The 72089-nt window shown below is 35.7% G+C and overlaps 4 protein-coding genes and 1 pseudogene across 17 annotated transcripts; 1 reads left to right on the top strand and 4 right to left on the bottom strand.

The window, feature by feature from the left end:
• Positions 1-200: 200 nt before the first annotated feature.
• Positions 201-3914, bottom strand: LOC115986864. Its single transcript, XM_031110222.1, has 2 exons — positions 3695-3914; positions 201-2274 (listed from the first exon to the last, which is right to left on the bottom strand). The coding sequence occupies exon 2, from the start codon at positions 2242-2244 to the stop codon at positions 334-336; it is 1911 nt and encodes a 636-aa protein (XP_030966082.1). The 5' UTR covers positions 2245-2274; positions 3695-3914; the 3' UTR covers positions 201-333.
• Positions 3915-21463: 17549 nt separating this feature from the next.
• LOC115984326 lies at positions 21464-43238 on the bottom strand (annotated as a pseudogene). Its single transcript, XR_004090487.1, has 33 exons — positions 43203-43238; positions 42734-42796; positions 41780-41975; positions 41622-41676; positions 41122-41157; positions 40988-41032; positions 39658-39741; positions 39420-39485; positions 39181-39219; positions 38012-38111; positions 37390-37540; positions 35710-35799; positions 34694-34795; positions 34455-34518; positions 33698-33778; positions 33190-33361; positions 30669-30705; positions 30415-30582; positions 29949-30316; positions 29010-29203; positions 27944-27984; positions 27204-27279; positions 25836-27078; positions 24788-25133; positions 24207-24302; positions 23991-24067; positions 23811-23852; positions 23637-23697; positions 23358-23388; positions 23059-23153; positions 22228-22285; positions 22061-22136; positions 21464-21928 (listed from the first exon to the last, which is right to left on the bottom strand). The product of XR_004090487.1 is annotated as a KHG/KDPG aldolase-like (transcript).
• Positions 43239-43245: 7 nt separating this feature from the next.
• On the bottom strand, positions 43246-46017 carry LOC115984840 (putative disease resistance protein RGA4). Its single transcript, XM_031107837.1, has one exon. The coding sequence runs from the start codon at positions 46015-46017 to the stop codon at positions 43246-43248; it is 2772 nt and encodes a 923-aa protein (XP_030963697.1).
• Positions 46018-52293: 6276 nt separating this feature from the next.
• LOC115984327 lies at positions 52294-65132 on the top strand. Of its 13 annotated transcripts, none has more exons than XR_004090490.1 (5): positions 52296-52440; positions 55124-55249; positions 62371-62460; positions 64709-64768; positions 64889-65132. XR_004090490.1 is itself a non-coding variant. In XM_031107329.1 (4 exons), exons 1-4 carry the CDS (start codon positions 52349-52351, stop codon positions 64955-64957), a joined length of 339 nt encoding a protein of 112 aa, XP_030963189.1. In that variant the 5' UTR covers positions 52294-52348; the 3' UTR covers positions 64958-65132. The 13 variants fall into 13 exon arrangements, 9 of the variants coding, with proteins under 9 accessions (XP_030963189.1, XP_030963186.1, XP_030963191.1 ...); XR_004090493.1 differs by lacking the exons at positions 64709-64768; positions 64889-65132 and adding exons at positions 53744-53826; positions 62670-63502 and having other exon boundaries at positions 52297-52440; positions 55127-55249; XR_004090492.1 differs by lacking the exons at positions 64709-64768; positions 64889-65132 and adding exons at positions 53744-53826; positions 62670-63502 and having other exon boundaries at positions 52299-52440.
• A 2546-nt stretch (positions 65133-67678) lies between these two features.
• Positions 67679-68825, bottom strand: LOC115984323 (enoyl-CoA delta isomerase 2, peroxisomal-like). The gene has a single exon (XM_031107315.1). The coding sequence runs from the start codon at positions 68776-68778 to the stop codon at positions 67981-67983; it is 798 nt and encodes a 265-aa protein (XP_030963175.1). The 5' UTR covers positions 68779-68825; the 3' UTR covers positions 67679-67980.
• Between the last annotated feature and the right edge of the window lie 3264 nt (positions 68826-72089).

The raw sequence follows: 72089 nt of genomic DNA, 5'->3' as shown, positions 1-72089 counted from the left end.
CGCCGCGGGGTGGGGAGCTTAGGCGGGCATGTGACAGAAACCAAAGTAGGAGAACCATGGATGACCTTGTTTGGCAGACGAAACTATGTAATAGTCACCTCTCACGTGTTACCTGGGTTGAAGTCAAGTGTTGCGCATATATGAAAGTAATGCAAAGGTATCTAAATGAATTGAAAAGGTGAAAAAAGAAAGAAGTGAGAAACCAAACAATAAGCCAGAAACTAGCAGATGCATTTTCATTAGTAAACCAGAAACAACCATCAACACAGCCATCCCAAACCAACCACATCTGTTTACATTTTCTCCTTTTGCTCCAAAGTCATATTCCTAGTCCTAAGGAGATGGAGAAGAAACAAACTGCCTGGGTGCACTGAAGATGTCCTTGCCTGCAAAGGGAGATGTCCACTCATTCAAACCAGCAGAAGATGATGTTTCTGTAGCCACTCCACCATCCGATATGAATTTGCCATTTGTACTGCCCAGTCTCATGCCTGAACTATTCCTCAAAAATGAAGAAAGCCCCAGCCATAGTCCATTTGATTTGGCAGATGATGGGTAATCCAAAGTCCAATCTATACTGGTATAGTCCAATTCAGGCATCAACCCCCCCGTATTCCAATCCACATGTGCAGGTGAGCCAAATGTTCCTGCTGAACCCTGACCAGAAAACAGCCCGAGGGAGGATGGAACTGTAAGTGAATGTGAAGATGCACCCATTGTGTTCCATGAACCTCGAGGCTCAGAAGGAACTGAGTGTGAAGGTGAAGACGCACCCATTGTGCTCCATGAGCCCCCCAGGCCAGCTGATGTGGAATCCACCGGCCCAAACATGAGTGGATATTCTTTATAAGGAGCTTGATGGTAGAATTGCTCTGATCGCTGATTTTCCGGACCAAAGATCCCTGCACTCTGATTTTGCATGAATTTCCCATTTGACCTTATGTTGTCAACACCTGGAACACTGCTTGCATACCATGGAACTGCTCCTGATGCTGACACACTAATGCTAGAAACAGGGTTTTGCTTTGCATTTATGGACTGGGGGCGCTGCATCACAACCACTGGCTCCCTCACTGCTCCTTGCTGCATTATTCTTCCATCATTTCCAACAACACTAAGTCGTGACTCCACTTTTGCTGAAGGAGGTGCTACTTGCATAGGTGGTGCCAAATTCAATGGAGCAGAATGGCTTGCTCCCATAGCAAGCCACCTCTTCTCTGCCAGTGCCTTCAGATGATTTGCCTTTAAAATCTGTAGGTTCCTATTCCCAGGATCTGAAAATGCTGGCACTGCCATAGCTGTCTGGGGGTAGTTATAATCCCTTTCAATTCTTCTTTGCTGTATTGTAACTGAAGCTACAGGCATTTCTTGTGGTCTTATCAGGTTCCTTGTTCCAGCCGTTTCCTCTGGCTTTGACATAGTAGCATGCTCTTCCTGCTTCTGTGTTCTCAATGTATCTTCTGCCTTATCAAGATCACCTTCAAAAGTAACAACAGCTCTTTCAACCTCTTGCTTTGAGCATTTGTATCTCACCTCTAATGCTGAAATCCGAGCAAGCTCTTCACTAATATCAATCTTCAAATTGGCCTGACTTCCAAGGTTCGTATTATCATTTTGGTGATTTTCTTCTTCATTTCTCTCAAAAAGCCAGGTGACTGATTCCTCTACCTTGCCCTCATTCAACATCAGAGCCAACGTTGCCCGTTCAGAAGGGAACCCCATTGCCACAAGCTGCTGAGATAGTGCTTCCAGCTTTCTTGACATGAGATAGCCATTGCAACGGTCGTGCAACTCTTGTGCCCGCCTTTCTCTCTGCCGCTGGTGCTTCCTCTCATTTTTCAGACGGATCTTCTCTCGTCTGTCATTGTCAGAACCAGGAACTGCCTCTTGCCTTGGAGTAGAATGAGCTATTTTATCTTTTGGGTCTTCAGACTCACCAGAGCAGCTGCCATTGTTGGAAATTGAGTCATACTCCGATACCGTTCCATGAGGGCTACTAGAATGTTCATCTGTATCATCTATATTACAATAACGACCATTGTCATGAAAAGGTGGCGAAGTGGCAGCAGATGATGTTTCAATGGAATGGAATGTTCCAGAGACTGGATTGTAAGCACTTGCTGGATTACCACCCCCAGAGTTGCTAGATCCAGAAGGCTTAGAAGAAGTCTTCTGTTGTTCCTTGGTTGCCCCTGCAGAGGGCTTACTCTTGGATTTAGACTTGGATTTTGACGCTGGAGACATCTTTCTGGTTCAAACGAGCCAAAAATGTTACTGCAACAATTTATAAGAAAAATTAATTTTTTAGCATTAGAAAACAAAATATATGCAGCTAATCCAGCTAATCCATATGAACCAACATGCAGGAAAAAGTAATATCAGGGAAAATATTCAACATTCCACTCTTTTTTTTTTCCCTCTTATCTTTACAAAATATATAGAGTTGAAAGAGGAACAGGAGGTATCATCCCACAAACCAACCAATTTTAAAACATCAATTTTCGAATAGAAGAATTATCTCCAAACTTCTTAATTCTTATAATGAAAATTTCAGCTAGAATTCCCCAATTCATTCAAATTGAATTAGGAGATTAAACCCGAGCCCTAATGTCAAATACACAACTTAGGCACACATACAAGATTAAACCCAAGCCCTAATTTTCAATCCCTTACTGATGGGGAAAAATTAGTCATTTGGTCCAATTCCATTGGTATAAACATTAATATCATATTTTCCCACAACGAAAGTTAGCCCCTTACTATTATGTATATATCATCTACACAAACCCCAAAAGTAACTTCTTATAGTGTCAAATTCACAACTTAGGCACACATACAAGATTAAACCCAAGCCCTAATTTTCAATCCCTTACTGATGGGGACAAATTATTCATTTGGTCCAATTCCATTGGTATAAACATTAATATCATATTTTCACGCATCGAAAGTTAGCCCCTTACTATTATGTATATATCATCCACACAAACCCCAAAAGAGTTCATCACAATTATCAAAATAATAATCGATAAACAATGTGCAAGAATAGTTAGTCCACCAAACTGCCAAACATCACCAAGATGAACCCAATAAAATGGCTTTCTTTAAAATTAAAATCTAAATCTTTAAAATGAAATGCCACACTTATAATTGTCCCAAAAACCACAAGCCCACAATTCCACTCACCAATTCCGAATAGATACACACATGCAACACCAACAAATCACAAGACAAGAAAACCAACACAACAAACAAAAACATATGACCCCAATTCCTAGAAATCATAACTGAATCCCAGGAAATGAATTGAAACAAATCCCAGAAAATGAAAATGGAAAATACAACCAATTCAGAACACACCCACATTCCAAACAACATATAAATCAACTTCACAAACCCACATAACAAACAAATAAATCATATAACAAGCAAAAACCCATTATAAAAAATCCAAAACCCAGATAGACAGTGAAATGAAAATGAAAACCCAGAACCTAAAGATCTTCAAAAATTCTTCTTTTTTATTAAAAAAAATCAAAGATCAACAAAAACAAAAAACACCCTTTAAGAAATACCCAAATATCCAAATCAAAAAAACACAAATCAAATCGAAAAAAATGATAATCACACTCATTGTTGTCAAAAAAAAAAAGGAAAAGATCTAAGCAGAGAGAAGAAATGGGATCTGAGAGCTGACCTTGTGAAGGAAGAAGAAGATGTGAGAGAGAGAGAGAGATCGATTTGTGATGGTGATCGGTGATCGATGATGATGATGATGATGAGGATGACGACGAGGTCGTGTCTCTTTGTTTGTCTCTACCTTTTTTTTTTTTTTTTTTTGCTCTTTCTTCTTTATTGCTCGCTGTTTTCGTTTTTTCTGTTTCACTTTTTACCTGTTTTTGCTTTGGTTTTGTTTATTCTGTCTTTTTAATTTATTAATTTGTTTTATTTTTTTAATATTATAGCTGTCAGTCTGGCCAAACAGAAAATATTGAAAATTGGTTTAGTTTTCTGTACTGTGCTATCAAGAATTAGGCCAGATTCTATCACCAAAAAAAATTTAGGCCAGAATTTTATTTTATAAAATTAGGCCAGATTTAACTACTTTTTTTATTTGGTTTCATAAAAAAAAAAAAAAAAAACTACTTTTATTTTATTTGAGTAATGCTGGAGATACAAACTTTTTTTACAACAAAATTTACAAATAGATGATATAGTAAGTAGTTATTGGTAAATAAAAAACTAACATTAATTGTAGGCTTAAATGAAAACTAATAAAAAGTTGGTCACATTAACGGTTTGTAAAAATACTATAAAATAGTTTGTAATTGTAGCACTACTCTTTTTATTTTGTATTTTTTGTTTAGGAGGTTTTATTATTTGCCTAAAATAAGGATTATGGTTTATCTAAAAACAAAAAATACTACATTTACAATATTTTTATAACGAATCTTAGGTAGTAGGTTATTACATACTATTACTGGTACATAAGAAAGAAATTTCATTCAAATTAAAAACTTATAACAATCTAACACTTAGAATTTATTGTGAAAATGTTACGTAGACCATGTTTTTATAGAAAGATTTTGGTTTCTCTTTTTCTTTTTTGTTTTCAAATATTAAAAATAAAATTATATATATATATATATATATAAAAATCTTTGTCTTTCTGTGGGAACAGCTTTCAATGGGAAAGTAGACACGTATTAAGACTGTTGAGATCCCGGGAGTTCCGTACTGCCGCCGATTGAAATTGTCCTCCAAAAGTTGTGTGCATTTGTTTTGTTTTGCCAATAATGTCCTTTTAACTCCTTATTCATTTCTAACTTTTACTCAAAAAATAAAAATAGATAAAATCTCCTTATTCATCGAGGTTGATGAAGTTTATTGACACATAATAATTATTATTATTATTTTAAAGATTATCTCCTCAGCGAAAAGAAAAAAAAAATTATCTCAAACTCTTCACTCAGAGGAAAAAAAAAAAAAAAAACTAAACTAAACTCCCGAATATATATTTTCTAATATTGATTCGAAAGTATGGATATTTTTTTTTTTTTGAGATGAATGGTAGAAAGTATGGATATTATGTGTGTGGTATATTTTCCCCAATTGAGAGTATTTAGCAATATCAATGTGTGTATTAAATTACTTTACTTATTGAATTATTTTAACAAGTCACACTATTTTTAAATAATTAGACAAAATTTTATTTTAAAATCAAGTTGGAGGAAATTAGGAATAACCGATAAAGTGATAAGTCAAATGAGCATCTATGTATACTTATAATCATATGACCTACTTTGCAGATTTCTAACTTGTTTATATAATTTAATAAATTATGTGATTTAACACGCATTGGATTGACTTATGAATAGCCGCATAATGAATTGTATGAAATTCCTTTAAGGGGAAAACTTTATCATTATTTTTATATATCAATGCATAAACAAAAATGGTTGTAAGTCAATGATCATAACCAATAACTGATAATTGTTAAAGATACGGAGGTACAATTTATATCTCTTTTGTTGAATATATCGAATATCGTATCTTTCTTTTAGTTTTTTAAAAAAAATATTATTTATTGGTATCCAATGAGTCTTGAATTCATGACCCCACTCTTCACTAGCAATTGATAATTTATGGTAAAATATATAGGGAAAAAAAAGAAAAAAAAAAAAGAGAGTCACCATTATGTTATCCTTCCAATATGGTACTAGATTATTTAGAAAAAGAGTCACCATTATGTAACCCTTCCAATATGGTACTAGATTATTTAGTGACCATAATTACCATGGCCATTATGTGAGCTTAGTCCTACCACTACCACCAATATCCTCTATTGAGTTTGAGTTTCATATCTACTTCATTGTTGCCATTGAAAAGTATTTATTAGAATGTTAATTTCCACTTCCACTATCATATGTATGGTTATATACAATTGTTATACAAAATAACATGAACAATCACAAATATTATGTGGTTTAGAACTTCGGATACTTCAACTTTTCAAGAACCTACACCAAACTTCCGTATGGTTTAATCGTCTTCATTTTTCTTTTTTTAATGGAAGGTTTAATTGGTTTGAATTAAGTAATAGCCATTAATATATATTTTTTTTCCATTCAAGTTTACAAAAATTAATAGAAAGTAATAAAATTTCTCTCTTCAAAAAGGAATACCAAAAGCCTTCACAGTCAAACCCATAGGCATAGCCACTAGCCCACTAACCACTAACCATTTCACAGTTCACACCCATATGTTGCCTAGTAATGGGCCAACTGGCCCAACTAAAAGCACACACTGATACCCAATTGTGAGTTGTAATCCTCAACCATCGCCTAACAACCCAAAGATCCAAAATCAGGGTGCACCGTCAGACTCATATGCTTACGCTACTTGTCCAGTTGTTATGTCCTAATAAAAAAAAAAAACAAAAAAGAGAGAGACTATTTTACTTCTTCTTTTACCTTTGAAAAATGCTATATTCGTAATATTTTTACAATACTTTTATAACATATTTTAAGTGTTAGGTTATTACTTGCTGTTATTGGATAATAAGAAAGTAATTTCAGTTGTAAGTTTAAATTAAAACTAATAACAACCTGTCACGTAAATTTGTTACGAAGACATTGTAAAAATGTTGTAGATGTAATACTTATCTTTCATTTTTTGAGCTTCTTTAGTTTTTTAATTAACAATAAAATACACCTAATTTTATACCTAATTTTACACGATGATAAGGTGTCAACTTTTGATGACAGCATCATCTGAGTATTTTTTACTTTTCTTTTTTGTTGCTAAAGTCTAAGCAGTTTTTACTTTGGTCCACTAGTATTTTTATCATACACCAATTACAATTTATTCTCTTAACATGTTCTTAAATTCAATAATTTTAGTTAAAAATTTTATAACTCATTTCGTTGACATCGAATGAACTCTTTAGTCCAAGCGGTACCTCTTATGCACTAAAGTGCAAGGGTTCCAAAGGGGGGTTGGGTCGAGTTGCAGGGGTAGAGAATTTTCTAACCATTTCAAAAAATGAAAAAATGTTGACACTTTTTAGTGTTTCTAGCAGATATATCCATGGTTCAAATCCCTCCTTACCCAATTATCGAATAATCAAAGAAAAAAAAAATCAATAATTTTAGAGACACAACAAAGTTCACATTTGCGACTAGTTTGTAATGGTAGGTAAAAAAATATTGTCGGTGGTGGGACTATGTAAGAAACAATAAAAACTTACCAATAATATTGTGTGGTTTAAACCTATCTTTGATCAATAAACCTGGTTAATCAGGCACTATTTACTATTTGATCAATAAACCTATCTTTCAAGTATAATTTTAAACTACAAAAACTTGCATTTTAAATATTTGATCGATAACCTAGTTATTAATATTTGATTGTCTTGAAATTTTGCAAGCAATGAGAATTGAGAATAAACGAAGATAATGTAATTTGTAGGTAAGTTCAATGACCTTGAAAACCATTTGCATAATCAATATGATATGTCAATGCTCGAGCCATCAACCTCGATTACACGAGAGTTCCATGAAAAATCCTTTGCAGGATTGAATTATTTTTTATGGGAATGACGATGCTGCATCCCTAGACGAAGATAACGCTAGTGACGGAGGAAGCATCCTTGACGAAGTCATCAGGAACAACGAAGAAAGCTATCATCACTGACGAAGACAGGGAGTCACTCAATGCAGTCAATCAATGACCTGAGCGGTTACGAAATCAACTCAGCAGACCGTTGGGAACCTCTTAAAAGTCTCATTATTGGACCAGGGGTGTTACTTGAGAAAGCATTAACCATCCCAACGGCTAGCCCCCAAGTTTGCAGGTATAAAGCTCCCACACAGTCAGTAGAAAGGTATGAAATATACAAACACAGATCCACATCTTGATTTTCTACTATTTTTATTCTAACTTTGGCATCGGAGACGTTGTGGCAGGCACCACACCGGTGACCATCGTTGAGCATATTCTCTCGCACCACGAAGGATTCCATCCGCTCACTATTATTGACGATCCTGTGCATCATCAGTTTGGCGCCGTCTGTGGGAACGAGTTTTCAGATTCACATTCGAAAACGTAGTTTCCATCAATTCTCCATATCCCGATGGAATCCAACCCAGATTCAGCAACCTTGGCCCAGCAAGTTCAAGCCCTTGCAGCCACCATTGAGGAACTCACCAGACAGAACCAGGAAATGAAGCTGCGGCTCCAGCAGGTTCAACAAGCTCAACAAGAAGAAAACCGGTCCAAGGGTGACACGGAGGGAGAGGGGAATAGCCAACAGAGGGAAACCCCCCGGAGACCAACTACTCCGGACGAACAGAACTCAGATCTTCTTCGGGAAATGAGGAAAGAGATGGATGAACTAAGGAGCGCTATCAAAGAAAAGACAGACCGGAGCGTAGACAAAATGATAAGGGCTACAGATTCACCCTTCACTGCAGCAGTACTTGATTGCCCCGTGCCGTCAAAGTTTCGCCTGCCTCAATTAGAGCCATTCGACGGACTCAAGGACCCTCAGGATCATCTTAATACCTTTAAGACGACTCTGGGTCTTCAGCAGCCACCTGACGAGATATTGTGTCGTTCCTTCCCTACGACTCTCAAAGGAGCTGCAAGAGAGTGGTTCACTAAGTTGCCAAACTCGTCCATAGACAACTTCGATCAGCTGAGTAGTGCTTTCTTGTGCCACTTCATAGGGGGACAACGCCCAAGGAGACCAGTAGATTACTTACTCACCATAAGACAGGGAGAGAAGGAGACTCTGAGGTCATATGTCAAGCAATTCACCCGGGAAACTCTGGAAGTGGACGAAGCTGATGACAAGGTACAGCTGACAACCTTCAAAGCAGGGTTGAGATCCAGAGACCTTGTGGCCTCTCTTGCAAAAAACCCCCCGAAGACAATGGCTGAGATGCTCCTGAAGGCACAGAAGTACATGAACGCGGAAGATGCTCTAGCTGTCATAAAAGATACTGAGAGACTAGGGGACAAGTCCAAAGGGGAAGACGACCGCAGAGGGCAAAAGAGAGACAGACCAAAACGTCGGAACAATGACGGGAATAGAAGGAGAGACGACAAAAATCCTTGTCAGGTAAAATTTACTCCTTTGGTTATGCCTGTTGACAAGATTTTCACGCAGATCAAGGACGAGTATTATCTCAAATGGCCCAGGCCATTACACTCGTCCCCCAACGTACGTGACAAGAACAAGTATTGCCGGTTCCATAGAGACCACGACCACAACACAGAAGATTGCAGAGACCTGAAGGAACAAATAGAGGAATTAATACGGAAAGGAAAGTTACAGAAATATGTAAAGAAAGGAGAATATAGCAAGTTCAGAGACGACAACAAAACCCAACATGAATCCTTTACTCGGGATGACGACCATCCGTCCCAGCCTCCACGCAAAGTGATCGGGGAAATTAACACGATCACGGAAGGACCATCCTCAGGAGGATCATTTAGATCACTCAAAAAAGCATGCCACAGACAGGTGAACAGTGTCCACACCATGCCTCCGTCCAAGCACCGACGAACATATCAAGACATGTCCTTTAACGAAGGAGACGCCAGGGGAGTAAAGCAGCCTCACAACGATCCCCTGGTCATAGTGCTGAATATAGAAGGGTTCAATACCAGAAGGATCCTTATTGATAACGGGAGCTCAACGGATATCATCTACCTCCCAGCCTTCCAGCAGTTGAGATTAGATCCAAAAAGGCTTCGCCCTTTTGACTCTCCGCTCGTCAGCTTCAGTGGAGACAGGGTCTATCCCAGGGGAATAGTGACTCTGACGGTGACAGCAGGGACCTACCCATTACAGTTGACCAAACAAGTAGACTTCCTGGTGGTAGATTGCCCCTCGTCCTACAATGTCATCATTGGGAGGCCCACCTTAAACAAGTGGAAGGCGGCGACGTCGACCTACTGTTTGAAGGTGAAATTCCCAACAAACAACGGCGTGGGTGAAGTGAAGGGTGACCAAGTCCTGGCAAGGGAATGCTATCAGGCCGTACTGGCAAGGAAGGAGAACCACACGTGGACGATTGAAGAAAAAAAGGAGGACGAGATGGAAACCCTGGAAGCAGTGGAGTTGATAGAAGGAAATGCGGACAAGACGACCAAGATAGGGACGACTCTAAGCCCCGAGATGAGAATGAGACTCATAAAATTCCTTAAGGGGAATCTAGATGTCTTTGCATGGAGTCACGAGGACATGCCAGGCATATCTCCAGAAGTCATCCAGCATAGGCTAAATGTGGACCCCAGCAGGAAGCCCGTTCAGTAACGACGAAGAACCTTCGCTCTAGAACGAGATCAAGCAGTAGCAGAGGAAGTAACCAAACTCTTGACGGCTGGATTCATCCGAGAAGTATATTATCCAGAATGGCTCGCCAACGTCGTCCTGGTAAAGAAAGCAAACGGAAAGTGGAGGATGTGTGTAGACTTCACCGACCTAAACAAAAGCATGCCCAAAGGACAGTTTCCCTCTACCAAGGATAGACCAGCTCGTGGACTCCACCGCCGGACACAAGCTACTGACGTTCATGGACGCTTTCTCAGGGTACAACCAGATAAAGATCGCTGAAGAAGACCAGGAGAAGACTGCCTTCATCACAAGCCAATGACTCTACTGTTACAAGGTGATGCCTTTTGGGTTGAAAAATGCTGGAGCTACGTACCAAAGATTGGTAAACAAAATGTTCAGCCAACAGATTGGCAGGAACATGGAAGTATACGTGGACGATATGCTCGTCAAGAGTAAGGAGGAGCTCACTCATCTGGACGACCTGGAGGAGACTTTTGCAACCCTGAGAAAACACCAGATGAAGTTGAATCCAAGCAAATGTGTTTTTGGGGTAGCCTCGGGAAAGTTCTTGAGATTCATGGTGTCCCAGAGAGGAATAGAAGCAAATCCAGAGAAAGTACGAGCTATCATTGACATGGCCTCACCCAAGACCGTCAAGGATGTACAAAAACTTACAGGAAGGATAGCAGCTCTAAACAAGTTCGTCTCTAGGGCCACAGACAAATGCCTGCCCTTCTTCAAAACCCTCAAGCAGGCTTTCGCTTGGACCGACGAATGCGACGCAGCGTTCCAAGAGCTGAAGCAATACCTGAGCCGTCCACCTCTCCTGAGCCCGTCCAAAGGAGGGGAGAACCTATACTTGTACCTGGCGGTGTCAACCTCGGCAGTAAGCGCAGCCTTGATTAGAGAAGAAGGCAAGAAGCAACTCCCGGTGTACTACGTCAGCCAAGCCTTTCAAGGAGCTGAGTTCAGGTACCCAAGGATCAAAAAGATTGCGTTCGCACTTATAGTAGCCTCGCGTAAGCTCAGGCCGTATTTCCAGTCAAATCCTATCCTTGTGATGACAGATCAACCAATCAAGAAATCAATGAACAAACCAGAAGCAGCAGGGAGAATGGTCCAATGGGCAATCGAACTCAGCCAATTTGACATCGAGTACCATCCAAGAGCAGCTATCAAGGCACAAGCTCTGGCTGATTTCATCGCTGAATTCACTCTTCCAAACGAAGATGGAATTACAGACGAAGTTGATAAATGGACAATACAGACAGATGGTTCGTCAGCCCAAAAGAGGGGGGAAGTAGGGGTCGTCATAACCACCCCCGACGGAGAAGTGATGAAATATGGGGTTCAACTGAAGTTCCCAGCCACCAATAACGAAGCCGAGTATGAAGGAATATTGACGGGCTTGAGGCTTGGGAAAGCTCTTGGTGCCAAAAACTTGCTGATCCAGAGTGACTCAAAGCTGGTAATCGGACAGATCAGTGGGGAGTACGAGGCAAGGGAAGAAAGGATGCAGAAATACCTTAAACTGACAAGGCAACTAACTCAAGAGTTCGACACAGTGGAGTTCGTCCAGATACCAAGGAGCCAGAATATTGGGGCCGACAAAGTATCAAAACTAGCATCATCAGAAGAAGGGAAGACGAGCATAGACATGGCAATAGAGATCCAGAAACACCCGAGTATTGAAGAAGTGGCGGTGTTCTCCATCCAGAGCACAGACACCTGGATGACGCCCATAATATCCTTCCTCCAGGACGGGCACCTACCTCAGAATACTGACGAAGCCAGAGAGGTCAAAAAGAGGGCAGCCAGGTTTACGATCCTGAATGACGTCTTGTACAAGAGAGGCTTCTCTATGCCTTATCTAAAGTGCGTCGACGAGGACGAGGCCAAATACATCCTGGAAGAAGTACATGGAGGAATCTGTGGCGACCATGCCGGCTCCAGATCCCTAGTCAACAAGGTGATAAGAGCGGGGTATTTTTGGCCAACCATGCAGGGGGATGCTGCTGATATCGTCAGAAGGTGCGACAGATGCCAACGGTACGGGAATGTGCAACGGCTTCCAGCGGAGAAAATGACGACCATAGCCTCCCCATGGCCGTTCGCACAATGGGGAATCGACATCGTCAGTCCACTACCTCAAGGTAAAGGTCAGGTAAAATTCCTTCTTGTTGCTATTGACTATTTTACAAAATGGGTTGAAGCAGAAGCCCTAGCAACGATCACTGAGGCTCGAATCCAGAACTTTGTGTGGAAAAACATAATCTGCAGGTTCGGGATTCCCTTGACGATCATATCAGACAATGGAAGGCAGTTCGACAGTCAAGGCTTCAGGGAATTCTGCTCAAACCTTGGGATCAAGAATCAGTTCTCATCCCCAGGGCATCCTCAAGCAAATGGGCAGACGGAAGTGACGAACAAGATGCTGCTCAAAATCATCAAAACCAAGCTGGACGAAGCAAAAGGTGCCTGGCCAGAAGAACTGCCCAGTGTCCTGTGGGCTTACAGAACCACAGCCAGAACCCCGACAGGAGAGACACCGTTCAAGCTTACTTATGGCACAGAAGCAGTGATCCCAGTGGAGGTCGGAGTAACTAGCCTCAGACGAGGAACTTTCACAGAAGGACCCAATGATGATGAATTACGACTCAACCTGGACTGCTTGGACGAAGTAAGAGACAACGCGTGACAAAGTATCAAAGAAAGATGGCCGAGTATTACAACAAAAGGGTCAAACTTAGGCGGCTGGACATAGGTGACCTCGTCCTCCGCAAGATCACTGCAGCAACCAAAAACCCTACTCAAGGAAAACTGGGCCCTACATGGGAGGGGCCTTACCGCGTCATTCACTACTCTAGACAAGGGAGCTACCATCTGGAAACCATGTACGGAGAAAAGCTCCCTCGGCCGTGGAATATTGAGCACTTAAAAAAGTACCACGAGTAAATGTAATAAACAAATGCATTCGTCCTTGAGATTAATAAAAGGATTATTCTTCTGATGTCTTTGTGCAAGCAGTACGAGTCTACCATAAGGCCAATAAAAAATTAAAGTAACAAGATTCTGCCTCGACGGATGTAAGTTACTGACGATCACATTAAAAAAAGGGAGACTAAGTAACAAGATTCTGCCTTGACGGATGTAAGTTACCAAAGATAACCTCATGGGTATAAAAAGTTAAAGTAACAAGATTCCGCCTTGAAGGATGTAAGTTACTGACGACCCACATAATGGGTAGAAACCACTAAGTAACAAGATTCCGCCTTGATGGATGTAAGTTACTGACGACCCACATAATGGGTAGAAACCACTAAGTAACAAGATTCTGCTTTGACGAATGTAAGTTACTGACGACCCACATAATGGGTAGAAACCACTAAGTAACAAGATTCCGCCTTGACGGATGTAAGTTACTGACGAAGACAAAAGCGCTATGAAAGCTAAATGGCTATGTACAAATGGCAAAAGTCCTCTTGACGAATTCACATAAAGAGGAAGGGAAAAGCCATACATCAAATCAAAACAACACTCAAAATACGTTCAAGATCGTCAGAACAGTTAACAGATTGTTGACGAATAAACATAGAGCAAGATACGAAGATATGAACAAGTGCAAATCAACCAAAAGGGGTAAGCATGCTTCATTTTAACCCATAACCACTGGGTGATTAACATCGTTCTCAAAATAAATGATTGTTCTAAAAAAAAAAAAAAAGGGGGCCCAAAACAAGAAGGGCATTCACCAAATACAACAAAAATTTTTCCAAGTAACAGGGTCAGGTATCAGCGGAAGCGTCCACAGCGGCAGGTGCGTCAGTGGCAGGCTCGGGAGCATCACCATCTGGGGCAGAGCACTGAGCAGCCTCGTCCAAAGCCATCTCCTTATCTACCTCCTCCAAATCTAAACTCTCCATGTTGACCCCAGAAGGATGCTTGATGAGATACCTCCTGAGCAGCTCGAAACCTTTAAAATACCAACTGAAGAGTACAGTATTGTACTCGTCAGTGGTCTGGAAAGCCTCCACCGACCTGGCAGCAATAGTTGCAAGCTTCTCCTTGGCTGAAAGAAGCTGCTCATCCTTCTCTTGGGTCAACTGGCGTTCAACCCTGAGGTCGTTATCTAACGCTTTAACCTTCTGCTTCAAAGTGGTCGCCTCGTCCATGGAGGTAATCAGGTTCTTCTTCAGATCGGAATTTTCTTTCTCCAGGGCTTCCATTCGGGTCGTCAGAGATGCCACCTTGGCCTCTTGAGTGATATACTCAGTCGTAATGTGGAGGCTCTCTCCCAACACCTGGAAAGAGGTTATAAGTCGTCAATAAAAAAATAATATATATATATATATATATAAACACATATGAAAAGGGAAAACGTGGAAGAACTCCGTACCTGGACGGGCTTATGAACATGACGGGAGGCAACGTCGTTCAAAGACATGTCTGAGAGAGCCCTTAGGTCCTCTGGGGTGACAACCTCATGAGCCTTGTCCAAGGCTAACCTCTCATTGTCCCATATTGTTGACGAACAAACATCAGCCTTCTTCTTCTCCTTCCCTTTACCAGCCACGCGCTGCCTTTTTGAGCCGGGAGTAACGATCTCCTCTATTAACGTAGTTGGAGAGGCAGTTCTCGTCGTCTCCAGAGCTATGGGAGGAATGGTACTAAGGGGAGTGGGAGCAGGGCCCTTCCCGGTCACGCGCACGACCTTCTTCCCTAGATTGGACAGGGGCTCGTCCTTCTTCGACCTCATCTTCGCGTACATATCCTTGTTAAACTTTGTCGTCATCTCTGCAAGAAGAAAACACTTATCAAAAATGCCTAAGTACACAAGAAGAATCAGCAGTGACGAGGATAATACTTACTCTTTTTTCCTTCAATACCAAGTTGACGAAGAACGTAAGGCGACGGGTCGGGACCGAGGTTGTAAAATGCAAGAGACCGGGGGTCAACGAATTCGTCCCAGCTCTCAATCGTCTCTGCGTACCCGATCGCAGTCTCGATGCGCTCCTTGTAACGGCTCTTAAGCCCAGGTCGTCTCTTAACTAGGCCAAACAAAGAAACAAAGGAGTTAGCAAAACCAGAAGCTCAAAAGTAGCAAAATTAAACGACGGGGAGAAATACTGATGCACCTAAGGTCGGGGTTCCCCACCGACGGAGCAACCTCGGGATATCACCCCAATCACTGCTGGATTGAGTCTCGAAGTCGTCCCCAGACACAAAGAAAAAGCGCGACTTCCAATACCTGAAGGACGAGGGCAAGCCCTTGACAATCCTAGTCTTTCTCTCCCAGGGGACTAACTCATAATACCCCCACTCTTTGGATTCTTTCAAGCGGTACAAGTAGGTGAGCTCAGCCATCCTGATCATATCCCCGTTGGAGGCCAACCATATTTGCATACAGTTGATCACGATCCTCCACGAGTTAGGCATGAGCTGCCTGGGGACAATATCGAAATGATCTAGAAGTTCCATCAGGAACGAGTGGACGGGGAATCTAAGCCCGCAGGTGAAAGTTGACTCATAAAAACATATTTCACCTGGGAAAAAGTGGCAGGCCCTATCTTCTTCCCTGGGTAGACGAACACGAACCCTAGATGGAAACTGAAACCTATCCTTGAATCTATTTACAGTTTCAGGGTCCAGGCCACAAACCTCCTCGAGGGCGTAAAAAGCCCTAACCACCCGTTGGCTAGAGACGGCTGTATCTCCTTCAGCCGGGTCGTCACTAGAAGACAACCCAGTCTCAAGATTACTAGATCTAACCTCAGACATTGACCCTCTCCTAGCTAAACCCTCGAACCAATTCAGCGATTGACGGAGCAAGGGCAACAAGTTGCCCAAAACCACGCTCAGACAATTGCCCTCAAACACAAAATTTTTCATAAACGGATAAGTGCCCAAAGACCCCCTAGACGCGCGAAAAGGAAGGAGACCGACGGACAAGCTATCCTAACCTCCAAACTATCAACCATGGAAATGCAGAAATCAAAGGGGCAGAAAAATACGACTCAAACTAAATCCCAAAAAAAAAAAAAGAAGAAAAACAGAAACCAACAACAGAAGAAGAATAAAAGGAAACATAGAATCAGAAATTATGCAAAAAAGAAAAAAAAGAAGGAAGTGAAAGGAAAGAGACACGCACCTCCAATGGCGGAACGGCGAAAACACAGCGCAAGGTGATTTGGAGAAGAAAGAAAGTCTCAAAAGAACGCTCAGAGTATCACTGGAAAATTTTCTGTCTTTGCTCTCTGAAAAGTGAAAGAAAAAACTAAAGAAGAGAAGTTTTAAACTTAGGCCAAAAAGCAATTGAAAAACCAGCGGGAAACCCAAGGGTCATACCATTAATTCCACGGATCGTCACGCACCACGTGGCCATGATTGCCTGTAGCGCCGCCACTAATCATTAAAAGCGGAACAGAACCCCAAGAGTCACAAAAGAAGCTTTTCATCTTCTGTGATCGTCATGACACGTCACCGACGACCCCAGAACCTGGGGGGCAATTGATGGGAATGACGATGCTGCATCCCTAGACGAAGATAACGCTAGTGACGGAGGAAGCATCCTTGACGAAGTCATCAGGAACAACGAAGAAAGCTATCATCACTGACGAAGACAGGGAGTCACTCAATGCAGTCAATCAATGACCTGAGCGGTTACGAAATCAACTCAGCAGACCGTTGGGAACCTCTTAAAAGTCTCATTATTGGACCAGGGGCGTTACTTGAGAAAGCATTAACCATCCCAACGGCTAGCCCCTAAGGTTGCAGGTATAAAGCTCCCACACAGTCAGTAGAAAGGTACGAAATATACAAACACAGATCCACATCTTGATTTTCTACTATTTTTATTCTAACTTTGGCATCGGAGACGTTGTGGCAGGCACCACACCGGTGACCATCGTTGAGCATATTCTCTCGCACCACGAAGGATTCCATCCGCTCACTGTTACTGACGATCCTGTGCATCATCAATTTTAATAATGGAAATGTCATGAAGCGTGAACCAAGATCCATGATAAAAGCTCAAATAGTGCGAAACACTATAGCTTGTTTAGACCTCCAAATTAAAATTTACGGTTAGATTACTTTTACTCTACTTAACTAAGTGCGGAAAAAGAGTAAGAGTGACACAATAAAACCGGATCTACTCTCTAAAGCATAAGCACATACAATAACCAGTAAAAGTAAAGCTTAAAGAGTAAGGGAAGAGAGATGTAAACACAAAATAATACCAAAACGTGTTATCAAAGTGGAAACCAAAAAACTCGGAGAAAAACCTTTCCGCAACCCTCTAAGCCGAATCGATCCATTAGTGAATAAAGTTGGAGTAAAGATATCAAAAAGACCCTTCAAGCCTAATCCACCAAATGTACTTGAACCCTCCGAGTTCCAGCTACTGACGGACTTCACCGAGCCATGTCTTCACTAGTTATCCGGATCCCGCAATTAGCTCCAAATTGCATCCGTCAATCAATGGCTTCTTCCAATGCTTCCCACACACACCAAAACTTCTCTTAACACTTAGATTGGGTGAGGTAAGTGTTTGGGCTAAGAACCTCTCAAAGATTTGTAATTAGAGAGGTAGGAGTAAAGGAAAACTAAGAAAAATTGTGTAGATGATTGTGGGTTTACAATCTCTAACTCTCAAATGTGTTGTTAGTGTTTTTTCTCTAAAAGACTCCTTACAATTTCTTGGGTAATGTGGCTTATATAATATGGGTAAAGAAATGAGGAAGGCACTCTTTAAAAACATCCAGGTAGAGAGTTTTGCGAGTCACTCGCAGGTTGGCCAAGTCGCGAAGTGACTTACAAAATACAACCTTGCAAAAGACTGTTCATATTCCATCATGTGCTTCTCATGTAACTTTTCTCAAGTTGTCCACTCGCGAGTCAATCGCGAGCAAGTCGCGAACTTCACGGTCTTCACAATTCTTCACCAACCTCTTATACTCAACCCTTACATTAAATCCCACAAACATACAGGGAAAAGATTGGCAGAATACAATCAAATTTGACACGGAATTAAAGCCAACAAAATAAAGTTGAAAGACAACTTTACAATCTTCTTATTTGGCTATTTCATGACAAAAATGTGAGTTTAGGAACAGAGGCAAAACCCACTCACACTTAAATCTAAAACCTGTGAAGAACTTGTACCATATATGCCTGTAACTTGAAACACTGCACATAACAAATAACTTCATTAAGCTTGAGACAAGTAGAAATCAAGGCATGTATATAGAACAAGTAAAATAAGATCAAGTAAAACCAATTGAAATATAAACATATAGCAGAACTTGGTTAAATTAAAATTAATTACATGTCAAAATCCTATTGGATAAGCTTGAAACAATTATGTGAATACATGTACTTGATCTTTTCAATATTAATGGATTTAATAAATATTTCACAAAATAGTTAAATTAAATCTCTTAATTTTGGAAAGATTGGGTCTTGCTTTTGTGCTAAGGTCTGCCAAGATGCTTAGTACAATGAAACAATAATTCTTAATTTAACTCAGAGATATTGGAACTCATTGCTGCTATTATATGCAGGTGACAATTTATTTCAATAAATATGAAGCATGATTGTTTTTATGTTCAGTGAGGAAGATATAATCTTGCTAAGTCTCATGTATGCTTCTTCAATTAAAATTTTAGGGATTTTATACATGCTAGTAATATGTTTTTAATTTTTAATTTGTTATATCTATGAGTAAAAGAAAAATCTGTTCATAAAAAAAAATAAATAAAAAAAAGATAAAAACTAAACTTAATCTCAAAAATAATAGTTCTTAAGATCTTAGAATTCTATATTCTTTTTGTAAATATTTATGATGTAAAACTCAAAACATGCTTTCCACTAAAATTTTTATGTTTAAATCAATTCAATGTGATGTGATATGACTGTATATTATGCATGTTTCCATGTTTAAATTCAATTCAATTTTAATTCAATGTGATGCAGAATAGTGGTATATTTTATTTTTCTCTTCAAAATTCAAATCCAATATGATGTTTGTATCTTTGTTTTATGACACGTTTGATGGAATATGTAAGTGGCCACCATAGTCTAAAAGACTAGTTTGATTGGGTATGGTGGATGCCTAACACTTTCCCACCTTGTAACTTAGTCTCCGAACTTAGATCGAAGGTTATAGATTAGTTAATTATGCGTGTAATTTTACATTTTAGAATGTAACTAGATTCAAAGCTATGTACTTTTTTTAGATTGTACTTAGGACAAAAAGCCTTGAAATTTCTATTTCAATGTAAATTCAAATTCAAAGCTATTTAATAAAAATGTGTATTATTTCATAAGGTCTTCTTATTTTTCCTACAATTAAATAACTGGTGACTCCATTGTGAAACCCTCGATTTAGGGGGAAAACAAATTTCACATGGGCTTCCCACTTTGAGGGACAACAATCACGATCTCCCCCATTTGTGTGGGCTAGGTCCGGCAGGACCTGGTGGGTTGAGGTCATGGTTTCTCACAACATCATAAACTTTTAAGAAAATTAGGGTAACTATCTACGCCCTCCCCCCACCCACTAAACTAAGGTAACGTTATTACTTTCATTTTTAAAAAGAAAATATTCAAACAGTACTTCTTTTTTGCTTTATAAAATATTTATTAAAAAAAGTTATTAAATAGGGGTATGATAGTAAATATATACATATTCTATTTTATAACCCATACTTTTCTATTCACCAACCATACAGATCCTTAATTTAATTTGTTTTTCAATTTAGTACTTTAACTTTCAAATTTATTTAATATGGTCTTCCTATTAGTGGTTGTCATTACCATGTCATTAGAATATAACATAAATTTGATTTTTAAAAAATAAATTTAATATATTAAAAAATTCAAAAAATTAATATCTTAAAAAAGAAAAAAAAAAAGAAAAAGAGATAGTATTATCTAAGATTAAAAAAGGATTTAAACAAAAAAGGATTACACCACATCACAAACAAATTCACATATTTAAAAAGAAAAAAAAATATCGAACCAAATATTTCTACACAGAAGAAAAAAAAAGTGTAGGATTGACATCAAAACTGAGAGACTTCAATTATGATTCTCAAAATTTAATTACCCTAATATTCTGTATTCAAAGGAAAAAAAAAAAAAGAAAAAAGAAGAAGAAGAAAGAAGTAAAGAAATATTATATTTTAATCAAATCGTAGTTCACTTAAAAAGGATTTCACTGAAGACTAATTAAGATGCGATAGGCGCATTGCTTTATTATATACCTTACGGTTACAACAAAATCAAAACTGAAATCTAACAAACTAAACCAACCCAACAGTCTGCCATAACAAACAGTAAAAAACTTAACTGTCATGACTAATGAATAACAGCTCCAACGACATACAATTTAAGTAGGTTCATTAGTGAACTTTACATAAACGACTTGTAGCTTCAAGTATTGAAGGAGTATAACCTTAGACGCTAAACGACACGCCGTAATATCATCTAGAGTCTAGACGACTACGAAAATAAACCTAAAGCACCTTGTCGTATATGGGGGACCTGACTCAAACGGCCTGTCGTACTTCTTCCTCCTTAATTATTAGCGTTTTAATTAGGTAGCATTGCAATGTTTACTTCAAAGATGTCTGATTGTTCACTTTTATTAATTTTATTTGTATTGATGGCTTAAAACTAGGTTTATGGAAATCTCCATTCTACCTTAATATGTTTGCCACCAAGAATACATTCAAACAAAAGACTTTCAATTTGTAAGAAACAAGTCCTCTGTGTGTGTTCTTGAATGGGACATTGGTCTTTGAAGCAGTTTCTTAAAAACCATTAATGCTAATCTCAGCTTTACGTTGGGATTATGCGTATCATTATCATGCCAGACACACATACATGCATGAGTTTTACCCAATCAAGATTTGACACATCATTGAGCTCTGAGGGTTAGGTTTTCTTTATTTATTTATTTATTTTTGTTTGGTCTCTCGCCTCTCTCATTTACCACAAAAAAAGTTATAGTTTATGAGTGATCTATGAGTTTTAATTAACTCAACGGTTTAAAGTCTATTATTATCGTTATCATTGAGGGAACATCATAGATTCAAATAAGTTTCAAGATATGTAAAATTTCTTTTCAAAGTTTCCATCTCCTTAAGAAAAAATAAATAAATATAGAAAAGAACCTCCAAACATAAATTGTATATTAAGTACAAAGAGCACCCTAGTTATTGCAAGAGGAACCCAATAAGTTGATCCACCAAAAGCTCACATAAAGTTGGCCTCCCAAACCATAAAATTTGAAGACGCGAAATACGAATACTTGATAGTCTAGTTGGCAACAGTATTCAACAAGTTGAGAATTGTGATTTCAGCATTCCGGTTGACATGACTATCTACTCAATTGTCCTTATTTCTCTACCAAGACTGTTGAAGATGACTAATACTTCTCCAAAGGAGCAAATATGACCAGTCCACATCATTATGTGATCTTAAACATCTTTTTTGTAATAGCTAATTCAAGACTTTTTTTTGCTTATTGCTGTACAGTCACCATTTGACAACAATTCAATAGGGAACTACAGGCTGACATACCTAAGGAACAATAAGAAAGGAGATAGAGAAATATGTTAGTCTTCACATATCTACGCATATGGTTATCATGAAAGCAACTTCTCACCTAGAATGTGAGACAAATACTATTAAAAAAAAGGAATGTAAATTTACCACAAACAAACATATAGGCTCAAGTCTCGCAGATTAGGAGTTACGAGTCAGGTTGCATGCTTAGTGGAACTGTCATCTGTAGGGGAAACAATAGCTAAAATATCATATTAAATATTGACCAATTTCCATAGACTCATATCATTTTCCTGAAAAATCTTACAGCTTACCCCTATTTGCCTCTCTATTAGACCCAAAACAATAGCTCCAGACACTGAGGCAAATATTCTGCAAAATGAGGATAAAGGTTCTTACCATCTTAACTACAAAACAGAATGCAGTGGTCATCAACAAGGAAGAAAAATAAATAAATCATTAAGACAAGCATGAGATAATCTATGGCTATGCTGACCAATATGAGAGCAGTTAAACAAAACAATTCTCATTAGATATTGTTGTTGAGCAGAAATACACATTTATAAATTTTTTTTCCTACCTTATTGAAGGAAGTATGAAACAGAACTACTTGAATCTGAAAAGTGATATTAAAAAAAGAGTAAATTTTGCTCTAAAGACAAAGTCTGATTTAAAAAATAAAAATACTACAAACCTAGCTAGCAGTAGCAGGTAGAACTTTACCAGAAGAATATCATGGATTAAATCAAGCTTTAAAATGTGTAAAATTTGTGAATATCAAGCTCTAGGGCCAAAAAAAATATGTAAAAAATAAACTGTGAAAACTATTCACAAAGTTGACCTTCAGTCAAGCAGTTAAAACCATATATGAGACAATGGACAACCTACCCTTCAGAAATTTTGAAGGCACTCACTCATACTTCAAGTGGTAAGAATCTAAAATCTAGGAAGGGCATAACATCCTGACTAAATGCAGGGAACATAATAATTTTCATCAACATAACCCCTACCAGTAGGGGGCAGGGGAGGGAAGTTGAGCTCTTTTAGAGTTTTATTTCATAAAGCTGAATTGAATTTCAATTGTTTTGAGGAATATGAAAGTACCATACCACCTTCTATTTTAATCCAAATGCATGTTCTCATACCTTCTGAAAACTTGCTTGTAAAGAACATATGGTAGGACAAAGCTCCGGTCACCAAATCTTCCTTGATAAGTAACTTCACCGAGTGGTTTTATTGCCTATGAGGGAGATCCCAAGATTTTCCAATAAGAACAAAAATTAATAGGAAAATTTAGGCAAAAAAAATAAGGAATTTCATCCGAATGGGAGTCAACGAGGGACGTAATCTTTCTCTCCCTAATTCTAGTCCCTTATGGAAAATGCTCCTTTTCCCTTTTCTCTAAAATACACAGAAATGGATCATCTTCACACTTCACACTTACTTCAAAGATGACACAGTGACCTCCATCCACACTGCAAAAGAGAATGAATATTATTGGGGATCTAATACTAGAACATGAAACATACACCTAGCATCTGCACAAAAGGGAATTCATTGCATGTGTATAAAAGTTTCAGGTTAATGTAAGTGTTTGTGACTCTCATATATGCAATTACCCATGGCTTGGAATATTGTACCATACTAAGCAGCCTTAAGAAGAATTGAAAGACAACTTCAAGGATGACTAAAATGATGCTAATGTAGAGATAACAGCACTTACTGAAGAGGTTCTTAGTTGTGGAAGTCTCAAAAGCCATCAATGGAGCATGCACAATTTTGCCCTGCACTTGAAATTGTCAACTGAAAAACCAATATAAAAATTTGTATGACTTTTGCAGATTATGTCACACACTCATTCTTTTATATGTAAGATTAAATGGGTTAAGTCACCTACTTGTACACAACAATGAGCTCCAGACAGCACAAAAAGAGAAAACTACAAAATTAAGAATTCATCAGTTAAAAAATATTACTGTTACAAAAAAATTTTGCAAGCAAATTTTTGAAAAGACAAAACAGTTATAAAAATGAACACAAATATGAAACTAAATTAAGGAAGTGAGAGACATATTACTCAATCTATTGAAAAATGATGCTTGATTTTTGTAGAACCATCTTTGAAAATCCTTTTGGTTTCAATGCCACAATCCTCTGTTTTATATACAGAAACAAATAATTTAGAAATTCAATAAAATGGGATGCTCTTGAAAGAGAACAAAGAAAAAGAGTGCACAACTGATCAAGATGTGGTTCAATAATATATAAGTCAGAGGTCGAAGGATTCAAGAACCTGTGTAGCTAATGGGGTGAGATCCTTCTGGACCTGGTTAGAATATTTGGGGCACCAGCAATCTTATGATCCGTTTCCCCTCCTTAATTCATGTTTCTGCTAGTTGGAGTAAGAAAAATTGGCAAAGTATTCATCACACATTTTTTAGAAAAACAAAATTCCCATATGATTTGAGCTAAATCATTAAATTAAGCAAATTAAATCTCTTGTATAGATCCGGTGTACTAGGGTTGTGCCCCCATTTTGTGCCTTTTTAACAAAATGTTTACTTATTAAAGAAAAATTGTATTAAGCCAAATCAAGTAGTTTTTTCTACCAAATACCAAAAGATGTCAAAACATTTTTTGCTGCTCTTGCTCTTTTTTGCCAATCGAATGAAGCATAAAGTTACACAGTCCCTAGAATTTTGCAACTTTAAACTCTAAAGCATATTTGTTCTTTTGATGCGCACTAAGCTATAGAAAACAAAATTGAGGAAAAAAAAAAAAAAACTGAAGTTATTCTGTGAAATTTTCTCACGGACTACATACAAGATGATAATTAGCGACCCTTTTTTCAGTAAAATATTAATGATAGCTTACATGGATAATAGCTCCAAGCTATTTCCCTATGAATTGTACTCAGGATTCACCCTCTTGAAAAAATGTAACTCAAGGTCAAGAAGTGCCAGATATCACTTGGTCTATATATTACTTGATACAGAAACCAAATGCAAACGCCTGTCAACGAAGTATGAGATACAGTTCTGAAGAAAAGAAGCAAATAAAAGGACATGGAGATATCAGATGCAAAATAAAAGTGCAATAGAAGAGAGTGCAAACCAGTTGTGAAATGGAATATATATCACCGCCTTGTTGTAGGACTATAGTATGCACATGATGAATAGCATCAATACTTAAGACCTATAGTTTAGTGTTGCAATCCATTCTACAAATATACTACAGAATTTTATTATAAATATTAAAAAAGAAAACCTTAAAGAGATAAATAGAGAAAGGGGAAAAAAAAGGAACAAAATTACATTTGATAGCTTGTGAAGGGTGCAGCTTAATTAGTAAACTACAAAATCATATGTATATATATGTTAATCTGATGGCACTAGTGCCCTTTCCTTTGAATTGATTGATTAATCATATAGTGGTCCTTAATTTAAGCTTTCAGATCACAAAAAAGGCTGACATACAAAACATGTCTAAAATGCGTAATTGCCACACAATATGCATCTCTAAATATAATTACAAACGATACTACCTTCAATTCAAAAAACATCTTTAAAAAACTATCAAAAATTAGAAACACCTTCCGCTCATTTTTGTAAGAAATGCATGTCTTTTAGTATTAGAAAAGAGTATACTTGAGGGCAAGTTCTAAAGAGTAGGACTGTATAAGATACCCCAAAGATACCCCTCCCTTGGTGAGATCAGTACAAGATAACAACCCTTTGATATATTCAAAAACCCAAAAACATATAGAATCAGCCAATTAAACCATTATTTTATTAAATGTGTGGCACAATGTACAATTCACCATTCTAAATGATCTACAAGAAGAATTTTCACATTGGCTCCTATATAATCTTTTGGCAAAAATGATAAGGTAAGAATAGTGCAAAGGCTAGAATTTGCTTACCTCCGCATTGCTTTGTAGTGAATTACTCCATCTTTGGGATATTTAATCAAACTGCTTCTCTTACCTGTCATGTCTCAACCATCCTTACTCGTTCTACCTCTTTATGGCTTAAAATTTTCATGTACTCTATCCCCCATACTCGGGTCTGGGGCCAGCATGCTAGTTCTTCATAGTGATTAGAGAAAAGAAAATTAGCAATGTTGCCCAATATTCAAATAGAGTCTGCACAACAAAAGGTTAAGAACCAAAGGGGCTTTAGGAGGTAGACAAATAGACAAAACACCAACCACAGAAAATGAAAAGTTCCTAAGCTTGGATGCTGCTTTGAGCATTAATAACCCACCATAAAATAAAACATAAAGAATTAAGAACATGAGGGTATTCTGAAATCTGTTAGATAATTTACCATTGGACTTGTGCATGTCTGGACACACTAGACTAAATAAACCTACTAGACTCTATTTGATTTTATGCTTTTGACTTAAATGAATTCTCCAGAAACATTTGGAAAAAGAAAAAATTATTCAGCCTTGTTGTCTCAACCCATAAACTACTTAATTCATTAGTTGTTTACCAATTACCCAATGACATTGTGGAAATCAATTTCTAGTATACTTAAGAACATGTTTTAAGCTTATATATAAAGAAAATAATTGACCAAATAGAATCCATTTAATAAGACTCCTGCAATGTTAGTTTGCATGGAAGATACTCCCCTCAAGTGGTAAAAGTTTTTCTCTGTTTCTGCGATGGGCAGCGAAGCAACCAAGTACATCACCTCATAACATAAAGTCAAATGTAGGTACAAAGATATAAATGCTATCTTTTCTTCACCATATATGGGAAGATGTTATATATGCAACAACAAGCCTTTGAACATATAGAAAGGATACAAAACATAAAGAGATTTACCGAATTTTTTTTAAGAGAGAGAAGATGATGACCAACGAGTCTGCTACTTGTTACACAATTTCAGGGCCAAAATTAGCCAGGTTTGTAGCTTCCCTGATTTGTTCTGTGTGAGAAGTCAAATGATTGAGAAGTTAAATATGCAATTGGATTCCACTCTTATGTTCTTTCCCTCCTACACATGTTTTTGCTGCCTCATGTTCACACAGGGATTCCATAGCCAAAATTCAAGAAGCCACGGCCACGGTTTTAGCAGAGAGAGAAAGTGCCAAATTACCAACCATTGGAAAAACCAAAATTTCTTAATCTTGGGTTTTGTTTTGAGCACAACAACCTATTATAAAAAAGAAGTAAGAAAAATAACAGTATCCTCTAATCTTAATTGGTATTCAAGCAAAAAGAAAAACCTTAAGTGGCAATTTTCAATTGAGTAATAGATAAAAATTCAATCCAATCTACCCTTGAATTTGTGCAATAATGAACAAATTAGACTCATTCAGTCATTCTCTCATTCTTCTTTGACTTCAAAGTCAGTCTTCACATCAACGATTCAACATGTGAGGAAGTAAATAAAGTATTATGTGTGTACCAAAAGAAAGAATTTTGTTTTGGCAGGACAACAATAAGAAGCATATCACAATCAACTGATGGAAATCTTTTACCTTCGAAATATATGGATATGAGGAATAGGCTCCAGCAATAGAAGGCGTAGCAAGATCCAAGCAAATTAAAAAAAAAAAAAAACTTGCAATTAAGAAGAACCAAAAGTCAGGTGGTTTAAGCATTAGCAGCCTGACTTATAAAACAAAACGTGGGTGGAAAGGTAAGAAAAATGATTGATACCTAAAAATCTGAGTGGTTTATATATATAAAATTAAGAGACAAGAAATGCAATTTGGATGGAGATTTTTTATTATTATTATATCATTGACCTTGGAATTATGCATGTTTAGATACACTAGACTCAAAATCATTTATGCTTTTGACTTAGACAAATTCTCAAAACAAAATTTGAGAAAAGGAGGAAATTATTCAGCCAAATTATATATTATTACATTGCATAAACTACACAAGCCATTAGTTATTAGTATTTACTAGTTACTAAAATGACATTGCGCAGTACGAACATAAAATATCATATTAAATATTGATTAATTTCCATAGAATTTCATCATTTTGCTCAAAAATCTACAACTTACCTCTATTTGCAAACTGAGGATAGAGGCTCCTACCATCTTAACTACAAAACATAATGCCACAGTCATCAACAAGGAAGAAAAAGAAATAAATCAATAAGAAAAGCATGAGATAATCTATGGCTATGCTGAACAAAATAAAAGCAGTTAAACAAAACCATTCTAATAAGTGAATAACTCCAGTAAACATATATGCAAAGGATGAAGCTCCTGCTTAAGAAAAATTAATGGTAAGTTCATGAGAGTAAGGTCAGGGGGTGAGACAAGCAAGAAGGGAAAAGGAGTGAACCATTAAACACAATTAAATAACAAAGGGAGTAGTAGAGTAGAGAGAGGAAAGTAAAAGGAGGAAGTTGTATTATGGTGTTTTTGCTCTTCTCATTAGATATTATTGTTAAACGGAAATACAAATTTAACATTTCTGCGTTGTACTAATGAATTTTCCTGCCTTCTTCAAGGAAGTATGAAACAGAACCACTTGAATTTGAAAAATAATAATAATAAAAAGAGTAAATTTTGCTCTAAAGACAAAGTATCAGCAATTTAAAAATACTATAAGCCTAGCCAGCAGGTAGAACTTTACCAGAAGAATTATCATAGATTATATTAAGCTTTAAAATATGTAAAACTTGTGAATATAAAGCTCTAAGGCCAAAAATATAGGGAAAAAAAATTGTGAACATAAGAATAAAGAACTATACACAAAGTTGACCTAAAGTAAGGCAATTAAATTAAGGAACAACTTCCACTCATTTTTGTAAGAAAATGCATGTCATTTAGTATTAGAAAAGATTATACTCAAGGGCAACAGCTAAAGTGTAGGACTGCATACAAGCCACCCCTTAATAGGTGAGATCAACATATGGAATCAGCTAATTAAACCATTAATTTATTAAATGTGTTGCATTACCTCCATCAGAAACGAATTCATGAGTGTGGGGCATATTGTATTTAATTCACCATCTAAATGACCTATCATAGAATGCTAATATTGATACCTATATAATCTTTTGGCAGTTGGCACAAAAATAATATGATAGGAATAATTAAAAGGCTAGAATTTGCTCACCTCTGCATCACCTTTAGGAAATTTAATCAAACTGCCTCGCTTACCCTTCACAGCTCAACCATCCTTATCCCTTTTAGCTCCCTTGGCCTAAAATTTCCATACACTCTATCCATCCATTACGTGGATAGCCCCCTTTGCTTTCCAGTGATTATAAAAGAGAACATGTGTGATGTTGCCCAATGTTCGAACAGAGACTGCACAAGCAAAAGTTAAGAAGCAAAGGCTATCTTTAGGAGGTAGAGAAATAGACAAAATTTCAACGTCACAGAAAATGAAAAGAAAAATGACATTATCCTATCAAATTAAAGGAGGATATTGTACTATGGTGTTTTCCCTCTTCTCATTAGATATTGATGTTAAACAGAAATACACATTTGACATTTCAGTTTTGCATTTATGAAATTTTCCTGCCTTCTTCAAGGAAGTATGAAACAGAACTGCTTGAATCTGAAAAACAATAATAAAAAGAGTAAATTTTGCTCTAAAGACAATGTATCTGTTATTTAAAAATACTATAAGCCTAGCTAGCAGGCAGAACTTCATCAGAAGAACTATCATGGATTATATCAAGCTTTAAAATATTGTAAAATTTGTGAATATTAAGCTCTAGGGCCAAAAAAATTGTGAATATAAGAATAAATAAGTGTACACAAGGTTGACCTTAAGTAAATCATTTAAAACCATACAAGAAAACCTACCCTTCAAAAATTTTGAAGGCATTCACTCATACTTCAAGTGGTAAGAATCAAAAATTTCGCAAGGGCATAATATCCTGACTAAATGCAAGGAAAAATTCATATGACCCTAGAACATAAGAATTCTCATCAATATAAACCCCACCAGCAGAGGGCAGGGGATGGAAGTTGAGCTCTTCCAGAGTTCTATTTCTTATAGTTGAATTTAATTTCAATAGTTGTGAGGAATATGAAAGTACCATACCAGCTTTTATTTTAATCCAAATGCATGTTCTCATGGCTTCTGAAAACTAGCTTGTAAAGAGCACATGGTAGGACAAAGCTTTGGTGGCCGAATCTTCCTTGATAAATAATTTCACCAAGCAGCTTTATCACTTATGAGGGAGATCCCAAGATTGTCCAATAAGAACAAAATTAATAGGAGAATTCAGGTTATGAAAAATGGTACTTTATCTGAATGGAAGTCAACCAGGGATATAATCATTCTCTCCCAAATTATAGTCTCTTCCCAGAGAATTGGTGTTTTCCCTTTTCTGTAAAATACTCAAAAGGAATGGATCATTTTCACACTTCACACTTCAAAGACTCACCGATACAGTGACCTCCACCAAACTGCAAAAGAGAAATAATATGATTTGGAAAATGATACTATATCATGAAACAGACACGCATAGCATCTGCATAAACAGTAATCCATTGCATGTGCATACAAGCTTAGTTCATGTAAGTGTTTGCCAGTCTCACATGCCCATTGATTGAAGTACTGTGGTACCCTAAGCAGCCTTAAGAAGACTTGAAATACTACTTCAAGGATGACTAATATTTGTTGTGGAAGTCTCAAAATGATACAATTTTGCCCTGCACCTGAAGTTGTCAACCTAAAAACAAATACTAAAATTTGTAAGTCATTCACAGGTATGTCACATATTTTTTAATGTAAGTTGAAATGGGTTTAGTCACCTACTTAATCACCTACTTGTACACATACATGAACCTCCAGACTGCACAAAAAGCAAAGCAACAAAATTAAAAATTCACGACCTGTTAAAAATTATTATTGCTATAAAAATTAAAAGTTCATAGACCAAGCTGTCTCTACAAAAGGACAGATACATGTGACATGTTGCAATAAATATTCTGAAATTGAAACTGTTTGTTACAAAAATTATCATAAATATAATATAAAAATAAGAAAAGAAGGTGAGAGGCGTATCACTCAGTTTATTGAAAGATGATGCTTAATTTGTGTAGAACCGTCTCTAAAATCTTTTGGTTTCAATGCCACACTCTCCTCTGATTTTTATAAAAGCATAATTTAGAAATTCAATGACATTGAAAGCTCTTGAAATGAAAAGAGAGAACTAATCAATATAGGTGGCTCACTAATATACGAGGCTGAGATTGAAGGATTTAAGAACCTGTGCAGCAAAAGGGGTGGCTACTAATCCATTGATGTCAAAACTATTTTTTATTTATTCATTTATTTTTCTGTTTTTACTCTTCCTCAGTAATCAAAAGAAGCATGAAGTTAAAGTTGTCCATAAAATTTTGTGACTTTAAACTAAAGCATATTGGTGCTTTTGATGCACACTAGGCTATAGAAAAAAAAAGGGAGTTGTTCTGTGATATCTTGTCACATGCTACGTACAAGGTGATAATTTGTGACATTTTTCTAGTAAAATATTAACGACAGCTTATATAGATTGTTCAAATGCTGATTGTCTCAAAAATTTAATCTGTTAGGAAATGGTGATTTAATCATTTAGCCATAATTCTAACATTATAAATTGGCTCCAAGCTATTCTCCCATACATGGTAGTCAGGATTTACCCTCTTGAGCAATTGTAACACAAGGTCAAGAAGTGCTTGATATCACTTGGTCTATATATTGCTTAAAATAAAAACCAACTACAAAAGCCTGTCAACTAAGTATGAGATATAGTTTTGAAGAAAACAAACAAATAAGAACTAGCAAATATTAGATGCAGAATAAAAATACAATGAAAGAGAGTGAAAATCAGTTGTGAAATGCAATATGTATCACAAACTTGTAGGATTGTAATGTGCATATGATTTTATTAGCATCGATACTTGAGCCATATAGTTTACAGTCACAATTCATTCTACAGAGGAAATTAATGTTGTTAGAAATTATTTTAAAATAAACCAAACCACCATAAAGATATGAATAAAGAAAAAGTACAAAACAAGGAGCATCATGATGATGACGATATTTGGTAGCTTGTGAAGGATGCAGCTTAATTGGTACATACCAATAGAAGCATATGCATATTTCTTCGAGAAAAAAGATGTTAATCTAACTCCCATCATATAGTTTCCATTTTCTTCCTCCAGAATATAGAATTTGAGCTATCTTAGGCCAATTAAAACTTGTTCCACCCTTGCATCTTTCTAATAACTTGAACAATTGGTAATTCACAATCTCATTAAAGTGGTGAGAGAATGAGGTAGCTATATTCCTTTCAAGTAGCGATATCAAACTAGGCCATCTGAAATTACAAGGATTTAACGGAGGTGAGGTTGTGGATTACTCTAAGAAAGCATTGGACTAGAACAATATCAAATGTGAACAAATTTGCATTGCAGTAGATGTTGAAGTTGCTCTCTACCAAATACCTTGGCATGAAAATGAGTTATTGCCTTATTGGTTAGTGTATGAGTTACTTGGTGCTAAAATATACAAATATATCTCATTCAGTGAATATTCCTTATAGGAAAATTGAGAAAATCTGAGGTATCTTAAATTATGTTTTTCCTACTAGTGAGAACATGTAAAATTTTAAGCCAGAATTTTTTGAATTATCCTTGTAAAAAAACTGAGACATTGACTTTGGATAACACTTTTTGCATCACTGAAAAACACTAGATTATTCCCACCCACTCCTATATGTAAGATGTTAAGGCAAACATAAAAGTCCTTGGGATCATTTTCAACAATTTCCTTTTTACCAACTGCATCCTTGAGTTGGGTTGACAAAAAAACATGAAAAAGGAGGGCCCCTATCACTCTAGCGTCCTTCCTTTGAAATTTTTGCTTCCAAAGCACGAAAAGGACTGACATATAGAACTAGTCTAAAGTGCAAAATTGCATACACTACATGCATTTCTGGTTATAATTACAAAAGAAACTACCTTCAAACAATAATTTCTATACAAAATTAATAAAAAAGCGGAAACCTCCACTCATTTCTGTAAGAAAATGCATGTCATTTAGTATTAGAACATACTATACTCAAGGGCAAGTGCTAAAGAGTAGGACTGCATACAATCCACCCCTCCATTGGTGAGATCAACATATAGAACCAGCCAATTAAACCATTAATTTATTAAATGTGTGGCCTTAACTCCATCAGTAATGGATATATGAGTGAGGGGCATATTGTATTTAATACCTATATAATCTTTTGGCAGTTGGCACAAAAATGATATGGTAAGAATGATTAAAAATGCAAGAATTTGCTTACCTCTGCATCACTTTGCAGCAAATTACTCCACCTTTGGGACATTTAATCAAACTGCCTCTCTTTGGCCTAAAAACTTCGTACACTCTATCCATCCATTATGCTAATCGCCCCCTCTGCTTTCCAGTGATTATAAAAAGAACATGCGTAATGTTGCCCAATGTTCAAACAGAGACTGCACAACCAGAAGTTAAGAAGCAAAGGATGTGTCTTTAGCAGGTAGAGAAATAGAAAAAATTTCAACGACATAGAAAATGAAAAGAAAAATGATATTATCCTCAAGTCTTAATTGGTATTCAAGTGAGATGTAAAACCTTAATTAGTATTTTTAATTGATTAACAGATAAAAATTCAATCCAATCTACCTTAAAATTTGTGCATGTCCGAAAAATTAGACTCATTCAATCAATCTTGTGTTGTTCTGACTTTAAAAAGTCAGTCTTCACACCAATATTTGAGGAAGCAAACAAATATTCCCCCCAAAAAACAAAAAAGTTAACCACAAAAATACCTTTATAGTAAGCTGATTCCCTGTAGAGTTAGTTGCCTGGTCATGTCCTCCCTTCAAAATTCAACCAAATTTTCTATGATTCTGTAATTATTAAGAAGCAACCATATATGTCATTTCATCAATACAAGATATAAATAATTAGAATAAAAGAACAAATGAAAAATTTTACAATTATCCCTTTTTGTTCTCCTTAATAATTTGAAGAAATCATGCATCTAATAAAAGTTTTGAGGAAAAAAAAAAGTGTAAAGGGAATTCAAAAAAAAAAAAAAAGATGATTAGCAATGAGTCCAAGACTGTGCTTGCCTTAATTTCAGGGCCATATAGTTTTGAATAGGGTCCAAATTTTTAGCCAGATTTGCCCTTCCCTTAATTTGTTTTGCATGAGAAGTCAAATGATTGGGAAGTTCTTCAAAATATCAAAACCTCAAAAAGCAAACTGAAGAAGAACCAAAAATTGGTTTTCAGTTCAGCATATAAAGCAAGATACCTGAAGTAGTTAAAACTTAATTTGTAATTTATGATTTTATATTCTATTGACAGATAAAAATTCAATTCAAACTATCTTTGAATTAGTGCATGTATGAACAGATTAGGCTCATTCTCTTGTTCTTTCTTTTACTTTAAAACCAGAATACACACAAACATGTGAGGAGTATTTTGGTTTAATCATTCTCATGAAAAGCATTTAGTAGATATATGTTGGAAACTTTCATACCCCAAAAAAAAAAAAAAAAAAAATTAACCACCAAAATACCAGTTTAGTAGGCTAATTCCTGGTCAAGTCCTCCCTTCAAAGTTCTAAGAAATTTGCTAGTATTCTGCAATTATGAACAAGCAACCATATATGTCATTTCATTAACACAAGTTTAGATGAAAAGAAATAAATCATTAGAATAAAAGAACAAATGATAGAACAACTATCCTTTTTAATTCTCTTAATAATTTGAAGAAATCCTGCATCTTATTAAAGTTTTGACGGGAACAAATGATTACCACCGAGATCTTGACCTGTTGCACAATTGCAGTTTTTGAATATGGTCCGAATTTTGTACCCAAGCTTGTTCTTTGCCTCAGTTGGTTATGCATCACTTGGTTCTGCATAAGAAGTCAAATGACTGAGAAGTTTTCAAAATATGACAAACCTCAAAAGGGGGAAACATAAGCAAAATGAGGTATCCTCAAGTCTTAGTATTCAAGTAATAAAAAAAATTAATTCGTAATTTTTATTTACAGTAATATATATATTAAAAAAAAAAAAATCAATCCAATCTATCCATGAATTGTAAACAACTAAACAGATTTGACCCATTCTCTACTCTATAGTACTTGGATACACAGTATCATTTACACACATAATGAAGTGTTATGAACCGTTGTTTTTAGCACAAGAACCAAAAAATAAAGTACATGAAGTGTGCATTAAAAAATTAGAACTTTTCCGTTTCTTGCAGAACAATAATGAGAAGGAAGAATAAAACCAGGGTAGGATTTTTTGTTTTGAAATGCTTGGAGATGAAAGAAAGGATGTAAGTGGCTGTTGGAGGTAGAGGAAAAGCCAAAAATCACTAGGAAACCAAAAAAAATAATGACTGTGTGATGCTCTGGGCATTAGAAATCTAACATATAAAAACAGATAAAGAAGAAAGAAAATTGAAAGCACCAATGATTTTGTTCAAAATGTTTAACATCTAATTAGAAGTATTTAATTATTAGGAGATAAGAAATGCACAACTCAGATAAATATTATCTCTAGATTTGTGAATGTCTGCATTGGTAGACCTCAATCTTTGTTCTGCTTTTGACTAAAACAAAGTCTCCAAAATAAAAATAAAAAATTCTGAGAAAAGAAAGAATTCATTCACCAATTATCCCATCAAAAACAGAAATTAAATCATTAGTTATTTTCTATATACCAATAGTTCAAATGAGAATTTTAAAATTAATCTTAATAAATATATAGACCCCAAAAAAGAAAAAAATAAATAAAAGAGAGTGAAACAACGAAATACCTGTAATATAATCTAAATCTTGCAATGGTTGTTGCAAGATTAGTTCGTCCTCTGGAAGTAAACAAACCGACTCTGATTCTAAATCAGATTCTGCAACAATTAAGAAGCAACCATTCACTTAGGTACAAAGATATGAATCATTAGAATTAAAAGAAAGAAAGAAAGAAAAAAGGGATGGATTACATTATCTTAATTTTTCTTGTTCAAACAACTTTGTGAAGAAATCGAGTGTCTAATTAACATTCTATAGACAGGGAAAAGAAAAAAGACCGAAAAGAAAGAAAGAGAGTTTTAAACTGGTTCAGTTCAGCATAAAAAACGAAGTTGAATAGTTTTAAAAGTTGTCCAAAATATCAAAAACTAGTAGTTGATTTTTAATTTGGGATTAAAAGATAGATAGATGAGATGCATACCTGAAGAAATTGTTTATTCTTGCTGGTTCTGCCTAAAATAGAGATGCTGAGGAAGGAGATCATGACCTTTTTTGTTTGTGAGATTTTATGTCTGAGGAAGGAGATTTTGATGTTTCAAAGCAGAGATTTCTAAATTTGGGTGGTGTATTTCATTGGTCTATAAATAGACAAAGTTATCAAGGTTGTTAGGCAGATCATGTAGCTGAAATAACGGTCTATCATGCACTTTCCAACCAACCAAATAACAGTCAATCCACATTATTTCATGGAAACTTTTTGCATGTCCCGTTGCCCACATATCTGGCACTTGAATCTGGGGCCAGTAGATATTTGGTGGGAAAGGTGAGTTAGATGTGAGAGTTATATAGATTAATGTGTTTCCATAAGTTGACAAGCTTATTGCTTCAATGTGTTTTAGTTATATCTTTAAATTTTCTTCTCGTCAAAAAATCTTATCTAAATAAAAAATTAATTGATATTTTGACCTGAGTTATTTTTAGGTACAATTATCTTTTTATCTAATTTTTATTAAATCTTATCTATACTAAAAATCAATTGATATCTTTGACTTAAGTTATTTTTAGGTATAATTATCTTTTTTATAGGGCAGCACCATGAAAACAAAGGATTTTAATTCATGGTTTCTTGACCACAAAGAAGCTCATGAGAAAGAGATATGAAAAATGAAAAATAAAATTTTCACTAACTAAATTTAGTTGCACAAAAGCATCTTCTAACACAATACTGATATGAAGTTATCAAAGTCAACTTAGGCAGGAGAAACATGAATATTAATGAGTGAAAACCTAGTCTGGTGGCAACTAAGGTAGATTTTCAAGCCACTCTGGGATTACTAAAATGTTAATTGACCTATTTATGTAGAATGTTAGCAAAACCAATAATCTGCTACTCAGAAATTATATGCCACACATTTTTCTTAATTTACACGTAGGTCATCAATTCAGCATTGGATTTAAAAAAAAAATGAAATTTCTGTCTATATTCAAACATAAAATCCATATCACACATTGATGAAGAAATATTTTGCCTACAATTTCGTGGGTTTGCAGTTATGACTTCAAAGGCTTGTCATGACAAGTGTACCTTTTAGATCCAGCATATCAGGTTTAGAACAAATTGCATTCGTTTTATTTAGTCTAGTATTTCTCACTCTTTAGTAGCATTGGCAACTTCAAACAAAGGCTACAGCTATAACAGTCTAGCAGAGACAAAACCAAGCAATATCCATAGACAACAAAAGTCTCACCATTCTAATGCTTCATTGCCTTGCAAAGCTGCAGAGTGTGCAAGTCGACATATTTCATTGAAATTATTTTGACTAATTGCCTCCTTATCAAATATGGCATCAGATAATACAACTGCTGATGCTCCTTGGGTGATATATTTTCTGACTGAATCTGTATCAGATTAGAAAACAGATAACATCACATTGCACACAGAAAATAAGAATATAAAACATATCAACTTAAACAAATATTTCTGAACATAATGTCTCTTTAAGTTCTCCAAAAACAGATGTTCCAAGAATACTACAAGTTTGAATTTCAATCTATGAAAAGTACACATGAATCAAGAAAATGTTATTTTATGCATGATTTTCATTTATTTCAAGGGCTGATACACGCATTTAAATTTTTTTTTTTTTTTATAAGTTTGAAAGAACTCCCAATAAATGTCTTAGCCATGAGAACAATTTGGATAATGGAGGGATATGAATACAATTCCCAGATGCAAAATCATCTCTCTTCCTTATACTTGGATAATAAATAGCAGAAGGGTGGAATTTTGAATCTTTCTTACTTTTGAGCATGAACAAAAAATTTACAGTAGTGAATCTTTAAGAGATACAGGACAGAGACAAAGTTAACCTATTGTTATGCCCTGAGAAGCAACTATTGAGATGTGATGAAAAGGCCTCTTGAGTGCAGAAATATACCGACTACCACCTAGTGCAGAGACAAGATAAACCTAGTCCACCAAATAGAAGAAAAATAAATCCATAAGGTACATCTATAGATGAACTATTTTCTGACATCCAAACAGTATAAAATCCCAGAATTCTTAGTGAAGAAACTAGAGAACACAAATGTTTGAAAGAACCAATCATATACTAAGCCATAGTTTCTTCACTGTGCAAATCTTATGAAGATTCTTTAGATTGACGAAGAAGAATGCAGTTATGACTTATGAGCCAGTATTTAGGGGCGTAAGTAACCTACATAATGCCAATATTAGTAAGGAACTCTCAACTATCTGAATGGAAGCTTTGTGAGACAAAGTATGCCTAGTCTAGTGAATTAACAGTTGAATTTAATTATAAGACTAAAATAAATAGACACCACTCTGAAATTGTGTACAGAAGAACAATGTGGGCTGGAAAAAATTTATAGAGCAAATTAAGACAAGAAAGACCATTTCGAGGCACAGAAATACTTTTAAAATTCTGTGGTAAAAACACTAACCAGGTCCAAGGTGCCAACTCAAGGAAGCAGAGCCTATGCATGCATGATCTTTTTTGGTTAAGTCTAAAGCATGATCAATTCACAAGATAGAAAACTGAAAGATTAAATTTAGATAGGGTAGATTTGAGACAAGATGAACCAATTAAAATGACAAATCTTGAATCAGAGTTGGTTACAGGAGAAATGAAGATGCACATTCCTCTCAGAAAAAAAGTTTACTATAATTTAGATCCAAATTCCACTGATATCTTATTCTAACTCAGAAAGCTAAGCTACAGAACTTATTGTTTTAGCTTGCATAACTTTATATAATTTCATTTAGAAAGATGACTTTTATTTTTGAACCAAAAAGAAACTGATATATGTTTAAAAGAAGTTCATGGTCGATTGGGGACATTTACCATAATTGTGTACCTAGCAACCGTAATGACTGGTGGATAGAGGATATCAAATAAATAATGAGCTTTCACATTAATATCCTTTGAAAAAAGGAGTCAGGAGTGCATATGGCATTGGACAGTGACTACCATATGAACTGCCCAATCTTAAACATCATAGAACATGTCAAGACTTACCTTGACAATTTTGGCACCAGAATCATATGCAGACAACATCTGTAAATCACAATCAGGTTTTAAGTTTCTGACTCAAAAGTTTCAAATCTCAAAAAGAACAGTAGAAAAAAAATAACTCTGAAACAGAAGTGTCCAACAAGATAAACATTATAAGAAGTCAAGTGCGTTAAGAAAATTTTTATAAACGCTATAAGGCTTAGAAATGAAAGAGAGTTTTAAGTTTTATAAGATGGCCTTACTTCTGTTGGGGTCATCACTCCAGGTATGTACAAAACTTCACCACATTGGGCATCAACCATAATGTCCTGACAGCCAATAAGCATGTTTAGAGTATACAGAAGAAGCAGTATTAGTGATGTCATCTAACAGGTTTGTTTAGGATTAAATTCAAGATAGAGAGTTACAAGAATCATGAAGAGCACTAAAAAGGACAAAATAATTCAAAACGCATGAGACTGCAGAATTCAAAACGCTTACTTTCACCATTGCAGGACTCATTAAAAATTTGGCTCCAGCATTTATTGCATTTTTGGCATCCGCAACATTTAAAACAGTCCCAATCTGCAGGATACTTTATATTTTTCAGAAGTGAGAAAACTCTTGCAAAGCAGTACTTGCATAGATATATATGGAACCTTTCTATGACTTCTCTTGATTGAAGATGGAACAGTAAAAACATTCAAAGTCTGTTACAAATATAGTTTTTGATAGTCCTCCAAGTAGTTATGACCTATTCTTATTTCACAGATAGTAAATCAAAATTGGGCTCTCTCTTTATAATTATCTATGGTATGTCAGCAACAAACAAACCCATCCACTTGCATCAAAAACCAGATTGTGAACTTAAAATTGCATCTAGTTGGATTTACATGAAATGTGCCTAAAGATAATATCTAAAAGGGGCAATTTAGTTTAGCATTTTGTCAGATAACTAGTAATTAAGCTAATTAGCTCATCATGGATCATTATAAATCAAGCTCACATTTTCATATAACATCCAACAAATGATAAACACCAGTCTAATGTCCTTCCAAACAAGCACATAATTTGTCCATAGATCATGCACAGATAACTATGCCAACAAGCATAAAATTTAGCAAGGATTTTTGTCAAGCACAGTCAATTTGAACATAAAACTAGTAATTAAGCTAATTAGCTCGTCATGGATCATTATAAATCAAGCTCACATTTTCATATAACATCCAACAAATGAGAAACACCAGTCTAATGTCCTTCCAATCAAGCACATAATTTGTCCATAGATCATGCACAGATAACTATGCCGACAAGCATAGAATTTATCAAGGATTTTTGTCAAGCACAGTCAATTTGAACATAAAACTAGTAATTAAGCTAATTAGCTCGTCATGGATCATTATAAATCAAGCTCACATTTTCATATAACATTCAACAAATGAGAAACACCAGTCTAATGTCCTTCCAATCAAGCACATAATTTGTCCATAGATCATGCACAGATAACTATACCGACAAGCATAGAATTTATCAAGGATTTTTGTGAAGCACAGTCAATTTGAACATAAAACTAGTAATTAAGCTACTAGTAATTAAGCTAATTAGCTCATCATGGATCATTATAAATCAAGCTCACATTTTCATATAACATCCAACAAATGAGAAACACCAGTCTAATGTCCTTCCAAACAAGCACAAAATTTGTCCATAGATCATGCACAAATAACCATGCCGACAAGCATAGACTTTAGCAAAGATTTTTGTCAAGCACAGTCAATTTGAACATAAATGATATATTTAGAAATTCAAGAGGAGCTATGAAGAGAATTACTCCTAAGGTTGTAGTAGGATGTTCCTGCACCAGCTGCTGAAGAACCTATGCAAAAGAGAAAGAAAGCACATTAACTCCCAAGCCCAAGAAGCCAATTGCATTGGGGAATTGGAAAAGATTGCATTCTCAACAACCTCGAATACACCTGGGGTAGACATCACAATCTCCAGCTACATATCAAGAAAGAGAAACAAATCAGAAACCATCTTTCATATAATCATGGACTACCGCAACTAATTGCAGAATAAGAATAAATTACCATTGTATTTCTTTATAAAATGATTAACATAAAGCAAACATTTCCCCAATCAACAATGCAAAAATTTCCCAAGAGGCCTTTAAGTAACAGCAAGAATCTAACTAATCACAATCCATAGATTAAGGGATAAGCAATGTGGGTGCAATAAGTTCTTCTAGACTGTCCAAAACAATGCAACTGAATCAACTTTTAAGATTATAAAAGCCACTTACTTAGTTAATATTTATATAATAAAAGTTGGGTCTTAGAAGTCGTGATTGTTACGCATGTGATACATTAATTATTAAGACAGTTTACTTGACATGAGACTCTAGTTCAATTTATGAAAGAGATGAAAGAAAATTTTGTAAAAAAATAAAAAAATAAGAGACTCACAACTGAGATGCCACCACTAAGTGCAGCATGTGCAGCTTTCAGTGCCAGCTCTGCGCTATCCAAAAGGAGAAAAAAGATACAGTAACTAAGCCATTAATAAGAGTATAAGACAACAAAACAGTCCCTAAATATAATATTAGAGAGAGAGAGAGAGAGACCTATTGGCACGAAGGCAAGCTTATGACACCAGAACTGTGAATGTGTGTCAAGGTTTTGTGAACAGAGAGCTGAGTAGAAGAATAGCAACAAGCCCTCAGCCGAGGCAGAGGCGGTGGCGGTGGCACTGAGCTTTGAAGCCAAGTGCAGCCGCACATGCTGCTGAGGGTGAGGTTTGTTATTGCCATATCCACTCACCTTTGCAAAGACAACAATGAGAAGGAATAAAAAAATTAATTAGTAATTTTTATTGGCAGTAATATATGTAATAAAAAAAATCAATCCAATCTAACAATGAATTGTACACGACTAAACAGATTAGACCCTTCTCTAGTACTTGGATACACAATATTATTTACACACATGATGGAAGTCTTATGAATACAAGAACTAAAAAATAATGTACATGAAGTGTGCAACTATGCATTGAAAAATTAGAACTTTTCCATTTCTGGCAGATTGCATGACAACAATGAGAGGGAAGATTTTTATTGTTTTAAGTGTAGGATTTTTCGTTTTGAAATACTTGGAGATGAAAGAAAGGCTGTAAGGGGCTGTTGGAGGTAGAGGAAGAGCCAAAAATCACTAGGAAACCAAAAAAGTTATGATTGTGTGATGCTCTGGCCATTAGAAATCTAACATATAAAAACAAATTAAGAAGAAAGAAAATTGAAAGCACCAAAGGTTTTGTTCAAATGCACAACTTAGATAAATATTATCTCTAGATTTGTGAATGTCTACATTGGTAGACCTCAATCTTTGTTCTGCTTTTGACAAAAACAATGTCTCCAAAATAAATAAATAAATAAAAAGTCTGAGAAAAGAAAGAATTCAGTTGGCAATTATCCCATCAAAAACAGTAATTAAACCATTAGTTATTTTTTATAGATCAATGGTTCAAATGACTCAAAAATAAATAAATAAATAAATAAGAAGAGGGTAAACCAATGAAATACCTGCAAAACAAGCTAATTCCTCCTCTGGAAGTGAACAAACCAACTCCGATTCTAAATCAGATTCTGCAACAATGAAGAAGCAACCATGCACTTAGGTACAAAGATATAAATCATTAGAATTAAAAGAAAGAAAGAAAAAAGGGTTGGATTACATTATCCTAATTTTTCATGTTCAAATAACTCTGTGAACAAACCCACTCTGATTCTAACTCAGACTCTGCAATAATTAAGAAGCAACCATACACACATCATACTATCAACATGCTCTTAGGTACAAAGATATAAATTATTAGAATTAAAAGAATTTTTTTTTTTTTTTTTTAAAAGGGATGGATTACATTATCCTAATTTTTCTTGTTCAATTAACAGTTTATAGACAAGAAAAAGAAAAAAGATTGAAAAGAATTGTTCAAAATAAAAAAAGCAGTAGTTGAATTTGAATTTGGGATTATAAAAGATAGATGCATACCTGAATAAATTGTTTTTTCTTGTTGGATTATTTGGGACAATCTTCACTGTTTCCTTCGTGTAGCCGTAAGCAGGGGACAACCACCAATAATTGGATTTTTCAGAGAGGGGGGAATCAGGGGCATGGAAGTCAGGTTAGGGCAACACCAAATCTCTAAATAAGAAAGAGAAGGAGGAAATGATGGAAGTAAGAGATGGTGTGGCTCATTATCATCATCATCTGAATTCCTCCACCATCCCTTCAGTTTTGGGCAATCATATAGCCATAGAGAAGATAAGGATGGGAAGAATGGTGTTTTTGAAGAAGAAGAGGAAGCACCCAACACGTTACTGACACTGTCTTCATCTATCCATATGTATTCAAGTGCTTCCATTTTCTCAAGAGAGAGAGACTTGAGAAAAGGGAGTTGATTTAACGGGGGGAGGTGCTGCAATCTGTCATTACGAAATAAATGAACATGAACAAGATTAGTGAGAGAAGAGACCCAACTTGGAATTCTCACACCCATATATCTCCACAATTTCAACGCTTTAAGATTTGGATGTGGCTCGAGCCCTTCCAGTGACATGTCATCATAACATTCAGTTTCTCCATCATCCGGCAGTCGACCCCACAGTAATGTCAGCTCTTGAAGATGTTGTTTCTGCTTCATATTTGTGGCTTTACATTCCACCATGTCATCTTCTCCATGTCCCAATCCTTCAATCTCTAGACTTCCTCCCAAATTGCTCAGCTCCTTCAATTCACTTAGCCCACCACCAGACTCAGCCTGTTTTTTCTTATACCAACTACACCTCACGACGAACGTCGGTAGTATCTCAAGAGAAGTAAGATGCCCAAGTCCAAGGGGCATATGCGTCAATTTGTAGCACCCACTAACGTCTAAATGCCTAAGATTGACCAACTTCTTAAGGCCCCGCGGTAACTCTTTAAGTGAGTGACAATTGTCGAGTTGTAGCGTCCACAAATTTAGCAACTTTGTAATGGAATCAGGGAGAAATTCCATATTTTCATTTTTAGAAAGATCAAGATATCTTAAATGTTTCAATTTTCCAATTGAATGGGGCACAACATGTATCTCTAATTCACTCAAATCCAATGCTCGCAAATAATTGAAATTTGAAATGAGTGCATCACAAGTTAAGTTACCCAACTTTCCCCCTACACTGGCTGCAAGAATTGTTCGTATCTTCCTTTTATGAGGCATGAGGATTGAAAATTGTCTCGATGAATCCACAAGATCAAATGATACATGACGTACTTTTTCAATAACATTTTTCCTACTTGAATTTAATATGGCACTTTCCGTTCCAGACATAAGAATTGCAAGATCATGCATGAGATCATGCATCTTACACCATTCCATATTACCCAAATCATCATTTTTTACATCTTGAAAAAACGATCTCCAAAGTAATTCCATAAAATATTTTCTGCCAATATCCACAAAACGTTGCCTAGGACCTTCTACTACAATAAAGCCTTGTGCTACCCAAAGATTAATAAGTGTATTTACATTAATCCTATAATCTTTTGGAAACAATCTACAATAAGCAAAACATTGCTTTAAGTGTGGTGGAAGGTGATCATAACTCAACTTAAGAGTTAATGAAATATTATTTTCTTGTTGGGTTAATTTTGAGAGCTCATCATCTAAAAAAGATTGCCACTCAATTTTAGAGGTTTTACCATACAATAAGCTTCCTATTGTTCTTATAGCAAGAGGCACCCCAATACATTTTCTCACAATCTCTTTTCCTAGGTCTATTATGCCTTGGTTTTCTGGCTCTTTGCCTCCTTTAAATGCCATTTTTGTAAACAATGACCAAGCCTTTTCTGGATCTAGGCGTTTAAGCTCATGAGGTGGAGTTGTGCCCATTATATCTGCTACCTTTATCAAGCGAGTAGTTACTACTATCCTGCTTCCCCTTGCACCACCCATTAGTAAATTTTTTAAGAGAAGCCATTTTTCAATGTCCTCATTCCACAAATCATCTAGGACAAGAAAGTATTTTTTTCCATTAAGTTTTTCTCGAAGGTGATTTTGTAAAATATCAAGACTTTCTTCATTTCTCCCATTTCCCAAAGATTCTAAGATTTGTTTCACAATATGTTTTATATCAAAGTTATCAGATATACAAATCCACAACTTCAGCTTAAAATTATTTTTGACAATTTCGTCGTTGTATATGAGTTTAGCTAGTGTTGTTTTGCCTAAACCTCCAATCCCAACTATTGGAATAATTGACACATTCTCTACAGTGTTGGAATCCAAAAGAAGATTTATAATTTTATTTTTATCATCCTCTCTCCCAACCACATCTTCTTCCAATACAAAAGAATAAGTTTCTCTATCCTTATTCATGACTTGTGACTCGATGGGGATTTCTTTAAAGTGGAATTTCATCCTATCATCTGCAATGACATTTAGTCTCTCCCTAATTGCCTTTATTCTATGACCCATCTTAAGACTAAAAGCAAGCTGGTTTGAACTTGAAAAGAAAATGCGTACCTCCTTCGTCATCTTACTTCCAGTCATCACGTTGTGCTGCAGAGCTTCAGTGGAGAAATCATCCAGCACGTCATCTGCATCAAGGAAGACATCTCTGAGCTTTTTGAGCCAGTCTTTGACCTCGTTGTTATGAGAGCCCTGCTTTTCTGCATCTAGAAGCACAGCTTGGATTGTGGAAACTGTGCTCTTCAGATTTTCAAGCTCATCTTTGACACCACAGGCCAACTTGATCTCTTGGAGTGCTAAGGAACCCACCACTTCAAGGACTTTCTTGACAAGGTCGAAGAGAACTCCTTCCGCCATTGGTTTTTTTTTTTTTTTTTTCTTTCTTTCAGGAATGCAATATGGCTTTGTGGGATGATGAAAGTGATGGGAGTCAGGTTGTTGTTGTGTCCAGCTTAGGATAATGACATCGATATTTATAAGCCTTAAGGGTTATCTTGTTAAACACTTCGCTTGTAATTTTCTTCTAATGATGCTTGGGCAAAGAATATTAGTTCTTCAGGTGAAAGCAAATAATATTAAAAAACCACTCATGCTTGGGCGTGAGTGGTTTCGAGGTTGTTTTCTTCATAGGGTGGCTTGGTTTTATTCCATACCATTCTCCTCGATCCATTTTTGTGGTTCTCAAGATTGGAGAGCATACCAAGTAATACCACAGATATGTTGCACTCTCTTATAGCTATTTTTATTGCATTCACCATTTTTTATATCATGTTGTTTCTTCTTAATAATAATGGAATATTGGTTTACTAATGAAAGGAAAGGATAGCAGCCCAGGATTGTCAGTTGATGAAAACAAATGCAAAAAACAAAAAACACGAAAAAATAAATAAATAAATGGTGAATGGCAGGACTCGCAGGGGTATAAAGTTTCCCATACGGGGTTACAAGTAATTTGAATTTTGATACAAACATGATCGAGTATTATTATAAGAATATTATTTACTTATTATATTTCAAGAAAAAATAAAGATTACTTTAGGCCTTCTATGTAGATGTATAATCCTAGGCAAAGGCATGTAAAATTTATTTATTTATTTTTGGATAAGTATAGCAAGCGGAATTAACAGAGGCTAATGTACATTCCTTTCTTCGAGGAATTTATTCTTTCATGGAAGCAATCAAACGTCTGAAAGTTCAATGCTTCTTTACTTTATGCCATGAAATGTTTATTCAATCTTTTTACTCTTCCCATGTTGAAAGGACAAAATTTTGCAGCCGTATACTTCAACTTCCTCTAAGAAGCTGACATGTGCCCTTACTCAACATTTGCTATGTGCATTGCACACATGTTAATTAACGTCTTATAGGAATCAGCGTTTTGTTTTTTTTTTTTTTTTTTTTTTTTTTTTTTTTTGAGATAGTTTCAATTTATCGCATTCGACTAAAATACCAATCAGTTTTTGGTGCAGGCGGAGATTGAACCTCAAATCTCTTATTCAACCATCAAGACTACAATTAATTTTGTGGTCAAATTTTCTCCATATAAAAATAAACGGTTTAGCATGTTATTTAAAAAAGATCAAGACATTTTAATAAATTTATTTTTTTAAAAGTTGTTTGAAGTAAAAGTTGTTTGTTGTGGGATTTGGTTTGGCAATACAAACATGTAACACCCCATAATTTTGATACCAATTTAATTATTATACATAAATTATAAAGGAGGCCTACAATTAAATGGACTAAATTAATTTGGGTCTAAGATATTAAAAATAAGATAGATACTGAAAGCTTGAAAATGTGTGAAAACACAAGAGCTATTTAGACCCCTAAATTAAGGATACGGCTCGATTGATTTTACTCTAACTTAATACTAAGTACGGAATAGAGTAAATGCGAGCGGATAAACAAACGAGCGGATAAACAGACAAGCTACTCTAACCCATAATCATTGTAACACAATAGTAAAATAAAAGGTAAAAGAGTAGGGAAGAAGAATGCAAACACAAGATAACTCGTCGATGTGTTATCGAAGAGGAAACCAAAGAACTCGGCGAAAAACCGTTCTGCCGTCCTCCAAGTGATAATCGATCCACTAGATAATCAGTTGGGATACATGGGCAGTTGGGATACATGGGTTAACAAGAGACCCTCCAAGCCTAATCTATTCGATGCACCTAAGCCCTCCAAGCTCCTACTCCAACAAGACTTCTCGAAACCGTGTCTTGTCTAGCTCTCCAGATCTTGCAATATGCCTGATTGCATCCGCCAAAACTTGGCTTCTTCCAATGTTTCCCAATAGCACCAAAACCTCACTAAACACTCTGAAAGGGTGTGGTAAGTGTTTAGACTATCAACCTCTCAACAGTATGGAAATGGAGAGGTAAGAGTTGAACAAAATTCACAAACAATTGTGTAGAGAATTGTGGGTATGACAATCTCTAACTCTCAAAGTTTGTGGCTAAGGTTTTCTCTCAGAAGCACTCCTCAACATCTGTGAGTAATGGGGGTATATATTGTGTAGGTACAGAAAGTATGTATTAGAAATGACAATCTGGCAAAATAGAATGTTTCGCAAGTATCTCACGGGAAGGCCTTACTCGTGAGGCACTCACGAAACACAGTTGTCTCCATCTTGTCATGAATCTTTGCATTCCAGTCATGTGTAGGGCACATGCATCACTTTATGGGATGCTTAGTCGCTAGCTACCCGTGAAAACAACTTTAGTCTTCATGCCTTGAGCCTTCACACTCTCTCTCTCTCTCACACACACAACCTTTACAATGAAATCCCATAAATAATAAAGGGTACATGAGATTGAACATAATTACAATCAAATTTGGCACGGAATTAAAGCCAACAAAACACATAGTTGAAAATTAAAATTTTACAGATACTATGGAATACGAAGCCCAAGTGAGGTGACATAAGTAAATATATGAGCCTTGATAAGCTTAAAAAAAGAAAAAAAAAAAAAACCCTAGCCTTCTTCCTCTTTAGTTACACGTATATTTACTGATGGGGCTTCCTTTTGCTTCAGCTGACTATTGAACTTTGCCTTTCTTCACTATGGCTGTGAGTTGGAGTCTACAGGTATGGTTTGTTCCCACTCTTATAGGAGGCATCTCTTATTTGTGTACCTAATAGAATAATAGGTATGGCCATCTTGGATCTAAATCTATGATTATTTTAATGGGAAAAGGGGTACTCTATGGTTATTTTATAATTGTATCTAGCCTTACTAATTTCTCCACCATCTGTCATGCACCTACACCCTTATCATTTTCCAAATATGTGCCCAACAATGTCCTTATGTCCAGCGGCATCAAGAGAGCATACGAAGCAACTAGATTGATGAATTAAGGCTATCACATGGCTTCCAATATTAGGTTGAATATATATAATATTAGAGTGAATAGATTCCAGCGGCATCAAGAGGGAATACTAAGCAACTAGATTGATAAATTAAGGCTATCACGTGGCTTCCAATATTAGGTTGAAAATATATAATATTAGAGTGAATAGATATGAATAAAACATATGGGTGTTACATTCAGATTGATTAGATATTCATTATTTGGCCATATTAAAGTTTCATGAATATCTATGATTACGTTAATGGAAAAATCTTATTAGGCAGCAATATTTTTATGTCCAAAAATCTTATCAAAGCTGAAAGTAAATTGGATATTTAGGTGAATAAATGGAGAATTTTGAATATATCAATATTGTCTAAGATAAAACCGTTTAAGTGTGAAAATAGATTTTTAAGTGGAAAATTGTGTATTGATGAACTTATTTTTGGTGTAGCTAGGTTCTAATTCTACTGAATTGTTGTGATTTAAGGGAGGTTGATTTCTTTTATTTTTGCAAATAAGAGGTAAGTGGTGTTTACTAATTTTGGGGGTTTTCCCAAAACAGTGTTGATGATTAAACTATTTTATATCAAAGAAATATGTTGATATTCTATATATAAATTGATATTTTATAAATGCTTGATGTGGACATTGACTATTCGTTTTATGAAAAGCTTGTGAGACAACCTAAATTTATTTAAACTTGTATGTGTGAATATATCTTTATATTTTTGAGAATTATGAATGGATTATTTTGTGAGCATATTGAATATGTTTTGAAAACCTATGACAAGTCGTGATTAAAAACTCAGTATTGTATTTAGTCCTTAGCAAGAGACAATCATACTGTAGCTAGTCCTTAGCAAGAACGATCCCAAAAAAAGGGGATAGTGCACAATTGATAGTTCCTTAGTAAGGGAGTATACTATTGAGGATCCAAAAAGGAACCTCCTTAGTAAGGGAGTGCACTTTTAGGTTTCAAAGGAGTCATCCTTAAGAAAGGGGATGAAAAGGAGGTTTCAATCCCAAAAAGGGGATAGCACAACCCTGTCAGTGAGGCGTAAACGTTGACCACAAGAAAAGCCTAGGAAATTATTTATATGATGGTATTGATATATGTATTATGATGGTTCACAATATAAAGATATTTTATTTTTATATATGAAATATTTGATGATAAAATATTGATGAGTTACAAGTTATGAAATTATTGTAAGAATTATTTATTTGAAAGGTTTGTTCTCACATCCCAATGTTAGTGAATTCCACTTATTGAGTTATCTCTCCCCCCCCCCTCCCCCCTTTTATTTCCCCTTACAGATACATTAGAGGGATTATTGGAGTAGAGATTCCTGGAAGACAATAATTACGAATTATTTTGTGGAATTGAGGATCTTATTGTGATTTTTATAGCATTAAACATTGTACTGGAGAATTATTTTGAGGATGTTTTGTTTTTGGTGGATTAGAGCTCTAAAATTTGTGATGAGATTTTAGGTTGCTGATTTCTTTTATTTAATATTTTTTTATGGACTATTCATATTAAATAGACTTTTATTGCTTATGATTTTGGGGCGTTACAAAACATAGACTAAAACAATGTCCCCTTCTTAAATTTTGATACGGCAAGTATGTATCTAGAATGAATTAAAGTATGAAGCATATGCACTCTTATTAGATAATAGATTTATAGATACAAATCTTGTCAACTTAGAAAAGAAAAGAGGAAGGATTCTAGAGAGGATAGAAAGCAAAGCATCTAATCATCTATATTGTCATTAACGGCTAGTCCTCAAAGGATAGTGACATTTTGAGGTGAAAAGAATAAAGGTGGTTTAATTCACTTTATTCTTTACAAATCACATAAGAGTTAAGACTCCCTTATTTTCTCATGTACTTTGAATTTAATGGTAATCCATCCCTCCTCTCTTTTTTCACAATTAAAAAAAAAATTGTGGTCAAAGTTATCTTTCCAATTTAATTAAACACTCTCATAGTTGTTCATTTATTAATGTCAGTTGTTGTGTTTTATTTTCCTGCTTTTTTTTTTTTTTTTTTTTTTTTTTTATTTAGTTCTCTAGCTTCTCAAAAATTACACTATACTTCATAGCATTCATAAAAATCATTTTAGATTCAGGAAAAAAAAAATCATTTTAGATATGCTTTTCATTTTCGATTATATATATATATATATATAATCTTTTAGTTATGATGCATATACTTAAGATTATTTATCGAATATTTAAAATTATAAATAATTTATTATAATTAATAAATATAGAAGTAGCTTAGAAAAAAGAAGATGACTACTTAGAAAAGGAAAATACAGTGCTTTAGTGTTCTCTTTGTTAATAGTAAAGATAAAGGAGGTTTTGTGTCAAAAGTTGTTGACATTATTTCAAAAATCATCATAACTATAGTATCAAATAAGCAGTGATAGAGTAAAGAATTTTTATTTGGGGTTCAAATTATTCAAGTGATAAACCAATTAAAATAAAATCAAAACATATACATACATTAATATATATATATATATATATATAGTGAATGCAAATATTAATATTTTCTTTTGAAGCCACAAATCTTAATTTTCTAATACTAAAACTAGTTATAACTTATAAATATATTCTATACAAAATTATTGACTTTGATATATAATTTTTCATAATACAAGGTTACTGAATCTATATTATTTAAGTTCATAAACAAAATTCATTATATCTATGTAACTTAAATAATATAATTTCAACTATAATTTATTTATCAATATCAACTATAATTATGTTAGAATAAAATTAAAATAGTAATTCAGAGTTTTTAATACTTCCTTTACAACCCTCAATGTAATTAGAGGAATGCCTTAGTTTTATTCAACCTTTTTTTATACTTCCAATGTATTAATAAAATGTTTTACTGCTTTTTATTATTATTATTATTTTAAATCAATCATTGTGTGTTGTGATCTTAGTGTCCTACATGGATTAAGAGTAAGCTTAAACATGTGTATATAAGTTCGTATGCACCCTCTCCTTGTAAGCTGGTTTTCAAGAGTCAATTCTACCTATAGGTTCGTATCAAACAATTGCACCCAATGATTTTATCCTCACTTTGATAAGGTGTGGAGCTACTCATTGACAAAAGCCAAAAAAGAAAGAGAAGGATAAAATAAAAAATAAAAAAAGAAATTCTTATAAGTTTTTGTTGGAGTTGGCTCATATCCATTTTTGGGTCACTGAAGTTGGGGCCTTATGGGCCAAAACTGACTGATTCGGGCACCGATATTGGGCCGGGCCGTGTCTATCGGTTACTCCGCTCTACCTCTACTGTATGAGTAATGCTCTTCTTTCTCTCTGGCTCTCTGCTACTCCGTACGTCGATTCCAGATTGGAGCATTGATTTCTTTCAAATTCTTCAACAATCAACATGGTAAGCCTTCTTATTTTGTTGTTAGCCACTTCAACCCTTCGCCTTGGTTGAAAATGCATACCCTTTTTTTTTCCCTTAAGTTGTTTTCGGTATACCATTTGATTTTTATTTTTTCCGCAAATTTCATATATGGGTATGGCCTAGTTCTTAACAATTTGTAAAATTTTCATCACTGTATTGTTTAATACTTCCATTACCACACTGCAAATTATTAATCCCTACCCATCTATTTAAAATTGTTAGATGTAAACTTTGATTTCTATGTTTATCTTTGCTTTTATACTTAAAAAGCCTTAACCAATATCAATTGTTTTCAGGGAAAAATACGACCCAAGTTGAGTTTTTGAGTGTTAACTCTTAAACCCTTGTGATAGAGTTAGTTGTGTAAACAGTAAAACCCTTCTGGGGGTTTTGAGTGTAACAGAAGACCCTGTGTGGTTCTGTTTTATACGAATGGGCACATGTCATCATATGTGCGACTCACTGTTTATTCTTACAGATGTTTAACGGTTTACACATGAAACAGCACTACGTGGGTTAAGTGTTTGAGGGGTATTGGTGAGGATAAGATGTGTTTGAGGTGAGCAGTTATTATCAGGCCTTGTTGGGTGTATGTACTCAGTCCTTCTCTTAGAGAAGTATTTGGAAGCAAAAGGTTGCTTCCAGAGTTGCGTTTTTTGTTTGGATTGCAGCTTTGGGAACTATTTTGGCTATTGATAATTTACGTAAGAGGAAGGTGTTGATTCTAGATTGGTGTTGTTTGTGCAAAAGTAATGGAGAATCGGTAGATCATCATTTATTACATTTTCCTATTGTTTTTGAGTTGTGGTCTATGATGTTCACCTTGTTTGGTATATACTGGGCAATGCCAAAGATTGTGGTTGAGTTCCTTGCATGTTGGCAATGAAAATATGGTCATCATCATAATGGTGTTATCTGGATGGCTGTCCCTCATTGTTTGATGTGGTGCATTTGGCGGGAGAGAAACAACCAATGTTTTGAAGATTCTAAGAGGACAATAGCCGACTTAAAATTTTCTTTTTTAAAACACTATCGGATTGGATGTCTATTGTAGGAAGCCATTTAATTTTTTCGGTTTATGATTTGATTGATGCTTGTAACTTGTGTATTTGATTGCTGTATACTTCCTGTATACTTGGATGACTCCATTTTATGACTTAATTTATCAAAAAAAAAAAAGTGTTGAACTCAAAACTTCGAGCGGCTTTCATGTTTTTTACAAATAGAGGTTATTATGGTATTAATGTTAGTATTATGGCATGTGTTGTTTATTATTCTCAAGAAGTGTTCAAGAGAGCCATACTACAGCCTGGGCCACCTCAAGCTTTTGCACTATAGAAAGTTCAGGAAGTTATAAAACCTCTGGTAATTCATACATATCCCTCTCTACTCTCTATTCAGATATCAACTTCCCTTGTATAGGAAAATCAACATGGATCAGCTTTGTTTCCGTTTATATTTGGTTTGACTATGGTTATTTGAACAAACATTGATTATCCGTTTGTTATGCTGTTCATTTTAATTTTGTTTTGTATATGAGAAGTTGTAGGTTCAAGACCCACTGTGTCTGTGCATAACTCAGCAAGAAAAAAAAATTGTGTTGTTATTTGTAACATAAATTGAACGATAAAATGGCATTTGAGAGAGAGTTATGATTTGAAGGGCAATGTATCTTCAGTGGATATGGCTTTGGATATAATTAATTTAGAAGTTTTTCTTTTGTCTTGTGGTTTCTCTACTCTCTAATTTCAAATGATTGATTTAATGGCCTTTGTCTTATTTGGTTCTCAACTTCCAAGGTAAGCCTTGAGCTCTACCTTAGTTAATTTGAGCATTTGGAACACACGAAAAAGGTGGTGTGCAAACCTTCTTAAGAGCTTAAGAAAGGACAAATAAAAAGCTTAAACTTTTATATGGGAGTTGTTTTCTTGTGTCTCCCAAATGAAATGATCCATGTTTCAACTGGGATCAATGCTTCATCCCTGGAGCGATTTCTGATCATATCTTTACCATATTTACAGTCAATGACTTTCCTCCACAAGGACTCCCTCTCCAAAGCATACTTCCATAGCCATTTGTGTAGTAGAGCACCATTAAAACAGAGCATACTTTCTTATACCTAAGCCTTCTTGTTGTGTTGGCTTACTTACTGTAGACCAATTAACCGGGTGGAATTTGTGTTTTCCATTGAAACCCCCCAAAACCTTTTATAGCTTGTTAGCAATACTGACTGGTAGTGGAAAAACAGACAGAGAGACAGAAAATAAGTAGGGAGGCTTGAAAGTGTACTTTTTATTAAGGTGAGGTGATCACCTTTTGAAAGATAAATTTTCTTCCATTTTCTAAATAATCCCATCCCAGATTCTACAAGATTTGTAAGGAGCTCCAAGAGGAAGACCCAGATGCTTTATAGGAAGAGTGGAAATCCAAAATCCTACAACCCAAAGTACAGAAAATAAGTCAATTACTTTGACTTTCTGTAAAGACTTTAATCAGATATAATCATTTGCGCCTGGCTTGGGTTGCTTTATTTTGAGATTGTGACATACCTTAGAAAGTATTTTACTCGGTATCACTCCCCATCTCTCCATTCCTTATGTTGTATAGTTCCATTCAAGCAGCCATTGTATTCTCCTAATGGTGATCAAATCAATTTCTACAGCAGGAATTATAATGAAGCAACAGGGGTTATTCGTCCACGTCATATTCATGGTGATAAGTGCAGGTGTCCTTCGTACTCGTCCCTACTTGGGGCCGTTCTGGGTGTTGGAACTCAACAGTTCATTATGTAAGCCATTTCTGCCATATGTTTCTTAATTCAATTTTTTTTTGCCAATTCTGAATTCTAGCTTCTCTTGATAACACTTGATTGCCATAGTCGAAATATATTGTAAGCCATATCTACCACATTTTAGGTCTGATTTTATTCTGAAAGATGTTGTCACATGCCAGTAGTCCATAATAAATGCTAGGACAACTAAACTAGCTCAGTCACTATACAGATTATAGACTTCTCACAAGCCTGCTAAAGTTACTACAAAATGTGATTGGTGACAGATTAGCTTTTGGGAGAATTGGTAATTAAATATAGTATCAGAGCAGAAGAGGATGCTTATAAATTATAATCACTCATTAGTGTGCCTAGAGGGGCCATCCAGTGATTTCTTTCATCCTAAATTGCATAATTTTAATAACTTCCCCCCCCCCCCCCCCCCCACCCCAAGAATCTATACTTTTAATAATTTAACAAATTCGAAGATTGAGTTGAAAGTATTTTTCTTTTAATTATCTTGGGCATTCACAAAAAGCATACACAACCTTTGTTGCTCACTAACAATATGGATAGAATTCAATATGGATATAATCTAATCGAATTGAACTTTATTATTTTTGTTCACTAACATTAAACAAATGATTTTACTTAAAATCATTTTTTGTTGTTGTTGTGATTATTTTCTCAAGCAACTTCATTTCTTTAAACTAGAAAAAAATCAAAGTCCACTCTACTTTAACTTTTTCATCTTCTTCAATAGATCAAACTTTCAGAAACTTAAGTTTATTTAAGAAATATTATGACCAAATCAAAGGAATCAGAAACACATTCAAATTCCGAGCTGAAATTCACATAGAAGATCATTAGAAAATGCTGAAGAGATGATATTTCAAAGAGAAATGGAGAAATTTATTACCATAGCTCTCCTTGATAAGGATAAGTGATGCAAATCACGTTATGAAGAAACAAATAGTTTTTATTGTTTTCCTTTTTGATATCATAGTGCTCCTCCTTGACATCAATATACTCCTCTTCCACATAACATGGATTTGGATGGCAGTTTTGAGGTTGGTTTTCAACAGCGAAGACGGCGAGCTGCTTTGAAAGCGCATCAAACCACTCCTTTATTCGTTGAAAGAATGCCTCTAATTGTGCATTGTGTGCAACCTCATCGCGTTCATACACGTCATTTATGGCAACAGATCTTCCCCCATATGCTCCTCTTTGTGCCATGATAGGAACCTAGCCTTACTCTGATACCAACTGATGTAGCGTAGGCGTGTAGAAGCAGAATGTAAAACACACAAATACTACAACTCTTCCACTAAACCTAAGTTCTACAAGAACACTAGGCTAATAGGCACAGTAATAGAGAAAACCTCTCTAGCAAACTTTTATTCAAAACACACATAACATAAATAATCTCTCTGTAAAGAGTATTTATAGGAATAGAATTTCTCCTACTCCTTTTAAGAAAAGAAATAATAAACCTACTTCTACTTGAGAAAAGAAAAACAATTTAATTAGGAAAAGAAAAACAATTAAAATCCCAATTCAACTAGGAAAAGGATTTTAATTCAAAGTACTAGAGTAAATAAATCCTAATTCAAATAGGAAAAGGAAAACAATAAAAACTATTTGTTTCTTCATAACGTGATTTGCATCATACCAACTGATGCAGCGTAGGCGTGTAGAAGCAGAATCTAAAACACACAAATACTACAACTCTTCCACTAAACCTAAGTTCTACAAGAACACTAGGCTAATAGGCACAGTAATAGAGAAAACCTCTCTAGCAAACTTTTATTCAAAACACACATAACATAAATAATCTCTCTATAAAGAGTATTTATAGGAATAGAATTTCTCCTACTCCTTTTAAGAAAAGAAATAATAAACCTACTTCTACTTGAGAAAGGAAAAACAATTTAACTAGGAAAAGAAAAACAATTAAAATCCCAATTCAACTAGGAAAAAGATTTTAATTCAAAGTACTAGAGTAAATAAATCCTAATTCAAATAGGAAAAGGAAAACAATAAAAACTATTTGTTTCTTCATAACGTGATTTGCATCATTTTCTCCCTGGGTTGGAAGAAACTCGTCCTTGAGTTTGGAGTCTGGATTGGAATTGTCTCCTTGATATGGAACAAGATGCTTAACATTGAAGACGTCAGATGTACGCATATGACTTGGAAGTTTCAATTGATAGGCATTAGGATTAATTTTCTCAAGAATCTCCAAAGGACCAATCTTTCTAGCAGCTAGTTTGTTGTACTCTCCCACAGGAAAGCGATCTTTGGTCAAAATTGCCCAAACAAAATCACCAATCTCAAATTCTACTACTCGACGTTTCGTGTCAGCGGCTTGTTTGTACTTAGTGGAAGTCTCCTGTAAACGCTTAGCAGTAGCCGTATGGATTTCTTGAATTTGTGCGATTAGATCCTCAGCTTTCACATTGACACGCTTCAAGTTAGGGATAGGAGCCAAATCAAGTGGTGCACGTGGGTTGTAGCCATAAGTAATGACAAAGGGACTTAAGCCAGTGCTATGATTAATAGAACGGTTGTAAGCAAATTCTGCCTAGTACAAGCGTTGATCCCATGATTTAAGATGATCACTCACCAAGCTCCGAAGTAAATTGCTCAAGGAACGGTTTACCACTTTTGTTTGACCATCAGTTTGAGGATGATAGGCATTACTAAAATTAAGTGTGGTGTTGGCCAAACGCCATAAGCAACGCCAAAAGTGACTAAGAAAACGCACATCACGGTCTGAAACAATTGATTGTGGTAAGCCATGGAGGCAATAGACCTCTCTAAAGTAAAGTTAAGCGACATTAACTGCATCTGAGGTTTTTTTACAAGCAATAAAGTGGGCCATTTTGGAAAACCGGTCCACAACAACAAAAATTGAATCGTTACCTCATTGTGTATGCGGTAATCTCAAGACAAAATCCATACTGACATGAATCCATGGCTGGTCTGGTATGGGAAGAGGCATATATAGGCCAACATTGGTTGTGGTGCCCTTGGAAACTTGACAAATACGACACCTCTCAACAAACTTGGTAATCTCCTTTCGCATGGTTGGCCAAAAATAAGAGCTTGTCACAAGTTTCATGGTTTTATCACGTCCCATATGGCCTTCATTATGCAACTCTTGAATAACCCTTAAGCGTAGGCTACTATCAGGAATGCATAGTTGATTCCCTTTAAAAAGGAAACCATCATGTATAAGGAAGTCAAACCGCTTTTTTGTTGCCACATCATCCATTATAGGGCCAAAGTATGGGTCACTAGAAAGTAACTCACGAAATAAATCAAACCCCAACACTTTGGTTTGCATTGTGATGAGCAAAGAGGCCCGTTGACTAAGAGCATCTGCCACTCTATTCAATGCTCCGGATTTATGCTTGATGACAAAAGAAAATTGTTGAATATAAGCAGCCCAAATTGCATGTCGAGATGAGAGCTTGTCTTGGCTATTGATATGCTTCAAAGCATCATGATCTGAATAGAGGACAAACTCATGATAGGCCAAATAAGAACTCCAATGCTTCAAAGCGCAAATTATTGCATAAAATTCCAAATCATAAGTGCTGTAATTTAATTTTGACCCACTCAACTTCTCACTAAAGTAGGCCACTGGTTTGCCATTTTGACTAAGAACAGCTCCAATTCCAATCTTGGATGCATCACAATGTAACTCGAATGGTTGAGAGAAATCAGGAAGAGCTAGAATAGGTGCTGTAGTAAGCTTTTCCTTGATTTGATGAAATGCCTTAGTGGCTTCAGTTGTCCACAAAAACTTACTAGTCTTCATGCAATCCGTAATTGGTGCCATGATGGTGCTAAAGTCAGGGATAAACCGCCGGTAGAATGACACCAACCCATGGAAACTGCGGACCTCGTGGACTGTGGTTGGTATTGGCCATTGTTTAACAGCAGTAACCTTTGATTCATCAACTGATAGTCCATCCTTGGACACCACATAACCAAGAAATAAAACACTATCTGTCATAAAAGAACATTTGGTTATGGCAGCATAAAATTTCTCCCTACTTAGAACTATGAGTACCTCACGAAGATGTTGGAGATGTAAATCAATATTGGCACTATATATCAGGATATCATCAAAATAAACTACAACAAACTTGCCGATGAAGGGGCAAAAAATCTGGTTCATAACACGCATGAAGGTGCTAGGAGCATTAGAAAGTCCGAATGGCATTACTAGCCACTCATACAACCCCTCACGTGTCTTGAATGCTGTCTTCCATTCATCACCAGGACGTACTCGAATTTGATGGTACCCACTTTTTAGATCCAACTTAGAAAACACTGTAGCACCACTCAACTGATCAAGCAAATCATCCAATCGAGGAATAGGGAATCTATACCGGACTGTAATTTTGTTGATGACACGACTGTCGACGCACATTCGCCATGATCCATCCTTTTTAGGTGTTAGTAAGGCTGGCACGACACAGGGACTAAAACTCTCTCTAATATGCCCTTTTAACAACAAACCCTCTACTGTTGACGCACATTCGCCATGATCCATCCTTTTTGGGTGTTAGTAAGGCTGGCACGACACAGGGACTAAAACTCTCTCTAATATGCCCTTTTAACAACAAACCCTCTACTTGTCTTCTAAGTTCTTCATGCTCTTTTGGGCTCATACGGTAGTGTGGGCGATTAGGTAGATTCGAACCTGGTACAAGATCAATTTGGTGTTGTATATCTCGGAGTGGTGGTAACCCCTCAGGTAGATCACTAGGAAATACGTTTGCAAATTCATCTAATAAAGATTGCACAGCCTCTGGTACTACACTACCCTTTGAGCTCTCCTTTCCCAATAATACAAACACCAACCCTGAATCAAACATCTCTTCAACAAATGCCCTTTTAGCTAAGAGATTCTTACCCCCTCTTGAAGTTGGCTTAGGTTCAATCTCCTTACAAGGCAACAACACAATTTTTGTGCTACCAAACATGAAACTGTATGTATTCTTCTTACCATCATGTTGAACCTCTCTATCATATTGCCATGGTCTACCAAGGAGAAGATGACATGCATCCATAACTACCACATCACACCATGCATTATCCTTATATTTCAACCCAATAGAAAAAGAAACCAAACAACGTTTAGATACAGTTACCTCATTGCCCCTTTTGAGCCAAGATAGTTTGTAAGGGTTAGGGTGCTTCTCTGTTGCTAATCCCAATTTTTGAACAGCCTCTTCTGATACCAACTGATGCAGCGTAGGTGTGTAGAAGCAGAATCTAAAACACACAAATACTACAACTCTTTCACTAAACCTAAGTTCTACAAAAACACTAGGCTAATAGGCACAGTAATAGAGAAAACCTCTCTAGCAAACTTTTATTCAAAACACACATAACATAAATAATCTCTCTATAAAGAGTATTTATAGGAATAGAATTTCTCCTACTCCTTTTAAGAAAAGAAATAATTAACCTACTTCTACTTGAGAAAGGAAAAACAATTTAACTAGGAAAAGAAAAACAATTAAAACCCCAATTCAACTAGGAAAAGGATTTTAATTCAAAGTACTAGAGTAAATAAATCCTAATTCTAATAGGAAAAGGAAAACAATAAAAACTATTTGTTTCTTCATAACGTGATTTGCATCAATAAGCTTTGTTGGCAAAGAGATCGCCGTCGTTGTACCCACGATCTTGCATTTCCACCATGAATGACACATATTTCATGGTCTGAATTGCAAATACCAAAGCTGGAAGAGCAACCAGTATCAGAACCAAGAAACTTGTTCTTACTCTACTAGCCATGGATTCTCTATGTGAGAGAGAGAGAGAGATTTCAAGAGCTTGAATATTTAGGAGGGAAAAGCTGTTAGAATTGCTTACTTATATACTGTTCTTCTTTTTTTTTTTTTTTTTTTTTTAAATAATCTTTTTGATGGAGTTGATCCGAAATTTTGGACGTTAAAGATTGACTCAGATAACGTTGTACTGCCAGGTAGTTATTTATTTTGCATAACAGAATTAGTCAGGGGCAGTGATGGAGTCACAACTTGGTGAAATAAGTATCTCACAGTACTCTTCGAAAATCGAAACTACTAGTAGCTGTCAAGCTGAGGAGTAATTGACTTATTATATAACGAAATTACTCTGAATTTCCATATTATGAACCCTTCCTATAGGAACTATTTCAGACTTAGCCAAATTATCACAAAGTCCAGAAACAGCCTCAAAACATAACAAAATGCATCAAAAAAGACCAGGATATCATCTGCAAACAGCAGATATTAAATAGCCATAGCATCCCCACCAGCTGATGAAACCAAAAAACCATCTGTATGACCACCCTCCTCTGCTCTTAACATTGGTCTACTAAATGCTTCAATTCCCAAAACAAACAGCATAGGTGAAAGAGGATCACCTTGCCACAAACAACGAGTACTAGGAAAGAATCCTTCAGGAGTACCACTAATAATGATAAGAGAATCATACCGTAGGAATACAAAATCGAATCCAGCCCCTAATTTTCAATGGACACAGTCACTTCATTGGCAGTAATTTACCAAGACAAATTCATTATATGCTTTTATGTTCTCCAAGACTAAAAACTAGTGGCAGATCTGCTAGTACTTCTCCAATAAAATTTATTGCTTATTCGCAATAAGATCTGTATGGATTATCATTTACTTTTTTTGGGTACTTCTTTAGGTTTAAATGTTATCCTGTATTTTTTTTTCTTTTTTCAAATTTGGTTATTGAAAAGATGTAGATGTTAAAAAAAGAAGAAATAAACCAATGTTTTCTTGTATATTTGATTCAGGAAACATTTGCACATTTTGAGGCTAGTTTTGTGTATGGATTAATTTTGAAACAACTGACGTAAAAATTGACAGACTTCTATTTTCTTGAAATTAAATTAGGTAAATATACTGTGTTTATCGTGTTTAAACTATGTTGCTGAGGATTTGTTTCTTAACCATTGGTTAATAGAGCAAAACAACTCACAAAAAAAAAAAAAAAAAAAAAAAGCAATTTTCTCTAGAGCTGGGGCATGAATTTTATTTGTCCTATCGTAGTTCACTTCTATTATTAACTAAATTTTGTGTGCAAATATGCAATTGAATCAGGTTTTCTTGTATATTGTGCAATCATCTGCAGTACAGTTGGGACCAAATAATGCAGTATGGGCAATCAATTGATGACAGTGAAACTACCAGGTTCATATTCCTTGTCTTCTTGGTCTGTACAAATTTATTCTTACTAAAAGTCAATCATATGAAAGCATATGACAGTCTATAACTTGCTTCATATTCTCACTGCAATTGCATTTCCAAAGTCATTTCAAAGATAGATAGCAGAATAAATAATATCCCCAAGATAATGGTTCTTTGAATAGTCTATAATAAAAGTATTTACATCGTTCCAGGTGTCGAAAGTTGAAGTTAGCCCATGTGATATAGAACGTAATGGTTAAGTTTCACCAATGGTCTAGGCTTCAAGTTAATCCGGCCAAGTGCAAGATTTTTTCCATGCAGAACAATATGTTAGCATGTTGTGATACAATCATGCTCCCAATAATATATTTAGGAGTACCTTGAACAATTGGACGAGTACTTGCTGAATGAAGAACTCTAAATGAAAAAATTTCAAAAAGAATAATTCCTTTTGACTGTCTTGAATATCTGCAGCTTTTGAAGCATCTCTTTTCTTTTAATTCTTTTTGGCCGTTGTCCATATGGTATTGAAGCACATAGAAATGAATTGTTAACCTCTTCTAAGCACAACCACTCTAATTGTGAGAGGGGAAAGCAGCATGAGGAGGAAGGTGATGTTATTACTCCCATTTTCACTGTTTGCTTCAATACCTTTAAGCTAGCTCCATCCAATTGTAGCCCGCCCTTGAGAAACAAGGATCCGGATCCTCTCCATTTCTCTTTGAAATGGAGAGTGTCCATTTCATGGACAGGATCTCTTTAAAATAAATCAACGCTCTAAAAAGTGCCACGTCAATTAAAACTTAAAATTCTCAAACTCAACTATGGTTAACCTTTACTCAGTAAACCCACCTGCTCTAACTCATCAAACCCTTTTTTTCTGAAAATTTCAAAATCTCTCTCTTCTCCAACTCATCTCCAAGCTTCAGTCTCTCTCTCTCTTAAGCACAGAGAAGCTTTTGAACCAGATCATGGAGCTGAAATTCACATCCAAATCGCTCCAACGCCAAGCCAAGAAATGCGAGAAGGAGGAGAAATCCGAGAAGTTGAAGATAAAGAAAGCCATGGAGAAAGGCAACATCGACGGAGCTCGAATCTACGCCGAGAACGCAATCCGGAAACGCACCGCGCAGATGAACTACTCGCCTCGACGCCGTCGTGGCCCGTCTCGACACGCAGGCGAAGATGTCCACAATTTCAAATTTTCAAAATTGTGGCTTGATTTTTTTTACTAAAAAGCTTTGTTTGGTTGCTGGAAAAACGATGGAAAAAAAAAAACTATTGCAGCGGCAATGGCAGGGCTGAGAAAGAGTGGAGCTTGGAGATGGGTTTGAGAAGAGAGAGATTTAGAAAAAAATGGTTTAGAGTAGGTGGGTTTACTGAGTAAAGGTTAACCATAGTTGAGTTTGAGAATTTTAAGTTTTAATTGACGTGGCACTTTTTAGAGCGTTGATTTATTTTAAAGAGATCCTGTCCATGAAATGGACACTCTCCATTTCACTTTGAAATGGAGAGGATCTGGATCCGAGAAACAAACATATGTTAAAAATAGGTTTTTTTTTTTTTTTCATTGAGCAAGGGCAAAACCTTGAAGATTACAGCCAACTCAAATAGAAATCACTTTCTTTTGCAAGAGGCTTCTTTGTTACAAAACCTAATTCAAATGTTAAATGGCTAAATCTCAAAAACCTTTCTTTTTACCCGGGAAATTAAAGAAACTTTCCTTTTCACTCAAAATATGCTAAAGCTCCACAACCACAAGGCGATGATTAACATGGCTTGCATTCTCAAAGCTACTCAGGCCAAAGTAGGCAGATATATTACTCATGCAATGCCCTCTTTCTTCCATTCTAGTGAAGTAGGAAGTAAATGCAATAGTAGTAATACTAATTCATGATAAGGGTCCTAGTTCATCAAAGACGAGTGAGTGAGGTCAATATCACGTTGTAATACTTAGTACAAACTACAAAGGCATATAGCAAAGCTGCTAGTTGATATAGCAAAGTTACAAAGCTACAATCGCAGAAACATATTCTTGGCTCAAGAGACTGTAAAGAATTATAACAAAACCTCTTTGATCCCAAGATGTGCAATTGAAATATCCTCATGAATGAAGGCACATGACAAACTATAATGGGTCTGGGGAATTAAACACTCATTGCAATTGGTATTCTGAATCCTTTTCAAACATTGATGGTAGAGTGAATAGCTTCCCATCTAATTATTGTTGCCTTAATGTTTTTTTGATCAGCTGATTTGAAAGGATTAAAATGGACTAAAGAAGGGCAATCAAGTCCCTCTTCTTGTTTATGTGAGTAATGGAAGTATTTAAATTGTTCTGAGTGTTTAATGCTGAATTTATCCTGTTATGCTCTGGTAATAACTATAATGCAGTTCATAGCAGCTAATTCTGAATCATGTCTTGGCCAAGGTTTACTTGTGGTCCAGGTTTCAAGCTAATCTGAGTCAAGCATGCTATCCTCTCAATCGGATAATTTAGAAGTGCTTCTGATCATTGAAAGATCACTTGAAGAATGTAAAGCATTGATTGGGAAATTTTAAAAACTAATTCTATCAGTAACATTTGTCCATATGGTATTGTAACAAATGGGTTAGAAATAATTGAGCCAACGATAGAGCAAATCAATTCTATGCATGTTCCAGCATTATCAAGTCAAAAGAGATACTTAAACAGCATTTTGGCATACATACATGAGGTATAATTAAGGAGCACCCCAATTATTAGCAAATCGAGATGGCAAAAAAAGAACCCAATAAATTGATAAACACCCAAAACATTACTCAAACCTGGACACCCAAATCATAAAATTGAGAGAAGAAATGAAATGTTCGATAAGTCGACTGTGTAGCACACTTACACGTGCAACATTCCTGATGAAATGAATGAATAGAGTTGTTAAAATGTCCTCATTTTTTTGGCGAGACTTAGAGTCTGTTTGGATAGAACTTATTTTATTAAAACTGAAAACACTGTAGTAAAATAATTTTTAAATGTGTGAATAGTGCCGTGGGACCCATTTTTAATGAAAAAGTTGCTAAAAAGTGGAATTTGTGGATCCATGAACAGTGCATCCATGCACTGTTCACCGTGGAAAAGTCAACAAAACCGGCTAAAAAAAAAAAAAAAAAGTTGCTGAAATGCAAACGTAAAATGCAAAAGCTGAATCCAAACCCAGCCTTAATTGAAAGATGAGTGAGTGAGACTTACTGAAGGAGTAAAATAACCATTCTACATCATTATAATGTGACCTTAATTATCTTTGATATATTGTGATAGCTCAATTAATGGCGAACTGCACATCCTTATAATGGCTAATACTGACTAATATCTCTAACTACTAATAAGGGAGCCAGTCTAGTGGTGTGTGAGAGCAATGGGGCTCAATGGGTTGGTATCGTTTTGGTCTATGGGCTTTGAAAGAGTGGTGATTTGATGGAACCATTTGCATTGTCTTGTCATGAACCCAACTGTTCACTCTCTCTTCTTCTTCTCCTTCTTCTTCTTCTTCTTTTTATTTTTAATTTTTAATTTTTTTTATAAGCTATACAGTCATACTTCAATTTATGCTCTTTCCGTCCCTTTTACCCCAAGAAAAAACTTGCTAATAATTCTTAATTTGAGTAAAAGATACAAATTCAATCCAATCAAACTTTGAATTTGTGAATGTATGAAAAAAAAAGTTAGACTTTTTCTTCTGACTTTAAATAGTCAGTCTTTCACACCAACATGTGAGGAAGCAAACAAATATTTTATTTTAATAAATGTATATTGGGAACTTTTATAACCACCAAAATACTAACATGCTAAGCTAAATTCTCTATAGTATTAGTTGCCTGGTTATGTCCTTCCTTCAAAATTCTACCAAATTTGCTATAATTCTGCAATTATTAAGAAGCAACCATATACGTCATATTTCATCAACTCAAGCTTCGATACAACAATACAAATTATTAGAATAAAATAACAAATGAAAGAATTTACATTTTATACTTTTTTATTCTCCTAATAATTTGAAGAAATCATGCATCTAATTAAAGTTTAGATGGGAGAACAAAAGTAGAGGGAATTGTTTTTTTTTTTTTTAATTTAATATATATATATATATTTACCATTGAGTCCATGACTATAGTTGCCTTCAACGTCTAACCATTGGAAAATTATATGCAAGATGGTAAACTCTAATCAAGAAATAAAAAAAAAAAAAAAAAATGTTTTGTCAAGATTATCCACATTAAAAGTGTACGGTAGCACATTGAACTAGAAACAGGGCCAGGCCAATGCCGTCATTTCCTTCCTATGCGAGTTAATTCTCAAATCACAAAAAGATAATTAAACCAATTTGAAATTTGAAAATTTGCACTTTTATGCTTGGCGCCATGCAACCCTAACTGGACTAGTTCCACCTCTAAAGTTAGACACATGAACACAATGCACAAAACTTATTTAATACAAATTAGCAACATTCTGCAAATTCCTTCTGTATTAATTAGAAAGCAGGAAACATAATTGGTAATAGTATATTTCATTAGGTGGAACATTTCACAAGCAAACACTCAATACATAACTTTGCTAGCTAGTGTATATATTTCGATATACTTTCTTAATTAACAGAAAAATACATGTATAATAGCCAATTACCCACATCTGAAAAATAAAACAAATGTGGTGAATAAATAATATGATCTAGTGGATGTTGATCCAAAACAATGCTAATTATATGATGCATTTCTAAAGGATATGTATTGGGTTTTTTTCATTATGTGTTTATGTTGTACTATCAATATAAGATTTACATTTTAGATTAAATTAATATGTACAATATTGTATACTTTTATGCAAATATATACAATGTATTAATTTACAATCTAAATCATACATTAATAGTACAATGTAAGCTTACCAACTCAAGAAAAAGAAAGAAAAATGATTTGAAGGTGAGTTTACTGCTCTTGAAAGGTTGAAACCATTCACATAATCAATGAGAGATGCCAATGCTTGAATTATCAACCTCAATTGCACCGGAATGCTCGTTGTAGTCTTGCGAAACCAGATGCTTTAGATTTGTTATTCGTTTGAAAACAACTTATCTAGCCTTTTGTAAATGATTCGCATGGAACCCACAAAAAAATAAATAAATTGGCAAACTAGCTTAAGTGCATCTCAAACAAACGCTTACCAATAGTTTCCATCTTGGTCAAATACACACCAAGCCACCTTTACTTGGTGTTCTCAGCATCTGATAACCATTGCTCTTTGTTTACTTTACAGGTTTGGAATTTCCACTCCACCAGTAACCAGCCTCTAGGACCCATAAATCCAAACTCACGTACACCTATCTATTCATGCATCATTTCCATTGCTTTATTTTGAGAATATACAGACCCAAATGGTACAAAGATTATTAACACAAAATGTTAACAATAATTTTTACAAATTTGGATAACAATCTAGGTAAGCACGGACACTAGAACACGAACTAACGGTACAAACTACAAAGATTATCAAAGCTTAGAAGATGCTACAATGGTTTTCGAAACCAATCCAAGCACACCACAAATCTCAGGATACAAACTCTTCCTAATCTCCGCATACACCTCACCATTCCACTTCCTCTCCGCTAACCTATGCCCAAGGCGCACCGCAGCCTCCACAACACTCTCCTCGCTATCGTACGCCGCCGAGTCCACAATCCCCATTCTCACCGCCTCTTCTCCCTTCACCTTCATCCCTCTCAGCAACACGTCGCGCCGAGCAGCCGACCCTCCGATCTTGGACCTCATCAGAGCCGCGACGTAGTCTGGCAAGGTAATCGCTAGGTCGACCTCGCTCATGTACAGAAAGCCGCGGTCGCGCCTCATAAGGACGTAGTCGTGGCCGAGCGCGAGGACCAGTCCGCCGGCGGCGGCGTGGCCGGAGACGGCGGCGATGGTTGGGACGGGGAGGGAGAGGAGAGCAGACATGACGGATCTGAAGGACTCGACCATCTGGTGGAGGCGGCTGCGGGCATCGGATTGGCCCCAAGGGACGTCGAAGCCGTTGCAGAAGAATTTGCCGTGAGCGACTGTGATGAGGGCGGAGCCGCCATTGATGGCCTGGGAGTTGACTTGGGAGAGAGCGGAGAGGAGACAGTCGATGAGAGATGGGCCGAGTCGGTGCTCGTGATTGTCGCCGATAAGTGTTAGGATAAAGAGGCTGCCGTGTTTCTCTAAAGTGCACATGGTCGTGAGTCTGAGACTTTTGGTATGAACCGTAAGTTTTTGATTTTTCTCATGGATCTTCTTTTTAGTTTTTATTGCCATAAAGAAGTATTTAAGCACTACCTCAGTGGCATATCCATAATTCCATATCCACAGATATTTGTAATTAAAAAAAAAAAAAGAGTATTTAGGCCGGCTTTATTTTCATTTTTATTTTTATTTTAATTCCCTGATTTGTGATAGGAGTAGTGGATTGAATTGAGTTGGTGTTAGTTGCTTAAGTAGAGTGCAAATGCTGTGTGTGTGTGAGAATTGTGGTACTGAGTATGTTAGTGATTTGTTGAGCATGTTAGTTAGGAAGTTGGTTAGGGTGCCAGCTATATGCTGAGCTAATGATTGGCTAATGATTGTAACCGTTGTAACTGCCAATTGTAGAGCTGTGAGAATTGGGAAGTTAAGCAAAAATAACACAAGCATATTCTTGTTTCCTTTCCTCTCTAATCTCTAAATCTCTCTCTAACCTTTATGTTTTCCATTTTTCTTTCCTTGGAGGTTGGTTCCCTCGAACTACCCTTGAATACAATCATCTTCTCTAAGTTGTTTCCTATCAATTTGCTAGTTGAATTATAGCATTCGCATTAGAGTAGCTAAACTAGTATGATGTTAAACATATAGCAAAAAAAAAATTCCACAAAAACCTCACGCATCAACCTCACCAAACTAACCCTAAACACTTGACAATAAACAATATCATGCCACAAGTAGTGTGGAACTGTTCCTCGCTTCATCAAAATTTAATACTTCTTTTAATCTCTCTCTCTTTGTGAAAACATTTGATCTTCCCTTCCCCACACCAAAACGGTTGCAAATGGTGGTTGGCAATGATGGTTGGGTCTATTTGGGTTTTGGCTGGGTTTAATTGGTGTAGATTGCATGAGGTTTTTGAGTTTTTGTGGAGTGTTTGTTAGGTTTAGATCAGCGCAGATGGGTCGGTTTCATGAGGTTTTTGGCTTTCTGTGGAGTGGTTGCTAGGTTTTGTGGGTTTAGGTGGCAGCAGCGGCGCTGTGGACCTACAATTTATAGTAGTATCTAACATCACTCTTTCAATAACTGACACAAGCTCTCTCTTCAAAATTTTGATGTTAGAAGTTAGGACACATAAGTTAATGTAAGTAACATTGCGTTAGTAGAGAATTCTAAGAAAATCTTACTGCAAATATCAGCCCAAAAAGCATCAATATCCAAGCACCAATACCACCACATTAATTTATTCCATACATTCACTCTTCTCACCCCAAAGTCCTACCTTTTTTCTCTCTCTAAACTCACCTCTTTTCTCTGCGCTGACCCTGTCAACAGCTAGGTTGCATGGGCCATAAGTATCTGGATTTTTGGCAAGGCAAAGAGTTGTTGTCACCTTTTTTATACTCCGTACTCCACAAACCTATCTCCTTTGGCCCTTTCTTGATTCTCGATTCAATCCATTTTAAAAAGGTGTAAATGTACTTTTAATTCCTACATTTTGGACATTTTTAAATGTGCTAAATCATCCACCATCACCGTATCAATGTGGTGACATGAATAATATTCATCACTGTTAAATTCACCAAAACTCGCAATAACACCACCATCCACCTCATCTATCCTTAATACCCAACCGGAAAAGTTGATTCAAAACCAGTTCTACAACTATTCCGTTCTGTCTCCATCTTATTGAATTTTGTTTTGACAAGAATAAAAATATTGAGATGTTGGTCCCTCACAATGTCGCGAGCTTCTTATAACAAAGATTAACCCACACCGGATTATCCGAACCAATCTTCCAGTTATCCAGAGTAACTTGAACAAAAGTAGGATGTGGACTTAGAAACTAAGCCTACTAACCAAACTACTTCATTTATAGCATCTCCTTTTACCGCCCACCAGCAATGTTGGAAAATGCCATAGTAATATCCATTCATTCTAGGGGCTTTATCTCCCCTTATCTCCTTAAGAGCTTTGACTATCTCATCCTGTTCAAAATCCTGTACCAGCACCAATTTATCTGCCTCAGCTATGAAAGAAAAAGCAAACCCATCTTCTGTTGGCCTCCAAAACTCAGTCTTTTTGTAAAGGAATTCATAAAGATTAACTATCTAGTTCCTTATCCAGAATCCTCCTAAGAAACTGTTCCATTCACCTCATTGATCAATTGTCCTAATAACTTTTTAAAGCAAAAAATAAGATAGATCTCTTCATGTCTATAACTTATCCCTTTTGAAAACACTTTGATGGACACAAGTTTCTTCCTGTACATCAACATCAAATTTTTCTAGAATTGGGAAATTCACAATAAATAAACAAAGCCTCAATTCTTATATTTAAGGGTAAAATACAATTTACTCCGTTGTAGTTCTACTTCATTTCAATTTAACACACTAGCTTTCAATTGTTGCAAACCATTTTCTTTCAAATTATGAGGTCTGTGAGCTAAACCTTTAATGTCCTCTGCCCAATTTGGTTCTGAGTCACCAGTTGCTTCAGCTGTTGCAACTCCAATTTCCGTTCTTCACACTCTTTCTGCAGTTCCTGTAAAGAATGTTTCTCCTTGTTCAACCATTTGTGAGAATTTTAAAACGGTGGAAGAAATTAAAATTCAGCTCCGGCTAATTTTTTTTTAAATAATCTGTAGAGAAAAGCACAAAATAAGAAAGATCACTTCAAGCCTATGAGTTATCCCTTTCAGTGAACCCAATGACACAAACTTTCAATTGCTACATTTGAACCACTAAGTTTGGATTAAAATGAAATTGTTAGGATTTCATCCAAATTAATGGATTTTTCATTTTGTTGGTAAGTAATTTACCCTCTAATGTTTTGATACACTCACAATTCAATATCACAGATGTTTTTAATTGCTATGTTTTAACTCCTAAGGTTTGAACTAAAATGAAGTCATTAGGGTTATATATGTTGGATTGAATTCTAACAATTTTGTTTTAGTCCAAAATTTAAGGAGTCAATATAACAATTGAAAATTTGTGTAATAAAATTGTGAAAGGACTAACCCAGCAACCAGTTCCACAAAAAAACCCAAAAGACTTCATTGTTTTCTTGAACTTTTTACAGAACAGAGTAAATCTCTTCACTCCCAAGCCCCAACTCAACTTTCTGTGGTATCTCTCTGGTTCCTTCATTTCTCTCATTTTCACAAGCGAATCATGTCAATTGTCACGGGGGCTGCTTCATCTACTTTCTTTGATGTGCTGTTTGACAACTTAAGCTCCCCTGATTTGTTGAAGATCTTTCGGCAAAAGAACGTTGATGCTGATCTCAAGAAGTGGAAGAGAACGTTGCTGAAAATTCATGCTGTTCTGGAGGATGCAGAAGAGAGGCAGATGACAAGCAGGTTGGTGAAGATTTGGCTGGATGAG

This window comes from Quercus lobata, chromosome 4 (genome assembly GCF_001633185.2).
Source record: "Quercus lobata isolate SW786 chromosome 4, ValleyOak3.0 Primary Assembly, whole genome shotgun sequence".
NCBI lineage: Eukaryota > Viridiplantae > Streptophyta > Magnoliopsida > Fagales > Fagaceae > Quercus > Quercus lobata.
This window is presented reverse-complemented; position numbering and strand designations above follow the sequence as displayed.

What these genes read in the sequence shown, in the direction of transcription:
- LOC115986864 (XM_031110222.1), bottom strand. Translation starts at nt 2,244, where the DNA reads ATGTCTCCAGCGTCAAAATCCAAGTCTAAATCCAAGAGTAAGCCCTCT.
- LOC115984840 (XM_031107837.1), bottom strand. Translation starts at nt 46,017, where the DNA reads ATGGCGGAAGGAGTTCTCTTCGACCTTGTCAAGAAAGTCCTTGAAGTG.
- LOC115984323 (XM_031107315.1), bottom strand. Translation starts at nt 68,778, where the DNA reads ATGGCAATAAAAACTAAAAAGAAGATCCATGAGAAAAATCAAAAACTT.
- LOC115984327 (XM_031107323.1), top strand. Translation starts at nt 52,349, where the DNA reads ATGCTCTTCTTTCTCTCTGGCTCTCTGCTACTCCGTACGTCGATTCCA. An exon ending in ATTCTTCAACAATCAACATG is followed by an intron (nt 52,441 to 55,123) that starts GTAAGCCTTCTT and finishes CAATTTCTACAG; the next exon opens with CAGGAATTATAATGAAGCAA. An exon ending in GGAACTCAACAGTTCATTAT is followed by an intron (nt 55,250 to 62,370) that starts GTAAGCCATTTC and finishes CAATTGAATCAG; the next exon opens with GTTTTCTTGTATATTGTGCA.